Source organism: Lissotriton helveticus, chromosome 6 (assembly GCF_964261635.1).
Source record: "Lissotriton helveticus chromosome 6, aLisHel1.1, whole genome shotgun sequence".
Lineage (NCBI taxonomy): Eukaryota > Metazoa > Chordata > Amphibia > Caudata > Salamandridae > Lissotriton > Lissotriton helveticus.
In genome coordinates, this window is record NC_136067.1 from 1,239,837,169 (window position 1) to 1,239,909,257 (window position 72,089).

The following is a 72,089-nucleotide window of genomic DNA, read 5'->3' on the forward strand; positions in this document are numbered from 1 at the left end:
GTAATAAAGTTAATATTGATTTTTATTTCTATGTATTGATAATTAATTGCTGGATAATTAATTATTAATTGGTCATACATTTTTATTAATTGGTAATTAATGTGTATTAATTGGTAATTCGTTTTTATTAATTGGTAATTATTTTTAATACATTTTTTATTGGTATTGATATTTATTGTAATCTTCTTTTAATATTAAATCATTACTTTCCTTACTGTTGCACTCTCGGGAGTGGGAATAGTCATTTTTACCCCTATGCTATCCAATGTTTTCCCTACTGTTGCACTCACTGGAGTGGGAATAGTAATTTTTACCCTCCCGCTATCCAACGCTTTTCCTACTGTTGCACTCACTGGAGTGGGAATAGTAATTTTTACCCTCCGGCTATCCAACACTTTCCCTACTGTTGCACTCACTGGAGTGGGAATAGTCATTTTTACCCTCCCGCTATCCAACGCTTTCCCTACTGTTGCACTCTCTGGAGTGGGAATAGTACATTTTACCCTCTCGCTATCCACCGCTTTCCCTACTGTTGCACTCTTTGGAGTGGCAATAGTAATTTTTACCCCTATGCTATCCAACGTTTTCCCTACTGTTGCACTCACTGGAGTGGGAATAGTAATTTTTACCCCTACGCTATCCAACGCTTTCCCTACTGTTGCACTCTTTGGAGTGGGTATAGTCATTTTTAACCGTACGCTATCCAACGTTTTCCGTACTGTTGCACTCACTTGAGTGGGAATAGTAATTTTTACCCCTATGCTATCCAACACTTTCCCTACTGTTGCACTCACTGGAGTGGGAATAGTAATTTTTACCCTCCCGCTATCCAACGCTTTCCCTACTGTTGCACTCTTTGGAGTGGGAATAGTAATTTTTACTCCTACGCTATCCAACGTTTTCCCTCCTGTTGCACTCACTGGAGTGGGAATAGTAATTGTTACCCCTACGCTATCCTTTGCTTTCCCTACTGTTGCACTCACTGGAGTGGGAATAGTAATTTTTACACTCTCACTATCCAACAAAATCTCTACTTTTTTGTATTACTTTTTTTGACATTTTAAGCTTTTTTACATTATTTTAAGTATGTTTTATTTCATTGCTTTTAATATTTAATTACTTTTATATTATTTTTAATACATTTAAAAAATTCGATATTTTAGTTCGCTATATTTTATCATTCTATATTTTGGATTCGATATTTTAGTACTTACCTGTTTGTAGATAGGGATTCTATATTCTGTACTTCGTCATTTTGGAGTCGATATTTTGGGCATTCTATATTATGTCCCTCGATATTTAGTCACTGAACCAGTAAATATAAGTGGGCAGGTGTTCCCGTCTCTCTAACAAAATTATCGTGATCCAACAGCATCCCGTCACTGAACAAGTCAGCCACCGTGCTGATCCCTACGTCTAACCAAGGTGTTATTCTACGCTTTTTTATTTATCCACCCAACAGTGGTATTGCCAGCAATGGGATATTACCGGCATCAGCAGGCGCGCTTGTATATTGTAATGCCGCTTTCCACCACTGTAATGCCGTGCGTAGCAAAGGAGGGAGATGTTGTGGGGTTTTGCTACGGGGCAGTAATAGGGCATGTAAGGCTCCTCGGCCTATATCCTGTTCCACGAATCCTATCTCTTGTAAATTATGCTCCACAGTCCAGGAGGACAGCCATTGTAGTTGACAAGCGTAGAAGTACGCTCTGAGGTCAGGCACACCCAAACCCCCTCAATTTGTGCTGAGTTGTAATTTTTTTAGACTTATTCGTCGTCTCCCAGATCCCCATATAAGCCCAATTAACATTGTATTCATTAATTTAAATGTGGTGTTTGGTATCACAAGTGGTAGGTTTGTAAAATAATAAAGCAGTTGCGGGAGGACACCATTTTTGTTATGGCCGCTGTACCCGCAACTGATAACGGTAAAGTAGTCCAGAAAGCAATACTAGAGCTTAGGGCTCGGAGTTCTTTGTGTAGATTACCATCCAACATGTCTACGTGCGTTCAATATTCTTGGATACCCAGGTATTTGAACGTGTGTTGTGCAACCTGGAACTTTGTAGCACCAAAGTTAAGTTCTGTAGGGTTCACATGCTGTTTGAAGAAGATTACATGCGGTTTCACTGGGTTTATGGCAAGGCTCTAAATTTGCTCAAAGTGTTCAAATACCTCAGCTAGAGAATCCAGAGGAGATCGAAGATCATGAATATACAGGATAATATCGTGGGCATATGCAGAAAATAAGCGCGTAGTGTTCCTTATATTTATGCCCATGTCACTGAGTTCTGTGTACACCTTTAGCACCAGACGTTCAAGGGCCAATATAAATGTAAGTGGTGATAACGGGCAGCCCTGCCTCGTCCCCCTATGTATCTGGTATTCTACCAAAATATTCTCACCTGTACGTGCTCTAGCCGTAGGGGCATCATATAATAGACTGAGCCATTTTATGTAATCCTCTGGTTGGCCAAATTTCTCTAGTGCTCTGAACATGTAGTCCCACTTAAGGGTGTTGAACACTTAACGCATATCTAATGATATACACCCCACGTGTTTATAGCGGCTTAGAGCCTCCGTCATGAGGTGGTGTAATTTCCTGGTGTTCAATGACGTACTGCGGGCGGGCAGAAAGCCAGTCTGATCTATATGGATCAGTTTATGCAGAGTCTGCAACAGTCTGTTAGCTAGCACCTTACTAAGTATTTTATATTCTGTCGCTCATAATGATAACGGACGGTAGCTGGCCATGGCCTGTTTGGGGGTGGAAGTGAGCTATGCTAATTAGAATTTATGTCTAAAATTGTATGCGCCCTTATATGTACTCCATTGGTGTGCTTACCTGTGTTTATATTTGGTAGAGTTAAATCCGTTCGTATCTTTGTGGAGTCCGAGATGGGCGTAGGCACTGGCGTTATGTGGGGATCCTTACAGCGTACCATCACTAGATGGCAGTCTGCCTGTAAGTAGGTTTGCTCGCTGCCTGGTGATTTTGCTAAATTGGCCTTAGTTCGGGACTGTTGATTCACTAGATGTTTGTTCAAGGTCTTCTCAATTGAGGCTACTCTCACAAATAAGTAACTAAAGGCGTCTCTAATAAATGAATTTAGGTCTTCCACTTTATCAGTTAGCTTGCTGAGATCGGCTCTCAAACTGTCAGTTTGACTGTTTATGGAAGATTGTCTCCTCCTCCCTGTCTCCATTTCACTTCTTTTGACCGTTTTATAAGTCGAGCCTAGAACAGCGCATGCGCTGTTGCTCGCCTTTTGTAAGGGGATTTTCAAAGTGCTGCCAGCGGCCTAAAGCCTGCGTGCACGTGCGCGTGAATGCGCAGCAGCCGCCATCTGTCTTTTCAAGAGACGTTTTGTATCCACTTGATTGCTTCCTCAACGCTCCTCCGCCCCTCCCCCGCCGCGTTGCACTACTTTCACTTTTGCGCGTGGCCAGTTAGCTTTGTAAACCAATTCAGTGTCAGAAGGGCATCTCTGTTGCCCGACCCTTTCATCCTTTAGTTGCATCGGACACTACACCGACATGGCTGACTTCACGGGGTGAGAGCACACGTTAAAAGTTCCAAAAAGATGTCTAGCGCGAAGGCAGCTGCCGCTACGGAACAGCAGGGTTGGACAGGGACGAAAAAGACTTGCAAATGCATGGTGCATTCACCTACAAATGATGTGGCTGGTCACATCATAGGTTTTTCTCCCCTTATTTAGCCATATTGAACAGTTATGAAGTGGGCTACAAAATATGGCCTGACAAGCTTGCAACAAAGTAGAATCTAGCTAGGTTACATTATTCCAGGAGCACCCTACCCAGGAAGGCTGTCTCCTTCCTAGTTTTATGATTTGGGCTTCATGTACATGGAAATAATCAAAACTGAATTTATTTACGCATTTTACGACTTCCAGCCATTGATTATCCTGGAATCTCTGCATGTAGCTGGTTCTTCAGAATCTACTTTGGACAGCCCCGCATCATTCAAATACACGTGCAATTAAGGGGACACGATTACGATTCATAAACTTTATTCGATTAAAAATAATAGAATCACAAAAGTATACAGACCTTAGTTTAAAAAAAAAGAACATATTAACATCAATAAATCAGAATGATTCATTTTACAGTTTACACATTTTAAAATCTAAAAATAAAAGTTTCCAAAAGGAAGTTTATACAAATATTACAGTTAATCGCACCCTATACCAAAGGATAAAGTTGTAATTCATTTTATACAGATAGCAGAGGAAGAAAGGTATTTAATCAAACAAACTAGCAATACCGTTTCCTAAGTTGCAATGACAATCGTATGAAACTTAGCATGGCGGAGCATACTCCAGGTGAGGATAACGACAACAAATAATCATAACCCTCTTTGTAATTACATGGTCGCCGATTTTTTAGAATAGGCTTGATAAACCTAGTTCTTGGTTCCTTATAAAGAGGACAAAAAAGAACAAGATGAATGGTATTTTGACTGGTTTTGTCATCACAAGGACAAGGGGGAAGTCTCTCACACCAACCCCCTTGTTTTGGGAAGGCAAAAAGAAAATGGAGTGTATTTAATCTAAATCTTGTCAAATAAAAACGCCATTGAACATGGGTGATAAATGTTAAGTAAAATTGAACTTTCAGTTTACCCAAGCAATTTGTAGGCTGGTCCAAATGTGACATATTTAAACTGTTACGGTAAGTTGTTTTGATTAAATTTTTTATGTCCCCCTGCATATTTTCGGGATTATCATACAAATGGCCCAGACCAATTTTATGCAGAGTATGGCTAACATACGGTCATCTTCACACCTAGGTCATCAGCATGTCCTTTCGAGTGTCACGTGACAAAAGTAGTAAATGGATCTCAGATGGGAATGTACATTTGTGTTTACGCTGCCCCCTGCCGGCAGGGAAGAGTTAGTGTGCATAGCAACGCTCCCAGCACCAGACAGTTAAAATCATGTATAAAACGTTACATCTGACTTTTACTTCTTGCGTGTTTATTTGAATATCACCCTGAAATTTTTGCACAATCTCCCCGCTGGCGTTTAAAACCTTGTTAGCCGGGGTCATCTTTATAGTGCCGTCTGTAACCATAAATCTAGCATCTTTCTTTCCTGTTATCTTTTCTGTCTTTACAATTCAGCGAGCGTTTGGTTCTTTTAGGTATTTTTAGCTCCATCCTTAAAACAGAGACACAATAACTTTTTCTTCTCTTACATCAGTGTGTACATGTAAGTCAAAATAGACCCATCGGACTATTTTACAAACTTTAGACCAGCTTGGTAAGCCCAAGCCTTTATTTTCCGGAAGCAGCATTATCACTGTGAGTCATAATTTAATTTACTTATATCTCTGCCGCCTGTCCTCTTTCGATTTTGTAACTACTGTGCAAGTCTTATCCAAAGACACCAAAACCAGGAATTTAACTGTGAGTTTCCTGAATGGTTTACTACTGTGTCAGTTATGTGACATCTTCACAGTTTGTTCAAACATTGCTATTTTAAATTTCACAGACAGAAATTAATATCTGCATGCACATTTACAATACTCTACTTGTTTTGCATTATCAGCAGTACATTTTTAATTTTGCTTAGTAATTTCTAATTATGGTGATGCAGAATATCGACTTTGGGTAAGTAATATTGATGTAAAAATATCGAAGTGTTTAATATCGTTTGCAAAAACATAGATGTAGAAAATATCGAAGTGTTTATATCGTTTGCAAAAATATAGATGTTAAAAATATCGATTTTGTATTCATGTAATTATGTTTGTATTTATTTAGTATGTGTGTGATGCATGTATTTTTGGTATAAGATTTGTTTTTGTTTTTATTATCTGTGTAAAAACCGTAGTAGTTGTTACATTTTTTTGTTCTAATTTTGCATTTTTAGTTCCATAGTGGGATGTGGGTTTATAGGTGAATAAGGTGGGAAGTTATTTAATTGCCTCAAATTGTAAAGCGTTCTGATATCCTTTTGGATCAAGTTTGCGCTATATAAAACTTTATAAATAAATAAATATCAGTGGGGTCCCTTCCTGGTTTTGCCTGCGCTATAGTGAGGGATAGGGGTAGGGAGTCCTTATCCAGTGCTGTGTTATATAAAAGCTCCAATTGGGGTATGTAGGAACTGGGGTCGCCAGTTCCCCGGGGGTAGCCTGGCACGAGCGGGTAGGCACCCGAAAGCTTATGTGTTAAGTGACTACACAGCACACACTCCCTGAGACAATAAAAGGCACGCAATGACTGACACCACTCCAGTGTGTTTGATTAAAAATCAAATAACTTTTATGTAAGATTAAGATTCAGGACTGGAAAAACACAGTATCGTTTGGTCATTTAAGCATTTCATAGGATAGGAGTAAATGGAGCAGGTCAATAATCACTTGAATCTGTTACAATAACATCTCAGGAGATAATTAGCTTTTCAGTAGTTAGAGATAAACATTTCTTGGAAGAATTAGCATCTCATTAAACAGGAGCAAACATTTCATAGAAGACTTAGCTTGGACAACCAGCTCATCAGGCAAGGATGAGCCTGTCAGGTCAGTGACCTGTTCAGTAGGCAAAACAATTAACTTTTCACCAAGCAAGGGTGAACAGTACCTAAAACTCCTTGGCAGGATTAAACATATCCTTCCGCAGGAATAAGCAGTGCCTTCCATGAGGATAGAACATTTCTTTAAATGTAAAACATTTCATCAGGTATTAAATACCATCACATTACCTGGTGCCTGAATCAACAGTTCCTTAGATAACCGTAGACCTGGAGTCAACAACTTCCTATGCGGCCTAAACACTTTAAGAAAAATCAGGCAACCTCTCATGAGGCAAAAGAATAGTTCATTAAACATGTGCAGAGCATTTCATCAAGGAAATTAGACGCTGCATTGCCCAGCAGTAAACATTTCATTAACCATTTGTGGAGAACTTCAGTAGGGCAATAAGAAGGTAAAAGGAGCATAGATACACTATGCATTAATATCTTTCTTCCAGCATTTCATTAGAGGAACAACGTTGCATTAGGCAAGACCCAAACATTTCCTAGAAGGATTAAATAGGTCATTAGCACGTAAAGCATGCCCTCAATCAGAGGGGACACCTCATAGGATAAACATGACCATTTCATCATCCATGCAGCACATTTCAATAATCACTTCCCTGCAAGAGTAAAGGTTGTAATTCCTTAATCAATTCCGCATATCGCAACAACCCTGTTAGGGAAGAAATGACCTTCCTTGACACAACAATAAACATGTAAGTAGGTACCTGTAGGCTTTTAGGAAATGTGGCACTAAGTAGGAATAAACCTCTCATTAAATGTAGAACAGGGAATTAGCATTCAGGGGATGCAGCACTAGCCAGGAGCTCACGCCTGTTCCTTAAAGGTAAAACATTCAATTAGCAGAAGTAGACACATTTCATTCACCAGGTTAAATCCTGCATAAGGTTAAGAGTAGAACATTCCATTCTGTAAGTAACCCCTTTAGTAAGCAAATCATATCAATAGGCATGGGTAAACCACTGACCTCGCAGGGTTCTTCCCTCGTGGAACTCAGCTTCTGCTAAGAGGCAATCTGGCTAAGACAATTCCACAACCAGGGTTCACTTCCTCCGCAGACCAGTCACTCAATGAGGAATCTGGGGTTCTACTCAGTCAATAAGGGCTACTGCCCGGTTCAGAGGGGGGCCTTCTGTAAGTAATTAGGGCTCATCAACAGTGTTCCCCAGGGGAGGGGCGAACTCAGGGCCTCCTGTGGCCTTCCGCCCTCCTCCCCGGGGTTTACCTGGCTTCTTCGGGCCTACAAGGCCCCTTGCGCAGATTCTCTGGTGAGGTGGGAGGGCTCTTACTTTCCCCCGAGCCCTCCAGAAGGTGTGGGAGCCGGACAGGGCCCTATCTGGGCTGTGACGCCGCCAGGTGGGGTTCGCGCTATCTCTAGGGTTCACTTTTGGCCCCTCCGGTGCTTTCTGGTGGGAGGGGCGAGCTCCGGCCCTCCCGGGGGCCTCACGCGGCTGGGAGATCAATCGTGACCCCTCCCGCGGTTCGTGCCGGCTGGTGAGGGGCTCTCGGGCTCCTCATGGGCCCTCCGGCGATGTCAGTAGGAAGCGGGGGCTCCGGTGCTCTCCCCGAGCCCCCGCGTGGAGGTCTTCCCCGGTCCCGGGCCTTCCTCGGTGTCTGCCGGGCCCGGGGACCAATCAGTAGCAAGGACGCCCGCAGCCGCCAATAGCAGCGCGCCTGCGGGGAACAGCGCCGGGAACCAATCCGGATTCAGCGTTTGAGGGGCCCGGCTACAGCGGCCAATCACTGCGTGGCGGGGGCGTGGCTTGACGCGCCCCCGTCACGTGAGGCGAGGAGATCGCAGCCTCAGGCCTAGCACGGCCTGACAGGAATTCACGGCGGCCCTCTCCTAACACCGAGGGCCGCCGAGGGGGCAGATTAAGGTACGGAGGCTCCCGCGATGTAGCGGTGGGTCGGGAAGCACCTCCAGGACACAGCGCTCCAGAGCCTCCACGCCAGGGCACCAATGTAAAAGCAGCACTCGACAAATTCAGCGCTTGGGGGGGCACACCGCTTCACAGGTGCGCACGGCGCTCGGTCCTCGCAGCGCCTCGAGGGCAAGTGAGCACTTGAGGTACAACTCCAGCGCTGGGTAGATATAGCGCTTGGGGCAAAATGCGGCGCTCTTCTGGCAGATCTATAGGAGGGAGCTTGAAAGGCAGCCACGACCAGTGAGGCAGTTCAGGGGGCTGGTGCTTAGCAGAGATAGCGCGTAGCACTCACTTCAGTGTGCACTTTCCTCAGGACATCAGTTCAGTCCATTCAATCAGGGGGAGTTAGGCAGGGCAGCGCAGGCCAATACCTGGTTGATTCCCCAGCAGTCCTGTGGTAATTTGAAGGTCTTCTTTTTCTTGGTGCTTGATGGATTTTGGCGCCCTTGTAAATATCAGTCCCTCGTTTCTTGATTATTGAAGGGGGGTTGAGTTGGGGGCCTGCAGGCAGTCTTCCTCTGCAGGTCACTGTTGATGGACCCTGGGGTTCCCTACCACTGGGCCAGATCAGGGGGCTAGCTTTGGACACCTCACCCAGCTTAAGAGGCAGCACCTAAATCCTGTCACTCCCAGTAGCATAGGTTCCTAACTAGGCCCTCCCGCCTAAAACTCCTGCGTGGGTTCCCCAGGTCAGTGATGCCCCAACTGACTGGAAAGTTTTCCCTCCCTTGCTTATATAGGCCCAGGTCAGGTGACCACCCTCTAAGGCGGCAAAACTAAGCTCCGCCCTTCTTTAGAAGGTGCCAGGAGCTTCCCTACTCTAACTGTGGGCAGGCAAGGCAGGCTGGAATGGCAACATTGTTTGGAGACCCTGCCAGCTCCTGGCAACTAGACTGCGCCTTAACAAAACCACACTGCAGTAACAGGGGCCTATGGCAGCCATGTTGAGGGTAGAGGGCACCTGTACCTAACATTGTTTTTAACAATACACAGAGCATTACAACCTCGCAGGGCCTATACAATTACCTTATAAAGGGGGGACATCGTGAATTAGGGGACGCAAAAAGCAAAAAATGTCAGTGAAAAGGGCCAAGTCCAACACAACTCCCCCCCAGCCAAAAGCCAGGGTAGACCAATCATCACAGTGATGGGCTTCCCTGCTTGGGGCGGAAAAAGGTGGATGCAGGCCCGTAACTCCAATGGCATCTGCCAGCTCTTCACCATTCAAACCATCCCACTGGTGTTCCCTAGTGGGATGTGGCCAGGACTGGCCTCTAGACAGTCCAAAAGTCTCTGGCCCTAGCTCTCTCACAGAGTGGAGGGCAGTAGCCCCAGGCCCGTAGTACCATTTGACCACTCTCCTTCTCCTCCTTGCAACTCCAACCGGCCACTGGTCATCCCACTTGGAGTCCGAACCCTCAGGCTGACCAGCCACCAGGGGCGAGGCTCTCCTCCCCCTACCTTTCCTTCTGGGGTTCCGCCCATTCCTTCTAAGCGGGACACCCTCAGGACACCACTCTCTTCCCAACCTAGAGTCTAGACCCTTAGGTTGAACTGGTGACAGGGGCGAGTCCTCCCTCCCCCTGCACCCCCTCCCAGAGTTCTGCACCCTCCTAACCCGGAGAAGTACCCCTGAGAGTCAAATCCGGGGGGACTCTGATCACAGATGTCCCACCCGCCAGGTCCGGCAAAACCCTCAACCTGGCCACCCAACCCGGGATCTGCGCCCTGTGGCTTAGCCGGTGACGGAGGAGAGTCCTTCCTCCCTTCGCACCCCCTCCCAGAGTTCCGCACCCTCCCACCGGGAGAAGTACCCCTGGAAGTCACTTTGGTAGGGACCTTAATTACAGGTACCCCACCCTCCAGGTCAGGCAACTCCTGAACCTGAAACCCCAGTCCAGGATCTAAACCCTGTGACTGGTCAGAACCCTGAACCACTGGAGCTCCGGTTACTGATGCTCCGGGTTCTTCTGGCACGAGGGGATTCCTTTTACTGGAAAGCACAACAGGACAGCCTAGGCTCCCAACCTGGGGTTCACTTATCAAACTCTCCAGGCCCTGTGACTGTGGTTGGGGCACCTCGGGACACCTCCCCGTCTCACTCCCTCCTATGGATGGTATGTGAGGCCCTACAACCCTCACACTATCCTGGGACCTAGCTGGGCTACTCCACACCTCTCTCGCCTCGCTGGGTCGGAAGATCCCTTCACCACTCCCTTCAGGATCATTCCCCCGAACCTCGGGTACGCTGCCACCATTAGAAGTTCTTGACACACCTAATTGTAAGGCTCTCAGCTCCATTTCTTTGAGCTGCAGCTCGTGCGCCAGCTTCCTTTCCTCCAATGCTAATCATTCTCTCTCCAAAGCAAACTGCTTATCTTCCCTTTCTCTCTATAACTCTAACTTGGCAAGCTCCAATCTCAATCGCCTCTCCTCCCTCCTGTCCTCATACACCTTGGACAAGGCACTCTTACTAGATACACTACTGCCTGTCCCGGAACATCTTCCTGACAACACATTTCCACACATCACAGTGTTCAGTAGGTCTAGTCCTTCTGGAGCACCCGCCTCCCTTTGTGTAACCTGTCCCTCCTGTTCCCCATCCCCTCTCCTCTCTGGGTGGGCTCTTACCCCTGCCCTCAAAGCGGTATGGAGCTCCTCCTTTGCGGCTCTCCGCCCAACCAGCACCCCATCCCCTGACAAAATCCCCCTGGCAGTTTGGCCAGCTGGAACTCCATTTTGCCAGGTGGGGACCAAGATAAAACAAAGGAAAGATCCTAGGACGTGGGTAACAATTCTGGGTCAAACACAGGTCTCTATACACACAGGCTAGACAGTGGGGGCAAGTAATTATGCTTGCAGGCACGATAGGTGTCAGTCTAATTCCGGCACACTCCGTCTCACTGGAGGGTGCTGTATAGTCACAGGTCCTGAATCCCACCGCTCGGCACCAATGTAGGAACTGGGGTCGCCAGTTCCCCGGGGGTAGCCTGGCACGAGCAGGTAGGCACCCGAAAGCTTATGTGTTAAGTGACTACACAGCACACACTCCCTGAGACAATAAAAGGCACACAATGACTGACGCCACTCCAGTGTGTTTGATTAAAAATCAAATAACTTTTATGTAAGATTAAGATTCAGGAGTGGAAAATCACAGTATTGTTTGGTCATTTAAACATTTCATAGGAGGGTAGAAAAGGGAGCAGGTCAATAATCACTTGAATCTGTTACAATAACATCTCAGGAGATAATTAGCTTTTCAGTAGTTAAAGATGAACATTTCTTGGAAGAATTAGCATCTCATTAAACAGGAGCAAACATTTCATAGAAGACTTAGCTTGGACAACCAGCTCATCAGGCAAGGATGAGCCTGTCAGGTCAGTGACCTGTTCAGTAGGCAAAACAATTAACTTTTCACCAAGCAAGGGTGAACAGTACCTAAAACTCCTTGGCAGGATTAAACATATCCTTCCGCAGGAATAAGCAGTGCCTTACATGAGGATAGAAAATTTCTTTAAATGTAAAACATTTCATCAGGCATTAAATACCATCACATTACCTGGTGCCTGAATCAACAGTTCCTTAGATAACCGTAGACCTGGAGTCAACAACTTCCTATGCGGCCTAAACACTTTAAGAAAAATCAGGCAACCTCTCATGAGGCAAAAGAATAGTTCATTAAACATGTGCAGAGCATTTCATCAAGGAAATTAGACGCTGCATTGCCCAGCAGTAAACATTTCATTAACCATTTGTGGAGAACTTCAGTAGGGCAATAAGAAGGTAAAAGGAGCATAGATACACTATGCATTAATATCTTTCTTCCAGCATTTCATTAGAGGAACAACGTTGCATTAGGCAAGACCCAAACATTTCCTAGAAGGATTAAATAGGTCATTAGCACGTAAAGCATGTCCTCAATCAGATGGGACACCTCATAGGATAAACATGACCATTTCATCATCCATGCAGCACATTTCAAAATTCACTTCCCTGAAAGAGTAAAGGTTGTAATTCCTTAATCAATTCCGCATATCGCAACAACCCTGTTAGGGAAGAAATGACCTTCCTTGACACAACAATAAACATGTAAGTAGGTACCTGTAGGCTTTTAGGAAATGTGGCACTAAGTAGGAATAAACCTCTCATTAAATGTAGAACAGGGAATTAGCATTCAGGGGATGCAGCACTAGCCAGGAGCTCACGCCTGTGTCTTAAAGGTAAAACATTCAATTAGCAGAAGTAGACACATTTCATTCACCAGGTTAAATCCTGCATAAGGTTAAGAGTAGAACATTCCATTCTATAAGTAACCCCTTTAGTAAGCAAATCATATCAATAGGCATGGGTAAACCACTGACCCCGCAGGGTTCTTCCCTCGTGGAACTCAGCTTCTGCTAAGAGGCAATCTGGTTAAGACAATTCCACAACCAGGGTTCACTTCCTCAGCAGACCAGTCACTCAATGAGGAATCTGGGGTTCTACTCAGTCAATAAGGGCTACTGCCCGGTTCAGAGGGGGGCCTTCTGTAAGTAATTAGGGCTCATCAACAGTGTTCCCCAGGGGAGGGGTGAACTCAGGGCCTCCTGTGGCCTTCCGCCCTCCTCCCCGGGGTTTACCTGGCTTCTTCGGGCCTACACGGCCCCTTGCGCAGATTCTCTGATGAGGTGGGAGGGCTCTTACTTTCCCCCGAGCCCTCCAGAAGGTGTGGGAGCCGGACAGGGCCCTATCTGGGCTGTGACGCCGCCAGGTGGGGCTCGCGCTATCTCTAGGGTTCACTTTTGGCCCCTCCGGTGCTTTCTGGTGGGAGGGGCGAGCTCCGGCCCTCCCGGGGGCCTCCCGCGGCCAGGAGATCAATCGTGACCCCTCTCGGGGTTCGTGCCGGCTGGTGAAGGGCTCTCGGGCTCCTCATGGGCCCTCCGGCGATGTCAGTGGGGAGCGGGGTCTCCGGTGCTCTCCCCGAGCCCCCGCATGGAGGTCTTCCCCGGTCCCGAGCCTTCCTCAGTGTCTGCCGGGCCCGGGGACCAATAAGTAGCAAGGACGCCCGCAGCCGCCAATAGCAGTGCGGCCTGTGGGGAACAGCGCCGGGTACCAATCCGGATTCAGCGTTTGAGGGGCCCGGCCACAGCGGCCAATCACTGCGCGGCGGGGGCGTGGCTTGACGCGCCCCCATCACGTGAGGCGAGGAGATCGCAGCCTCAGGCCTAGCGCGGCCTGACAGGAATTCACGGCGGCCCTCTCCTAACACCGAGGGCCGCCGAGGGGGCAGATTAAGGCACGGAGGCTCCCGCGATGTAGCGGTGAGTCGGGAAGTGCCTCCAGGACACAGCGCTCCAGAGCCTCCACGCCAGGGCACCAATGTAAAAGCAGCACTCGACAAATTCAGCGCTTGGGGGGCACAGCGCTTCACAGGTGCGCACGGCGCTCGATCCTCGCAGCACCTAGAGGGCCGGTGAGCACTTGAGGTACAACTCCAGCGCTGGGTAGATATAGCGCTTGATCAATAGGAGGGAGCTGGAAAGGCAGCCAAGACCAGTGAGGCAGTTCAGGGGGCTGGCGCTCAGCAGAGATAGCGCGTAGCACTCACTTCAGTGTGCACTTTCCTCAGGACATCAGTTCAGTCCATTCAATCAGGGGGAGTTAGGCAGGGCAGCGCAGGCCAATACCTGGTTGATTCCCCAGCAGTCCTGTGGTAATTTGAAGGTCTTCTTTTTCTTGACGCTTGATGGATTTTGGCGCCCTTGTAAATATCAGTCCCTTGTTTCTTGATTATTGAAGGGGGGTTGAGTTGGGGGCCTGCAGGCAGTCTTCCTCTGCAGGTTACTGTAGATGGACCCTGGGGTTCCCTACCACTGGGCCAGATCAGGGGGCTAGCTTTGGATACCTCACCCAGCTTAAGAGGCAGCACCTAAATCCTGTCACTCCCAGTAGCATAGGTTCCTAACTAGGCCCTCCCGCCTAAAACTCCTGCTTGGGTTCCCCAGATCAGTGATGCCCCAACTGACTGGAAAGTTTTCCCTCCCTTGCTTATATAGGGCCAGGTCAGGTGACCATCCTCTAAGGCGGCAAAACTAAGCTCCGCCCTTATTCTAGAGGTGCCAGGAGCTTCCCTACTCTAACTGTGGGCAGGCAAGGCAGGCTGGAATGGCAACATTGTTTGGAGACCCTGCCAGCTCCTGGCAACTAGACTGCGCCTTAACAAGACCACACTGCAGTAACAGGGGCCTATGGCAGCCATGTTGAGGGTAGAGGGCACCTGTACCTAACATTGTTTTTAACAATACACAGAGCATTACAACCTCGCAGGGCCTATACAATTACATTATAAAGGGGGGACATCATGAATTAGGGGACGCAAAAAGCAAAAAATTTCAGTGAAAAGGGCCAAGTCCAACAGGGTACGAGTGAGTCCGCATATATATCATAAAAAAAAGCTGACAGGCCATCTAAACCAGGAGTTATGTTTCGTGGGAGTCCTTTTTTAGCAATCTTAATTTTGGATTTTGTAATGGGTTCTATTAATTCCTTCAGAGTGTCTGCCGAAAGTTGCAGGTATGGTACAGTGGATAGAAATGTGTCCATTTGTGTGTCTAATCTGCCTGTAGGTTCACTATAGAGGGTAACGTAGTATTGGCAGAAGGCCACATTGATATCTCCTTGAGTAATGACTTTGTCCCCTTCAAGTGTAGTGACCTCATTAATTACGATAGTGGGAGGATCGTCCCGTAGTAATTTGGCTAACAGTGTTCCAGACTTATCTGCCTCAGCGTGTCGCAGCTGTGTGTATTTTTGGTGATCTATGACAAAGGGATTCTAATATTTCCGCATGTCTGGTTCTGGCTTCTTGCAGTGGAGCTCGTTTGTCATAGTCACTTGTAGCTTCCTGCTCTAGCCTATCCATTTTTCTTTCAATGTCTATAATGGACTTGTGAACTTCCTGCCGAGCACCCACTGTCGCGCTAATTGCCTTCTCGCGAATGAGCATCTTAACGGGCGTCCTATTCAACCAATCTGTTTGACGCTCTATTACTATTCTCTGCGAAATAGTGATGGATAGTGTCGGACATTGTAGCTCGGAACACTGAGTCCTCCAACAATTGTGGCTATAATCTCCAGGCAGGTACCGGGGTGGGTATCCAACCCTAATTAATTACTATTTCCAGTGGGTTGTGATCGGAAAAGGTCTTTGCTAAGTATATAGCATGTACCACCTGCATTGCAATCCTATTTGAGCAATATATTCTATCTATTCTCGTGTGTAGCATGTGTACCGAAGAATAGAAGGAATATTCCCTGAGTGTCGGTTGTCACATCCTCTACACGTCACATAACTCCTAACCCTCAGCCCACCCACATAATGCCTTCACCTGTTTAAGTACTCCTGCACCATTAAGGGGAGCGTGAGATCTGTTCATTGTAACATCCATGACAGTATTTCAATCACCACCTATAATTCATGGATGCATCTCCCATCCTGGCAATGCTAGGTTTAGCGTGACAAGGAATTTTTCTTGTTCATAACTTGGTGCATAAATAACACCCAGAATTACATGTTGACCGTCTAGGGTTCCTCGTACGAAAATATATCACCCCTGCTTGTCCACCCATTGCTCTAATGACGTAAAAGGTACCCCGTGTCTGACCCAGATTGTGTCTTCCCGTGCAAAACTTTAACATGTGGTGGAGAAAATCTGACCTCTCCATTTCCTGTGAAGCTTCACTACTTCTTTTTCCACCATGTGGGATTCCTGCAGATATACTATCTGTGCTTTGCGTCACAGCAACTGTGCATGTTTCCTGTGCAGCTTCAGCACAGAGCCCTGACCCCGAATATTCCACGTTATTATTGTATATGTATTAGGTACATGCATTGTGGTGTGTAGCCTGAACACCAGGCAGTCAGTATGGCATGTGAGGTGCAGAGCCTTTCTGGTTTAGCACCCAAAGCAGGACTGTTTTCCTCCCCTAAACTTCCCAATACTCGGTCTGGTTGAGGAACTATACCGGACCATACAACTGAACACAACACGTAAAAAACTGTGCTTTCGCAATTTGGTGGACATTGCCAGCACTAACCATGTTGTGCGGTCTCGTACTCCTACATACAGTGGAGTTCTATCGGCTCCTGGGCTATAAAATTGTGCTGGTGAGTACCACTACAACATATATAAGCCAAAGATAGAACTGCAGGTCGTATTACTGTTTCAGGCTCGACAACATAGAATATCCAGTCAATCAAACAAACCATCCACCGTCTGCGGAGTCACAGTGGGAAACAGGGTCACACTCCCTTTAGAGTCTGATCTGTGCATGTCCATGTCGCCAGTCTGTGTGACATTCCAGAAAAAGGAGGCTGCGAGGAGCGCCTGCACCTTGCTCCATTGCATTTGCTGTGGTGTTGGATGGAACTGTATGGTTTTCTTGCGTGTTTGCCGTGTGTTATGGGGGCCAGGTCTTCCAGCTCTTCTGAGGCTGTAGGTTGTGCTTTGGGAGGTAGCATTCGTGAGTTTTTCTGGTTCTATCACCTCCAGCCACTCCTCTACATCCTCTGGGCTGTCGAAGAAGTGTGTTTTTTGTTTATACAAAACTTTTAACCTAGCCGGGAAGAGTAGGGCGTATTTCAAATTCAGTCCTCGTAATTGCTTTTTAACTGCCATGAAGGAAGAATGTTGCCTCTGTACCATGAGCGTATAGTCGGATAAAGCGATATCCTGGTATTCTCAAAGTTAATCTGGGGCAGTTCTCTTCATTTTTGCAATAGAATGTTCTGATCCCTAAAATTCAACAGTTTGACTATGAGTGGTCGAGGAGGGGCACCCAGCTTCGGGTTGCCAGTAGGTATCCTATGCACTCGTTCAATGCAGTACTAATCGGAAAGACCTTCAGAGGTGACATGTTCCCTGAATCATTGTTCCATGTAGCGAGTTGCATCGTTACCCTGGAATCTCTCTGGCATATGATTGACACAGTTGTTGTTCCTCCAGTGCAGAGTGGCTGAGAAAGGGGACATGTGTCTGACAAGATCTCAACAATCATGCAAGGGGGGACTTACTTGTGGCAACAATAGGGGTTCTTGACCTTATCCCCCAACCAGCAGTGCACCAGGAGGCCCCTTTGTTGAATGGTCGAGAAAGGGAACGAGGCCTACAACGAGGTATTAGCAATCCCACTGTGGGGTACTTACTAGCTGCAACAATAGGGGTTCCTGGCCCCCAACCACCCTCAGCAGCCAAGGGGACTTAATTAGGGGTGGCCAAACAATGCGCAACCTGCTCACAGAACTCTGCGGAATTAGGCGGAATTTTGCGGTAATTTTGCGGAATTCCACAGAGTGAAACTCTGCGAGCTCGGCCCAGGCCTACAGAAAAAAAGCAGAAAATAAGCAGAACCCACTCAGGTACTAATGCACCCACTCACAGAAATACTTGGACACTCTCACAGCCATTCACAGATCCATTCACTCATGCACCCACTCACAGAGGATGTTGACATGTACACCCATTCACAGACACAGTCAATCACTCATGCACCCTATTACAGATTCACTCATACTCTCTATCACCCACTCAGATATCTACTCAGAGACTCATGCACCGACTCACTGACCCTCTCAGAGACTCACACACCCACTCAGATACTAATATGTCCACTTACAGTCACAGTCATACTCTCTCCCACCCACTTACCAACCTACTCAGACACTCATGCACTCACTTACACACTCAGTGTCAAAGGTTAGTGGTTACAGTTAGGAAATACAATTTGAAAAACCATACAAAAATCATACAAATTCACTTAAAAAACATATGTTACAGGGACTTTATAGTTAGGAAATAATATCTGTGTAACATTTTTTAGTAATACAACGTTTATTGTATAGATTACTTAAAACTATGACTTTAGAAAACATTTAAAAAGAAAAAAACATAATATTCAAAGGCAAAAGAGAATAATGGTCCCTTGCAAAACCCTATAGTATAGCTGACATATTATGCCCAAAAAATGAAAACTCTGGGTGTGCAGGCTTTCTCTCTTCCTTCTTCCCTTTCCCTTATCTTTTGTTGAAAAAACAAATTAAAATGAATTAAAATCCACCAAAAAATGGCTCAAGTGTTTCAACTAATGTAAAAAAACTCAATTACAAAATGGTCAAGCTCTACAATGCTTAATTTCTGTGTTCCAAAAGCTAAGAGTTAATGATTCATGATCATCCCAGTGCTTTGTTGTGAGTTTTTAAGGCAGTCCTGCACTGCTTTGTAAAATTTGCCTATACTTGCCAATTCGAGGGGAACCATGGTGCTAAAAATCCAGTTCATTGCATGATTGCATGTTCTTATACCATGAATGAAAAACAGTGGCTTTAATAAGGATCAGCAGAAGTCGAGCAACATTGGACAGCTACACAGTAGATGTAAAAAGGTTTCCGATTTATAGCCTCAAAGTCTACACTTAACTACTTTAGAAAGCAGCGGCCAGTTAGTATTAAAGTATTTGATTTGTAATGCCAGCATCCTTACTGCCAAGATTTTGGTCAGGCAAGCTTTCCCTATTTTGCAGTTAAGGTAAGGTTGTGCCCGAAGTCCAACTTGGCTGTCATTGTTGTATGATGGTGCCAGGGCCCTTAATGGCGGTGTGGAATTAATGTTTTGCAAGTCCGTGGTCTCAGAATGTAGTTTAGTCTGTTTTTTCATTATGCTTTTTATTGCAGTAGACATAAGTGAAGAAGTGTTTAGAATGGTCAGGTCGATTTGTAGAGTTACTACTGCCGTCCTTAAATAAATGGACCACAGATTGATTTTATGTTTGAAAATGTCTTGCAAAATAAATTTCAGGGTACCCGGCAATGCCGTAGTGCATCTATAGTAGTACTTTATAAAAGACCCTATGCTAGACCATGCAATGCCCTCCATGCCAAATTCAAGTCTCACCAAAGGTCCCCTGGTGTAATAGGGCAATTTAAACACTCTTTTATACATTTTTAGGTGTCGTTTTTCAATGGTTTGGGTGAGTTGACCTGGAAAGGCCTCGCTGCTGTCAGTAATTGCAGATGATGATACGGCCCTGAACACCTTTCTGTTTGGTGCTGAGGAGGGGCTTTCAAGGGCTGTAGATAATTGGCAGAGTCTAGTAGTTATTAATGCTGCCTTATCCTTTAGGTGGCGCTTGTGTTGATGCACCGTTTGCAGAAAACCATGTGCCCAGATAGTTATAAGATTTGGCTCCAGATATTACCAAGGGACCAGTTATTACTTATGTTTTGTTGTGTCCTTCCAAAGGATTGCACCTTTGTTTTGCCTCCATTTACTTTCATCTTGTTTGCACTATTGTATAAGTGAAGATAATTTAATGCTCTCTGGGATCCTGTTTTTGAGTTGTCAAGGAGGGCGATGTCATCCACGTATTGCAATATTAGGATCTTAGTATTGCCTATTTTTGGAGGGATTAAATTAGCGTTGATAAGTGCCCAGGACATATCCGCTGTATATAAATCAAACAACATTGGAGCAAGGACGCACCCTTGCTTTAGCCCTTGATTGGTGTTAATCTTCCTAGTTAACGCGGTGTCTGTCAACTTGACCCTCATCCAGGTTGATGTGTATAATGATATGATGGCATTAAGGAGGCGGCTGGGAATACCCCACACCTGGAGTAAGATTCCTCTGTCCACCAGATTGAAGGCAGAAGAATAGTCCATGAAGCATGCGTAGAGATCTGTTGTCTTCTGTTTTTTTGTCTGGAGGACATGATAGGATAAGGTGATTATGTTATCCAGTGTGGAGGCACCCACTGTGCCACTCTAGATCGTGGCCCTCCTAATGCAAATCAATAATGACCCTGTTCCTCATGAAAAGTTCCAGGGCAAATCTTGGTAATCCCTTTCCCCTCTGCAGCCCAGTGCTATATTATTCTGGAGATTTGAGATCCACACCCCCTGAATCTCACAGCACCTGTGCCTTCCTGCTTTGCAGACCATGTTTTTTTCTCAAAAGTTCATCTTTGAAATGGCATTTATTATCGTTAACCTGCTTTCTATTGAACTTTATGTCAATCTGTACAGTTATAAAGTTGAGAATGGTGCAAGTTGCTGAGGTCTGTAAATTGCTGTGAGGCCTATCACTCAGCCAGTCACCCCCACTATGTAAATGAAACTGACTTAATAGTGGAAGGCCTCATGGGAACGCTGTATTTAAAAGTATTTGATTTTGTTTACAACTGGAATACAGAGGTGCAGATCCCGGCTATCATTCACCAAAACATCTTAATTCAATACTGGTTCTTTCATAGAATACATGATGGCCACTGATAATATCTCCCAAAATTGGGATTTCAGTGACCAGCCAGATAAATCCGTATGAGGTGATTCTCAGTTAAGATGTTTTCCAGCTTATTTCCAGAACAGGCTTTTGATTTTGCCCTCTATTGACATGTGGCTTGAGTCCACATGGAATTTGTTCCCACAAAATCAGGGTGTGGTTAATGAACACAATCATGGCACAATTTTTCCATTTGGAATTTTACTTTGAAAGCTATGAGTTTCAAAAGCGTCCGAGCTTTAAACTCCCAATTATATTTAATAACCGATTACAAGTGACCCGGATGGTGGGTAGGTATTTACCAGACCCTGTACATACCATGATCTTGACATACCATGATCTTGGCAGGTATTTACTGGGTGTGGTAAATACATTTAATTCCAAGTATGTTCCTTACAACTAAGACATGGCATGCAAAATAGGTACTTGAAACGCCAAATTATGCATGTTTTGACTTTTATGTGTGCCCTATCCAGAAAATTTTCTGCAGGTTCAACTTGCTAAAAACCTGCCCTGGAACACAGTGGGATGTAATAGCTATGTCTGCTAATCAAAAAAGGGGGGAGATGGAATGTTGATCCATTCAGTTTCCAAATTTCATATAGCTAATCAAATGAGAAAGGATCACTTGTCCTACACAACCTTAGGTATGCAGGAGGAGCGAGGGATGTGCCAGTATAAAAGACCCTCATGCACGTGATGGGTATGGTGGTATCTAAAGCGGTATATCTTGATTCTCCGCTTTTGGATCACGTGTGTGCATAATCATCAGGTCGATCAGGTTATGCAGCCTCCACCAGGAGGTTATTATCCAAGGTTGATGCAGTAGTGAGCCAGTGATAAGAAATATAAAAGGCCCGTAAAACCAGAAAAAGAAGAATTTTATTCGGTCTGTGTTCGGGTCTGGTAAACTCTGGGGTAGTGCATCTTATGAACTTGGTTATGAGTAATAGGTGCACTCAGAGTATTTGAGATCATAAATAGTGGGTGAAGTTAAAAAATGGTCGACATGTTTCTGCCTCAATCGCCTTGGTTAGGACTTACGGGCATTCATCAGGACCGTTAAGTGAATAACGTGAAAAAGAGTATAAAAAGAGTATAAATAACGTGCTCTCAAAAAGTGAAAAGAAATAGGGATGTTGATCTGTTTCTCTGTATTGAAGGTCACAATGTACCTCGCGCATTTATTTAACGTGCTCCAGTCGGATGGTCGAGCTTCAGGGGGACTTTTGCGTCCGATCCTGGCATCAGTGTATGCGCTGCTCTCGCCGATCCGGATCCTGGGACATCCCTTGCTCCTCCTGTAATAGCTATGAACAGCTTGATATTCCAATCCCTGCTCAGACCCCAGTTTGCACCGGGGCCAGAGTTTAACCACAGCTTGCAATAAGAAAATATATATGTTATTTTCAAACCAAGATCAGTACATTTTGAAAACATTTATGGTCAACAAAAAAGTTGTTCAAATAATAACATGCTATTAACTTTAAAGAAACTGCTTCTCGCCTTTTAGAATGAAGCCCACACTAGTTATCATGTTTTGACAAAATTAACAAGCGCCTTGATCACACAGCTAGGCAAAGAGGGACTGTGTTTTTGGCCTACGTAGAGAAAGGCTTCTTCTCCAGGGTCAGTAATGATCCCCAATAAATCCACCACCCTGCTGTGTCTCAAAGAGATGCACCTTGACACTCTAAAACGTGTTTATCGAAAGATAGCAACATTGTAGTTCAGTTCTCTGTGGTGTCCTATCTCACACCATTGGTTTTGTGAGTCTGTGTGGAAAGCATCTAAAAAGTGAAACTGCTGCTCATGGTTTTCATACACTGCACCCAATGCGAAGGAGTCCTGACTACTTTGATACTGTGGTGTTCCACATAGATGGAATACATCCCTGTCCCATCTTCTAAAGTTGAATGTGTCTTATTGTACCACACAGTATGCAATAATGGGCAAGAGTTTTTTTCTGTACCACACCATTCTTTAGAGGCTTGAGTAAATAACGATTTTAAAAATGCATCAGCAATAAAAATTCTGTGGAACTAACTGGTGTTAAAACAGTGGGTATTATAAGAAATCTGCCTTTGTTGTGTTTTAGAGCATTTTTCAGTGGCTAGTGCAGTATAATAAGCAAAGGTCGCTGAAACGAAAGAATTCTTTGGACTCTGACTGATGTATTTATATATTTTCCCTTTGTGGTTCGTGATGAAACAGCGTATTTGACGTCTTCAAATAATAAACACTTAAAGTGCTGCGTACATGCACAAACATCAATTTCCTATAATGCTTTTCAATCGTAGCTTCTAAATTGCTCCTCGTTTGCTTCCTAAAACGTCAGGGCGCCTGAGAACAATCTAAATGCTGGAAGATGCTCAAAGGTTTTGCATGGCAGCAACCATGAATTTGAGAAGGTAACTATGTGTTTAATAAACAGTAACTGAGCTGGACAGGGTAAGACGTACTGTAGCCAACATGGACTCTGCAAAGGCTTGCCAGTCTTACACAACAACCCGTAGAGATTACAATTAATACACTAAAGTAGTATTTGTTCCAACCAAGCAAACGATGCTCTGGTGGTAAAATGCTGATGCTATCCATTCTCTCTGGATCATGACTAAGTTTTCATGAAGTTGAATTTTTTTTTGAACAGTCATTTTCTTTATTTTTAAATCCATCTGAAATCGATTTGAACAAATATGAAAGGTTACGGGGCATCAGGGCCGGACTGGGAACCGCAACTGGCCCTGGCAAAGTGCTCGGCCGGCTCCCCCTGCCCCCTTGGGGGGTTGGAGGTACCGCCGAGCTCTTTGCTGGGCCGGGTTTTGTCCGATTGTGGTACAGGGGGCGATTTTGCAGCTATGCTGCAAAAACGGCCATGTAACAAAAACGGCCCACAGCGACCCAAAACCGTCCCCCTCCCGTGTGGCGCACCGGGGGATTGCCCCGTGCCCGCTATGGCCAGACCGGCCCTGCGGGGCATTATGGTTTCTGGCACGCCACCAGTCGGTTCAAAGAGGTCTTCCTAAGCCCCTGGGGGAGGGGGGGGGGGGACTGGGGAGAACATTCTCTGTGATCCCAAGTGCATTCACTTACCTCTACAAGCGGCTAAAATCGGTCCTGAATTTTTAACAACACGCCAAGCGGTTACATTGGATTTCTTCTGATGCATGGCCTTGGGTTTTCACCAGGCACACAGTTTTTTGTTAACTGGCATTCAGAGGCTTGAACCCTGGTCCTAGTGAAGCATTAAGGATCCTTGATAGAGGCACAGGTGTGCAGACTAAATGTATGGCCCTGAAAGAGGCAAACATGAATCTTCAGACATAGGCTGATATTTTCTCTGACCATGCACACCATCATCAGCCGGAAGGGCTGGTGGGGTCAATCTTGCCTCACGGAAGCAAGGAGAGGAGGGCTGCCGTCAGGCTTATGTGCTGGGTGTTGACGCAAGCTGAGGAGAGCTTGTGTGTTTTCGATCTTTTTTCTTCGTTATTCTCACTTCACCTCAGATAATCCATGAAACACCATGAGATGATGGCTTTAGCATCCTCCCAGCCCAGGTACGAGCAAATGATCATGCAACACACTGAACTTGGCATTACACATCTTTAATTTTCAGCGTGTAACCGTTAAATGAACATTCTACATCATGAATTCTATCAAACATACACGTACGTCACTGTTTTATGGAGTCCTTCAGGAACCAAAAGGGTCCTGTCATCTCTAGCTCACAAGACCCTACATCTCCCCCTTTGTTAAACAAAAAAAGTGCAAATAATACCTATATAGATCACACCTCCAATCACCCAGATCTGGTCATGTGAGGCTGCAGAGATACCGGAGAAGTGTCCATGACTGGCACTAGTGACAGACACATCGGCACAGTTGTACGGCTCTCTGGATTTTCAGGTGGATCAGTCTCACTTCTGACATCTGGAGTTGGCAAATGCCGATGAAGGTGCCTGAAATTCGAAGAATCTTGTATAATGCACTTTCCAGGGTGGTGAGCAGTCACTATGTTTCTTTTACTAATCACAACTCTCAGTAGGTCAATATCAAAATGAGCATCAGACTTGCGTTTCCATTTCTGCCTGAAATAACTTGGACTCCTCTTTTGAAAACAGTGCTATGAGCAGAGCGGTGTCTGTCTGCATAAATATTTTTGCTTTTATGAGACAAATCGATGGTGCGAAGTCTATCAATGTCAATTGAACTCTCTGTGATCCATTGTGGCAATTTGGTTCTTATGGCTCTCCCAAACATTAAGGTTGCAGGACTTTCGCCCCGGGGTAGAATGGGGAGTTGATCTGTATGCACGAAGCGTAGACTGAAGAACTTACTTGAGTTCAAGGCTTTCCAGTGCAGCACACTGAACGGTACTCCTGAGGGTGCTCATAAATCTCTCTACAAGACCATTTGCCTGTGGCCAAGAGGTGTGCTTTTCTGGTGCTTGACATATTAGATGAGTGAGAAAATCTTTAAATTCTCGACTATTGAAATGGGGCAATTACCAGATTTCAAAATCGAAGGAGCACCCATGTTGGAAAAATACTTTCTAATCTCTCAATGACTCTATCATGAGTAGTTGATGACAGATCTTCCACAAGGAAAAAAACGGAATATTCATCAACAATTACCAGTAGATGATCTCCGTTGTCAATGAGTCCAAAGAAATCAATTGCAATCAAAGTGAGAAGGAGGGGAGTATATAAGCAACCATTAAAAGGTGGTAGGGAGAAGGAAGTATCAGTCGAATATCAACAGTATTTACATAAAACAAAAGGTGGTTCGAATTTCGACATGGAATGTGAATGGCACCCGAACAGGGAATAAAAAAGTTATATTTTCCAAAGCCTGGAGCTTAAAAACATATATTATAAATATACATGTAACCTATCTTACAAATTCAGAGGCAACAACCATCAATTTGACCAAATGTAGCAAGAGGCTATTCAATACCCAGAATTTATGATTCTATCAGTTCTATCTAATTGATTCTATCAATTCTATTCAATACCCAGAATTTATGATTCTATCAGTCCATTACAGGACAGAGAAAGTATATGTCACAACTAGTTGAATAAAGCAAATATCAAAATCAAAGCAGATGGTACTAACCTTCTTTTCTAAAAATCACAGACAATATTCTTGTATTGATTTAAGGCTAACTAGCACAGTCATTTCTTCGTGCTGCATAGCAAAGATATGTTATTTAATATATTTAAGACCGCTCTGCAATTTTACTTAGGAAACTAAAGATAACTATAAACCACTTTCGGATATGGTTATTATTTTGCAAGGCTTTTGATTAATCTTAAAGACTATATCACTAAAGTTTCAGAATTCATTCAAATTAACTACAGCTCCATCTTGCCCTCCAAATGAGGGCATACATTAGAGGAATATTATAATTCTTTGCCTGTCAGATCAGGAAATCTGAATGTTCATTTCTTGAAATTCCAAGGGAGCAATTAGAGGATTTAATGAATAATATATAAACCAGTCTGTATAAGGCATTCGAGACAGAAATCACAGAACTATAACAATATATACAAAACAAACAATTGCATTACGTGGACAAATTTTGGCAATGGAACCTGTTAGAGCAAATAAAAAAGCTTTCCGATCTCAAATACAAATGTGTTGCTGCCTAAGGGCCATGGGATATATGCAGGAGGGGCACATTGTCTGCTCCCTTGTCTGCAAACACCCACTTTCCTGCACGGTATGGACTTTACGGTCCATGGCATGCGGCAACGGGCTTTAGTGTTCCCATTGTGGTGCCTTTTTCATAGGCACTGCTGTGGGAATGCCAAAGGACCATCCGCCAGACCAGGAGAAAAATCCTAATCTCACTGGCAGTTTGACTATGGGTTTGGCGGTCCTGGAGCGGTGGCCCACTCCAGGTTCGCCAAACTCGTTATCATGCATAAAACTGCTACATTCATCTGGGAAGGCCTCGAGACCTGACTATGGTGCACCATAAAATATTAACCAATCTCATTGCCCCATTTTTTTCCTTTAAATTCCTGAATACATTTAAACTACTAATCTTTCTCCTTCATCACAGCATGTAGAGACAATATCAGCCTTGGTGAGAAAGTGACAAAGACCTACTTGATTGTAAATCCTATATTATTTTGAAGTTCCGACAATAAAATATACACTAAAATATTGGCTACTAGAATAAATAGTATTATCTTATTACTTATTTCGGAAATCCAGCATGGCGTTATACCAGGCAAAGACACTACCACACATACTAATTTTGTTATTGCACTTATAGATAGGGCTGATAAACTACTAGAACCCCTGAATGTTATACTTTTACTTTTATACATGGAGAACGCCTTTGATTGGCTATCCTGGGAGTTTTTGTGGGAATTGCTACAATAAATCAATATATATCCATAATGTATTTAACTGATACAAGTAGTGTATCAATCACCAATAGCATGAATCCACATGAACCACAACATTTCTTCTCAAATAATTATTTCTAAATGTCTCTGGCATGGGGGCCCATTAATTCTTTATATTGAGCCACATGTAAGACTGCTTCATTTGTGAATACCACAAATTCCAAACTTAAAATATTCTTCCCCATTGGAAGTACATGCAGATTATGTATTGTCTATACACACTTGATTACTCCTAGCCTGAATATCATAGAAGAAGCAGTTGTTTCAAAGAATGGGCCAGGTACTTAGCTGAAGGGGAACTTTGCGCACCAACGTGTATTTGGTATGGTTTATGCTGGAGTGGTGCTGCTAGGAAAAGGGGTGACCTGTACAACCCCTTGACAATGTAATGCGCCAAGCACATACATATAAATTTGTGAGGGGAAAAGACTTGAGCACACACAAACTTAATAAAAATTGTAATAAATTCTTTGATCTTGATTTCACAACAACAATGAGGGACAGTTGGTAAGTGCAGCAATAATGATTATTGCCCCAGCCGACACGTGTTTCATTGGAGTGGAATGCACTCCAAATCTTCAGGGCTGGAAAAAAAAAAAAAATACAGGACTTTACTGATGGCATCGATCACCACTCTTAATTGAGAGTTATCTCCAACCATGCACAAAATAATTACGTGAGAAGGCTCAAATTATTCATTGATCACAAGAAAAAAGGAAAGAAGAGCGACTCTAAGTGAGTGAGGAAAAGGAAAACAAGTGAAGGAAGGGAACAATATTTATAGTGACTGGTAGTACAGTTTGCACACAATTGACCATGTTAATATCTCATCATTACCAAGGATTTAAGTAAAAAGGTTTCTAAAATTATTTTTATTTATTCATTTTAAAAAACGGGTACGAGAAATCATTTAATTACAAAAAGCGGATTTTCTTGAGGGCACCTAATGGAAACAGACACCTCAACAATAAACTTGTGATACACAATGGTCATTTTGTATATAGTTATTCTGCACCCCTGACCAAAGTGGATGTGGTGCACAGGTGCCAAAAAAGGAAAAGGTAAAAGGGGAGCCAGAGAGAATGGTGGAAACCGTGCGTGAGCCTAATAGTCGTGAGAATAGTAAAAAGATCGTAAAAAGACAGTCATGATTAAAGTGGCAACACCAAGTGCAAAAACAACGTGATATGGGGGCGTGTATTTGTGGGTGTGGGGTAAGAAATGGAAGAAATACTGTGATGGCATAACGGTGCGCCATCTGTGAATAGGGCATGCTGAAACACACCTATCTCCAAATGGAAATGAAGGGTAGTCCCTGTGAGTAATGGGAAATCAAGAAATACTAATGAGATCAATGACCCACAAATTACTCTTTGCGAAGCTACATTAGTAAACTGATTCAAGGAGGCGGAAACAAGGCTTACCCCACGACTGGTGATAATTCCAACCCAGTCCGGGTACAATAGATCTTCTGATGAGGCGCTCCAATCAAGTGTAGAATACACTGGCCAGAGAAAATACAAGAAGAATAGTCAGCCCATGCTCTTAGAACTTCAATAAATACAGGGCGGTGAGAACCATAATGCAGAAAATAATGAGCAAGGGTCCCTAACATGAAAAGGTATATAAGATTTATGAGGGGCCTATACCGGACTGGAGACATGAAAAGTAGGATGGGAATGTGGAGGAGGGTGTTATCCATTAGTCATGGGAAGCTGCTTCCAAACTGACAATAAGGAATTTAAGAAATATCAACGAATTGGTCGTATGGGGAATTGGGCTGGTACTGTTTGAACAATTCGATACAACCAAAGTGTGTCTGGACCTGTATGGACTGCAAGTTCATGACTATTTAGAACTAAGCTTGCTCGTTTACTGGAAATAAGTCATAATAAACACACACACCTTCGTAGTCAATTCTTGAGGAATGAAATTGAGCACTATGCGCCAGGAACAGCAAGGGCAGTAATGAAAAAACTGCAAGGAAACGGTAAATGAAGGTATCATGTTCTGTTTTCATACTGGCTGGAGCATAGTCACATACTGCATATACAAGACATAATTCTAAGGCAAGAAGCATATACATCAGAGAGTGAAACGGTAACGTACCAAGAATATTTTGTGGTAGTTCTAACCGTTATGGGGTCCGTCGTAGATTACGAGGTACTGTGAAGAAATGGGCTGACATTAGATATATTGCCAAATGTATACAAGTAGAATGGTTGGACTGTTAGGATTATTATCTAAAATCATTACCCCAGTTTCATCAAAACAACTATCCAAATGTATTGTGGACTGTCACTTATATTTCCACACAATCTTCACTTTCACAACCGTTTCCTTCCAGTCCCTGTTACAAATTCAAATACGAGCATTCAGACTAGAGACATCTCCATTCGACCACCTTGTTGGTTTACAGTACGCTCCTTACCACCAATAATCACTTCCACCAACATATCTGTTGGACTTCCACTTTAGATATTCTGACGATGCCATACCCTATTAGGCGATTTAACTAATTTTTAGGAATATACTTTTGAAATGTTTCTTCTTTACTCGCCGATTTAAGTACGAGCAATGTATATTTCTTAAACGCTGCTTGATTCAATTCTGTCTCTGTTTACTTCTCCAATTCTAAGTGAGCATCTCCACCTTGATGCTCACTTATGGGCTTGCCTCACACTCTCTGCATTTTCCGCATTTTGCTTAGACTCACTTCCGGACATCACCATATCTTTCCCACCGGAAGTAATCGGGTCAGTCTAGTTCTCGTTGCGCCGTCCCGCGCACTTTGACTATTTAGGTGACGCTGTTGTACTTCCCGGCGTTGATCCAGGCCCGGAGTAAGCGGCAACACTCGTGTGAACAAGACAGAAAGACAGTGAAGGTTCGCCAGTTTCCCTGTTTTTAGCGGAATCCCGCCCAACTATGAATTCTTGTTTAGTATTAGTCTAATTTTGCTGACTTTGGCCTAATTAGTTGTGGTATCTTTAACCTCATATGGGCAGTGCCGGTACCTTCATTTACCATTTCCTTGCAGTTTTTTCATTACTGCCCTTGCTGTTCCTGGCGCATAGAGCTCAATTTCATTCCTCAAGAATTGACTACGAAGGTGTGTGTGTTTATTATGACTTATTTCCAGTAAACGAGCAAGCTTAGTTCTAAATAGTCATGAACTTGCAGTCCATACAGGTCCAGACACACTTTGGTTGTATCGAATTGTTCAAACAGTACCAGCCCAATTCCCCATATGACCAATTCGTTGATATTTCTTAAGTTCCTTATTGTCAGTTTGGAAGCAGCTTCCCATGACTAATGGATAACACCCTCCTCCACATTCCCATCCTACTTTTCACGTCTCCAGTCCGGTATAGGCCCCTCATAAATCTTATATACCCTTTCATGTTAGGGACCCTTGCTCATTATTTTCTGCATTATGGTTCTCACCGCCCTGTATTTATTGAAGTTCTAAGAGCATGGGCTGACTATTCTCCTTGTATTTTCTCTGGCCAGTGTATTCTACACTTGATTGGCGCGCCTCATCAGAAGATCTTTTGTACCCGGACTGGGTTGGAATTATCACCAGTCGTGGGGTAAGCCTTGTTTCCGCCTCCTTGAATCAGTTTACTAATGTAGCTTCGCAAAGAGTAATTTGTGGGTCATTGATCTCACTAGTATTTCTTGATTTCCCATTACTCACAGGGACTACCCTTCATTTCCATTTGGAGATAGGTATGTTTCAGCATGCCCTATTCACAGATGGCACACCGTTATGCCATCACAGTATTTCTTCTATTTCTTACCCCACACCCACAAATACACGCCCCCATATCACGTTGTTTTTGCACTTGGTGTTGCCACTTTAATCATGACTGTCTTTTTACGATCTTTTTACTATTCTCATGACTATTAGGCTCACGCACGGTTTCCACCATTCTCTCTGGCTCCCCTTTTACCTTTTCCTTTTTTGGCACCTGTGCACCACATCCACTTTGGTCAGGGGTGCAGAATAACTATATACGAAATGACCATTGTGTATCACAAGTTTATTGTTGAGGTGTCTTTTTCCATTAGGTGCCCTCAAGAAATTCCGCTTTTTGTAATTAAATTATTTCTCATACTCGTTTTTTAAAATGAATAGATAAAAATAATTTTAGAAACCTTTTTACTTAAATCCTTGGTAATGATGAGATATTAACATGGTCAATTGTGTGCAAACTGTACTACCAGTCACTATAAATATTGTTCCCTTCCTTCACTTGTTTTCCTTTTCCTCACTCACTTAGAGTCGCTCTTCTTTCCTTTTTGCTGGTGATCAATGAATAATGTGAGCCTTCTCACGTAATTATTTTGTGCATGGTTGGAGATAACTCTCAATTAAGAATGGTGATCGATGCCACCAGTAAAGTCCTGTATTTTTTTTTTCCCAGCCCTGAAGATTTGGAGTGCATTCCACTCCAATGAAACACGTGTCGGCTGGCGCAATAAACATTATTGCTGCACTTACCAACTGTCCCTCATTGTTGTTGTGAAATCAAGATCAAAGAATGTATTACAATTTTTATTAAGTTTGTGTGTGCTCAGGTCTTTTCCCCCCATCATAGAAGAAGCAGTAAAAGAATCTGGTACATTTTCAGAATACAAATTAAACCCCAATAAGTAACAAAATGTTCAAACCGCTAGGGATATTGACATATATATTTGTGTTTCCCTGGTAGGCAGATATTTGGGCATTAGGATTGCTCTGATACTGGATGTTTTAAGTACAATTATTATCGTGATTACAACAGAGAAAACATTTTTTAGTAAAGTGGTAAAGATTGCCATTTTCTCACAGAAGCTAGATCAATCTGATTAAGACGGACGTTCTACCAAATTTTTTATATCTTTTTCATGCCATGCCAGTTTCTGTCCCAAACACTTTAAGCAATTTGCCTCTGTAAATTCAAAATGTATATAGCAAGGCAAAATGGTCTGCAGATCTATCAAAAAGTTGTAGCTACCAATTAGTTGAGGGGGTGAGCTCTTCCATATTGGATACTCTATTATTAGGCGAGCATGGGGAGGCACATTCAAATTTTGTACTATGCTGCCAACTCTACAGGAAACTGGATCCAGCATCTAGTCAGACAGCCATGTAAATTCTTGGAGAAAATATGGTCAACCAGGATTCTTTAGGAATGTTAGATTAAAACTGTCAACAACATGGGCAAAATTTGATACAAGGTTAAGCAATATTTATAGATTTCAGTTTTGTATGCATCTACCTCCATGCAAGACAACCCAGAACTACCTTCATGCTTTGTAAACTGTTTTCTATACAAGTGACACACATCGTAAATAACTAAAGCAACTTATTTATTTGATAATTCCTCTTTTAAATAATTTCTAGATTTATAAATTAAATTTAATTTGCACTGCCATGACTTTTTTAAATATGTAGAAATTAGATCTTATTTCTTAGAAGCAAAAACAAGGCCATTAGTACATTTAAGCGATACAAAAGGGGATGATGGACGGAGCGTTTGAGCAAATCAAACACTCACCCCCAGTCAACTGATCTGGGTTTAATCCATCACCATTCTTTAGCCCACTCAGCCACCCCATTTCAGACATGGCTATATGCAAATCAGTCTGACCCTGTGCCTCATGGGAACAGTCCAGCCCGAACTACCAAGCCATGTCTTCCATGGACCGGAAACAAGCATCCTGGGACCGGTTTCGGATTCATAATCCTCATCAGCCAGGCTATCTTGAATCCAGTGGCCAAGTGAGCAAGGGACTCGCGTCTGAGCATACCCTGCCACACTTAGGGCGAACAAAGCGATACAAAAGGGGATGATGGACGGAGCGTTTGAGCAAATCAAACCCTCACCCCCAGTCAACTGATCTGGGTTTAATCCATCACCATTCTTTAGCCCACTCAGCCACCCCATTTCAGACATGGGTATATGCAAATCAGTCTGACCCTGTGCCTCATGGGAACAGTCCAGCCCGAACTACCAAGCCATGTCTTCCATGGACCGGAAACAAGTATCCTGGGACCGGTTTCGGATTCATAATCCTCATCAGCCAGGCTATCTTGAATCCAGTGGCCAAGTGAGCAAGGGACTCACGTCAGAGCATACCCTGCCACACTTAGGGCGAACAAAGCGATACAAAAGGGGATGATGGACGGAGCGTTTGAGCAAATCAAACACTCACCCCCAGTCAACTGATCTGGCTTTAATCCATCACCATTCTTTAGCCCACTCAGCCACCCCATTTCAGACATGGCTATATGCAAATCAGTCTGACCCTGTGCCTCATGGGAACAGTCCAGCCCGAACTACCAAGCCATGTCTTCCATGGACCGGAAACAAGCATCCTGGGACCGGTTTCGGATTCATAATCCTCATCAGCCAGGCTATCTTGAATCCAGTGGCCAAGTGAGCAAGGGACTCACGTCTGAGCATACCCTGCCACACTTAGGGCGAACAAAGCGATACAAAAGGGGATGATGGACGGAGCGTTTGAGCAAATCAAACACTCACCCCCAGTCAACTGATCTGGGTTTAATCCATCACCATTCTTTAGCCCACTCAGCCACCCCATTTCAGACATGGCTATATGCAAATCAGTCTGACCCTGTGCCTCATGGGAACAGTCCAGCCCGAACTACCAAGCCATGTCTTCCATGGACCGGAAACAAGCATCCTGGGACTACATTTAATGCAACATGATTTTTGAGGAGGATATTTAGGTAAAAACAACATACCCTTTCTGAACGATATGTTGTCTGATCAAGTCCAAACCAGATGAGACATTACATTGAGCCAAAAAGTGGTCTACCTGGCTTGGCAAATTAATTATAGACAATCAAATAATGAATATTCTTATTCGAAATGGGCAAAGATATTACAGTTCAACTAGGTTAAGAAGTCAAGTATGCTACAGTTTATTAGATTTCTATTTTTCTCCGGCCAAACTCAAATAGTAGTAGAGTTGATTATTACCACCATTTACGATAAGTAGTCAAGTATAACCACTATATTTCTACTTTATTCCGGCCAAACACAAAAAGTAACATAGTCAAATTCAGTCCTGCAAACGATGCTCTTGTATAACTTCTGATGCTATCCACAAGTTCATTAACTATCCAAGCATGACAGAATTCTGGATCGCCATCTCTCTTAGAACAAAGGTGATACAACAGTCCTTGACTGAACTGACACCCATGGTGATCTTAATTGGGAATAATGTAAACACAAGTTTTTTTCATACATTAACGTTTGCAGGATTGTTGATTGTCTCGAAATGGAAATCAGTTACTGCACCTTCCTATGATGAATGGTGAAGGTAAGTAAATGTTGATTTTGAGCTGGAATATCAAATAAGGAAGTAGGAAGATGCCAAACAAAGTTTTAGTACAAATGAGGGAAGTTGGCTACCTTCCTCATTACCTGAGAATGCCCTTCCACGGTGAAATATTAATCTCCATTATGATTGCTGAATAAGATGAATGCATTCTTGAATTTATAATATATGAATTTAGGCACAGATATTTCTTTTTTCACTTTATAATGTGTATGTTTCCCCCTTCTATCTTCTTTTGACCCAATTAAAAAAAGAAATGTAAAATATGGTATCAGTTGCCAAGTCTTTGGCAGTGGTATTGAGCCCTTCTACACCACATTTTTTTTACAAATAGACAATTGTTCATGCTCAGTAGTTGATTCTGAAGGCTCCTAGACTTACCTATGTTTCACTACAAAACCAAGGGCCAGATGTAGGTAGCCAAATACCGGTCGGTAACGGCCGAATTCGGCCGTTACCGACCGGTATTTGGCTTTCAACATGTAGGGGGATTGCAACAGGGCATTTCGGTAATTTTACCGATTCGGTAAATATACCGGTCGGTAAATTTACCGACCGGTATTTTTACAGAATCGGTAAAATTGAGATGTAGGTGGGACTCTTCTGAGTCCCACAAGCCCTACAAATTCGGTATTTTACCATCAAATTCAATTTGATGGTAAAATACCGATTCCGGTGTGCATGCACACCTGTGCCATATGACAGGCAGACCTGCCCTTAGGGCAGGTATGCCTGCCACATGGCCCCCAAACCTTTTTTGGGGGTGCTAGAGGGTGTCAAAGTGACACCCCCTGCACCCTTGTCAAAATCGGTATTTACCGATTCGGTAAATACCGACCGGTAATGCCCCATTCATTCCTATGGGCTTCAAAGCCCATAGGAATGAATGGAGCATTACCGGTCGGTGTTTACCGAATCGGTAAATACAGATATTTACCGATTCGGTAAATGGAACATCTGGATGTTCCTACATACCCCCCCTTCTTATTTACCGATTCTTAATTACCGAATCGGTAAAATTCGGTAATTAAGAATCGGTAAATAAGTTCTACCTACATCTGGCACAAAGTTCCTTAAGTATCAACAGATTTCCCTGTAGGCACAGAATGGGTACAACTCTCTAAAAGATCAGGGCCCACAATATGACAATATTATGGGGAAAAAAAGGCATACTATGCAGCTTGATACAGTACATTATTTAGCAGTTGAAATGTGTCATTTTAATTCATATCAGTGCAAAGGTTGCAACTCATTAGTACAAGGGTAACACCTGAAAATAGCTAGCTACAACTGAAAAGTGACTAATTAAATGCTGCAAGTCAACCACTGCTGGTTAACATGTATGTTGCTTTTTTAGGTAGCTTTTGGTCCGTTTCAGCTAGAAACAAACTTTGTGTTCGAATTAGCAAATTATGCACTGTATTATGTGGCAAGTGCAATCAAACCATAACTATGTGGAATAAGCTACAACTGCAGAATTGTATGTCTTGGAGCTCTGTTTATACATAATCCTTTTCTGTACTCACCACAAAATATTCGGGCTTAGTAGCCTCTGTTCCGCATTGATGATACATATTAAATAAAAACATTCCCTTGTGTTAGTATTTTAATTTGCATGACTGAGTAAATGCTATAGTTCCAAAATGCATGCTTGTAGTTTTAGCTAGCGTATGTTGCACCACTGGCGTGACAACTCTGAGGGCTTTCTCAAGACTACACGTTACCATAATGTATACAGACATAGGGGCCTATTAGGATGGCGGACGGACCTGCGTCCGTCCGCCACCCCAGAGGAGGAGGGACCATCCACATGGGCAGCGGCGGTCCCTCAGTGCCAATTAGGATGTGACTGCCACCCTGGCGGTCACATCCTGTATTCTTAACATTGCGGCGGGTGCTGCTTAAAGCAGCACACGCCGCAATGTCAAAAAATGCATGTTTACCTTTGCATGCACAAAGCTGCAGGCACCGCGTGGTGCCTGCCGCTTCGTGGACGCAAAGGCAGAGGGGTACCATAGGTACCCCCATATGCACCCCCCACCCCCTTCATCCCTGGGGGCCCGTAACGGGCCCCCGAAGACAACACCGTATGCCTTTCCACAGAGGAAATTCCACCGTGGAAAGGCATATGACCGCAGCTATCCAAATATGGCTGGCGGTGTCTGATAGACACCGCCAGCCATGTTAGTGCTTTTCCGCCACGGCCGGAAGGCGACCGCGGCGGAAAAGCGGCGGACGGAAAATAGATCCCCCAGCCATCCTAATCTGGCGGGGGGTCTTTTTCCAGTCTGCAGCGGATAATCCGCATCCTCCGGGCCGGCAGCGGATTCCGCCGGCCCGGAGGATGCGGATTATCCGCAATCATAATCGGCCCCTTAGTTAGCACTTTTATTACCTGGCTTAGTCATGCCACTTTATGAGGACCTGCAAAATGTGATATATCACTTACATTTTCGTGTGTGCTATATTTCTCCAAAACTGGCACATTATTTGGCGTGACGTCAATTTGAAACGACTGGATCCATGTATAGCATTGGAGAAAGACGATTTAATGTAGTGATGCAAGGTTAAAGTTTCACTAACTTTACCAATGTGTGATCTTCAATACATCCTCTATGTCTGTGACTGCTATATCTCTATTTTTTCGGTTTCTAGATAAAAAACATTATCTGCAGTCATTGCTTATAGCACTCTGAGCTTTCCCTTTAAAAACAGTTTATCCGTTGCGTACAGGTCAAAGATTTAAGGATATTACATACTGACAATCCGTATTGAATGAAAGTGGAAGGCAGGGGACTAGGCGTCAGGGTGGTAGGTGTGCAGAGAATGATCTTTGCGTGATATGAGAAACCGTTAGGTAACATTTGTTGGTTGTTAAACACTAAAGCCCTAGATAGTAAGACAAAGTCCATCTGGGATGAGGTACGAAATCTGTCTGCAAGTAGGTATACAAGATTTTTGTAGGAAAGGCTTCCCTCCAGTGATCAATGATTCCCAAAGTTTTACAGTCATTTTAAATAACTTTAAAGGTTTTTGGTTTTAACTATCTTTTTAATTTAGCTGAGGAGTCAATTTTGGGGTTAGGCAAGAAGTTATAATCCCCCCCAATTAATTACTTCACCGGGAATTTGTAATATTGATTAAAATAGCTCTTCATAGAGCCCAGCGCTATCTTTAACTGGGGCATAGACAGTAACAAACGTGAGGCATCTTAACCCCACCTTGCAGGTTACCCAGCACCACCTTCCATTTTTATCACTAGAAAAATTAACCATTTCTGCTTCCAGGTTTTTGCCCATGAAAATCGCCGTGCCCTGGTGTGCTGCTTGAGAGGAAGGGAAGCCCCTGTATGCTGCCTAGCTTTTGAACATGTAAAATTCCTACACTTTACCTGCCGGAATTTGAGTCTCCTGGATTAAAACCTCTGATTAACTTTCAGTTTTAATCTAAGTTTCAAAAACCCGCAATTTCTTTTTATTATTGAGGCCGTTAACGTTAACGAAACAACCTTCAAAATATTGTTCATTATCACCTTGTCATTCTTGATTTCTAATTAAAACCGGTACTATGTAATGCTCGGCTATTTGAGGTCCCCTTATAGAGAATAAAATCTAAAATAATTGAACATGTTTTGACTCTTTACATCTAATGAACATACTAAGCGGGCCCTTGGCACTTTGCTGGCTAAAAAAGGATTCAACGCAGTAATAATGCCCCCTTACACGAAAATTAGCATGTTCATTGCCAAAGATTAGCATTTTGTACCTCCACCAGTTATACATTGGTGCATGTAAAAGCAAACACAGATTGAGATCACGGAATCAGTTACATAATTGGATCTCTTTTTTGTAATGTTAATGTTATAGAATTTATAGTTTGATGAATTTCTAAATGTGCACATATAGCTGTCGAGTTTAGGAAATCTCGTACTTCACAAAGAAGCACAAAGTTTTCCAAATGTACCCTGGGATGGCTTAGTTAACATTTTCCAACCCAGTTCTTCACAGCCATTTGTCTCTCTTAATATGGATGGAGCATCATTGGTTGATGTTGATAGAACAGGGTTGATGCCGGTTGGATGATAGTGGTCCTCTCTGCGTTCATCAATAAAGCTGCTGATATTTTTTATTCTGGCTGAGCACTAACAGGGAAATATGATGGAATCCCTTTCCCTGAAACTAAAGTTCCTCCTGGGAACTTCTAGTAAATGATACATAGATCTTCGAAATGAAGCAATGGGTAAGCATCTTCTTCAGTGATGGCTGGCAGGGAATGGGGGTAGTGTGACCGGGGAGGGGGTGAAAAAAACAAACCAAGCCCCCCCCCCCCCAAATATACTTGCCTCTACGGCCAGCCACTTCTCTCCTTTTGCTTCCCTGCTGATGTCCCAGAACGGGAGCAGGAACTGGAATCTCACACAGGCCCCCTCCCCTAAGCCAATCACAACGCTGAAAGGCTGCGTAGTGATTGGTCTGAGCACCGTGGCTCAGCACTCAGATGGAGAATGGGAGCCTGGGCATGTTCCTCACCAGGCTGTGTAATGCAGCCTGGTGAGGAACATGCAAAGTGTGCATGACTGTTTGGCATGCCCAAGACGGCTGTACAAACAGTCATGCACACTTAGAGTGTGCCCACCATTCCTCCTCCTGTGACCCCAGCCCGCCCTGCCCTAAACCAGCCCTGCAGCTACCAAAAATAAAATGATAATAACAAAGTTATTATCATTTAATTTGTTATTGCTTTAAAAGCAGTGGGCTGATGCTCCTCCGACTTAGCAGAGGATCCGGCACTGATCTTCCTGCCTTGTGTGGAAGTGGGAAAGTTCCTGCTGCTGCACAAAGCCCCGTTCATTCAGGTTTTTTTAAAAACTGTTACCATTGCAACTAGCAAAGCTAGAATTAAAAAAAACTGAGTTATTTTTTTATTTCATGCAATAGAGCACTGCTGGGAAGCTGCAGCTGTCATAGATTAGTGAGTCTACTTTTAGCTCTATTTTCTTAGCACAAAAATGCCAACCTCTGTCAGAATAGACGGAAGAATGCATTTTGCTCTTAGAAATAGCGCTCAATGCAACAGAACATGAATAGCAACTGCAAGCAACCGCTTGCTCTCGCTAAATGTGCACGTGGGGTAGGATTTTCCCTCCCAAATTACTCTTAAATACTCAAGCTGGCGTAATCGCTTTATTGTGGATAATTCTGTGTCAAAGCGTAAAGTGGAATTACTGATATTGCTTTGATTACTCCAGCATAATCACAATTCTGTCAAAGCCTAGTTTCTGCACATTCAAAATGTGCATATTTACATTTTCACTTAATGAAAAACTACACTAAAAAACCATGTGCACTTGCCAATTACATTTTTGGTGCTTCGCCACAGGAAAAATATTTTCCACAAATAAATAACACCCATACTCCACTCCCAAATCAATTGGTGGTGACCCTCTCTGTTCCCACAGAAGAAGATACAGATTCACATGTACGACTGTCAGGTTTGCGACTCGTAAATGAAAAATTTAAGCGACCCAAAATTTGTGATTTGCAAAATCTGATGTGCAACAGTGTCTCCGTCACTGGGTTGCCAGGGACCTGCCTCTTTAAAATTCACGAGGCAGTTCGCAATTTGCGCACCATTGGGAAACGCCGGTACTTACAGGGATGGTGGCCTGCTGGTGGGAGCAGATAACCATGTCTGTGACTGCTTGAGGACCCTTTCCCATTTGCGAATAGCTTAGCAATTTAAAATTAGTGGTAATCTGGTAATGTTTTTTGACCATATTCCTGCTTGCAAAACATTCATACATACCAGTGCAACTCACTACTAAGAAGGGACGTCCTTTACAAGCCTCTTCCTCATAGCGACTAGTAAAGCTTATTTTGCGAGTAAGTAATAGGTTACCGACTCACAAAATAGGGCTGGCACACAGGACACTGCATTTTACCATCTGCAACTGGTAAAATGTGTCGTACATTTGGCCCATGAACTATTGCCATGGTAGAACTAAATCTCATTCCCTTTTCAGGGTGAGAAACTATCAAAACATTTGGTGAATATCCACAAATATGTACGTTTCTGGATATTTACCAATTTGTGCAGATGTACCCACCTTGGAATACACACAACCCTACCCCTGGCAACAGACTTGCTCACACAAATTCTGCAATGCTGGTGGATATTTATTTGCAAGTGAAAATGTGCATGCATGATTTCACGGACATTATTTAAGAGTAGCCAGGAGTAGCAACCACTACTCCTGGCTTGCCCTTTGGTACCCACTGCCACTGCTCATGCTACCTCTGGTATCAGATACTATGAAAGCATTAGCAGAAACAGAAGGTGAAGAGGGCCCTAGTTTATTTGATAGTTCAGTGCAGGAGAGAAGAGATTTACAAAAAATCTTTTTTAAATTCGTAGTTTATTGGTTGGGCATCTTTTAACTGTGTTTATGATCAGTTAAACCAGGCCCAGACAAAAATAGACATGGATTCAATTATTTCTTCCTTATTGCTCACAATCACTTTGAAAAGTGTCCCTGTGTATACAGTGCTACTGCATGAATTCCCAGGACTGGAACGTGGTGTAATGATGAGAAGGGGTCATAATGATACATAATTTGCAGATTTCAACAAAAACGTGTTTCCACTTAAAAGCTATCAAATGTCACTACAGAAGCTCCACATGTGACACTGCTCAGTGCTGACCCTATGCAACATTAACTGGTCGATCTTTGAAACGCTGATTAATGTATTAAGATGTAAAACTGATATCAATGAGGTGAAACTTTAGTCCAGACAGTTTTAAAAATGTGTAAAAATGAAAATATGGTGAAATGCCGACGTGTTTAGCTTTAATTCATGATTACCAAATTAAGAAAAGACCTGACTGTTTCCTGCGAGTCAATACAGAGTTTTGGCTCATGCCAAAGACTATGAAAGTACTTGTTGGTAATTGGGTTTCTACCTAAGGGGGGTGAAACTCAAACAGCAGCCACAATTTCTGTCAGGGTGAAGTCACAAGACAACCCACATTAACATGTTCTAACCTGTGCTATCCTCTGGTAGCTTGGTAGAAAGCAGTCAGGCTTAACCTGGAGGCAACGTGTAGTGTTTATGCAGCACTTCAATCAGTAATAAAGTGAACCCACATCACAAGAAAAATACAAAATCATTTTATAACAATAGATTAAAATTTAATATTTAATCTAACTGAAAAACTACAAAAATCCAATCATTAGAACTGGAGATATGCAAATTTAAATATTTAAATGACAATAGTGCCTAAAAGCACTCAGCAGTAACTGTATTCTTCTGGTTCTGCCAGACTAGGACAAAGTCACAGGCTCAGGTCGATCACATGGAACGCGAGCTTGAAGAACCAGGTTTTCTTAGAACCCAGCGGTGCCAGGGACACACCCGAAGTCTTCGGATTCTCCTGTCTTGGAATACAGAGACACGGAATACTTCTGGATGGCGTCAAAGATTAAATTTATTAGCTGCAGCTAGTAACAGTAAACCAAGCAATACAACACGGTGTACAACTCAGGAAACTGCTCAATTTCATAGAGCAAGACATCTCATTATAAATGTACACCCACTGCGCAAAATTCTGACCAATAGGACACATTTTCTAACTGAGTATCACATTAACAAAAACCCAATTTACAGTAACCCAACCCAAAATTTAATTATTAGGACTGTCCCAAATTCAATTTCCACAAGCCGGACAAACCCATAATTGAAAGCACTACCCATGTAATGAAAAGTCGTAAGGAAAGAAACAATTCAGATGTTGAGTAGGATAAGATATGTGCAAGAAACTAAAAGTTAACGATATCCTGAACATTGATTGGCAATTTTAGACAACGATCAGCCAGAGAAATTGGATTCGTGAAGGGTCAGTTTCAGGTGACGGGGTCAGCGTCTTTGCAATTCACTCACAAGTCAGAAAAGGGCCTGTTAATGCATACATAAACAATGAGGCCCATGCAACTTTGTTCGTTCGCTTACCTCCACGGCCTACGTGAGGGCAACATAAAAATGGCGTCACAAACAACTCAAACAAAATGGAGTCTGGTTCGAAATCACGGAACCTCAAGCTGGATGCCGATACCAGGTTAGGCCTGCTGATCAAAGTACCTTAAATATTGGTTGCGGAGCATTGTGAGATCCCATGTCAAGAATGCGTCTCGCAGCAGGAGTTCTGAGGAGCTGCGTTGCTGCTATGAAAGGTCCTGCATCATCGATGATGCATCAAATGCACCATCACCAACAACAACCCCCGCCTCTCATGAAACACTTCAGATTCCTACTACAAACTGTCACAGAGACCACAATAAGAGGTACCCTTGCCTACAGACCCCAGAGACCCCAAGCAACTTTCTGTGAAGAAATTCCTAAAATCTTTGCCCCCTAGCAACCGCCTCACACTACTACATTCTATTCTGCGACCACAACTTTCTGAGCAACATCGGCCTCACCCAGCTGGTCACCGAACACATGGACAAAGCCGGACACACACTCAACCCCATTTTCACCTCCAGCAACAGAATCAAATTCAGCTACACCACAATACTCACCTGGACTTACCACTCCATTGTACTCTTCACCATCATGAAGCCCAGCACACAATCACTAGGTGTCAGATCACCTGCCACTGCAGCTGGAGCAAGGTCACCGAAACTTAGTGGTCACTGGCCCTACCCCCTCCCAACCCGAGGCCTCAATAGAACTTGACCAGGCCGTCTTGAACTTCGCCGCCTAGATCACCAACAGCACCAACAGAGTCGCCCTACTGTAACATACAAAGTCCAACAAGACCTCCAGCCATGCCAGTTAGGACACCCCAGAACTCAGGACCACTGAGCACAACTGACACTAACTGGCAAAACAATGGCACACTACCAAGAACCGCACTGCCAGAGAAGCTCACAAAGCAGCCCTCAACGTCTATCACTGGCACCTCGAAGAAGCCAAGAAAGCAGCCATTACCACCCGCATCGACTCTGCGGCCAACCACTCAAAGGCACTTTTTAAAATAATCAATTAATTCTTCAACCTGACAGCCATAAAGAACACTATTCATCCCTCCCAAGAACTTTGTGACACCCTCTCTGACTACTTCCACAGCAGGATCACTACCATGTACAATAATTTCAACCACCAACCCTCCACCCTCAATTCCAACAACCTCAACCAACCAGTGAACATCAGTCGAACTATTACCCCCTAGTCTCTGCTCACCGCCCTCACCACCTCAGCCATCATTTCTTCCATCCACTCCGGGGCACCTACCGACCCTTGCCCCCGCCACCTCTACAACCTCGCAACAAACTCAAGCAGCACACAACTCACCAGCATCCTCAATTCCTCCATCTCCACAGCAACCTTCCTGGACAGATGGAAACATACAGATGTCAAACCTCTCCTAAAGAAAGCCTCTGCCGACCTCAGCGATCTCAACAATTATCATGTGATCTACCTTCTCCCATACCCGGCCAAAGTACTTAAGAAAGACATTAACTGGCATCTCACCGAATTCTTGGAACAAAACCATCTACGGGATGCCTCACAATCAGGATTCCGTGCCAACCACAGCACTGAGACCGCACTGATTGCCACCACAGATGACATCTGAAAACTGCTTGGCCATGGAGAAACTCCGCACTCAAAGATGTCATATGCGGCGTACCACAAGGATCATCCGTCATCCCCACCCTGTTCAACATCTACATGACCCCCCTTGCAGACGTCCTCAGATTCCACCGACTCAGGATAATCTCAGACAGAATATCCAGATACCCCTCGGGGTGGCAGTGTTGCTCTTGGGTTTGGAGGTGAAAGGCGGCTGCATGACCCATTGCATCCGGTCAGGAAGGAGCACATCCATTGGAGGGCTGGCCCTTGAATTCCTCTGTCATGAAATCTGGTGATGAGTATGTGGTGGGTGACCGTGTTGAAGGTGGCATAGAGGTCTAGAGGAATTAGACCGGTGGATTGTCCTCGGTCCATGATAGTGTGAATGTTGTCCGTTGCTGAGCTGTAGGTCTTTCGATGCTATGGTTGCTTTGAAATCCTGACTATGAGTGGTTAAGGAGTTTGTGTTGTTTGATGTAGTGGGACAGCTGATGGTTGATTGCTTTTTCCATGATTTTTCCAAGGAAAAGAAGCAATTAGATTGGTCGATAGTTGCTATGGACTTTCAGGTCTGTGGATGGTTCCCTGAGGAGAGGGGTTACATCTCTGTGTTTCAAGGCGTCCGGGAATGTGGCAATTCCGATCGATGTGTTGATCCCTGGAGTACCAAGCTTATAGTGGGGCTGCCAAGGTAGAAGAGGAAGTAAAGGCAATGATCTGAGTGGGTGGATGCCATAATTGCTGTGGTTTCATCGGTGGTCATTGGGGTCCAGTTGGAGAGCATAGGGGCTCCTGGGGTGAGGGCAGTGAAGGTGGGAGGGTTATGGGATGAGGCAGAGGATTGAAATTGTTGTAGATGCTAGAGATTTTGTCATAGAGGAAGTCAGAGTTGGTTGTAGAGATCCTGTGGTGGGATGATGGAGTTGGATGTGGCTGTGGAAACATTTTTATGCTCAAGAAGAGTTCTTTAGGTTTGTTGTTGCTGGCTATGATTCTCTGGGACAGGGTACTCTTCTTGGCTTCTTTCAGTTTGTGCTGGTAATATATGATAATATATGAGAGAGTTCTTGTCAGTGCACCTGTCGTGGACTTCTGAGAGGATCACCACTTTATTTCCAGCTGTTTACAGTGTCTCTTGGTGTGAGGGTGTCTTTGTACCAGTTTGCATGTTTTCAGGTTATTCTGGGTATGTTGACCTTGAGGGGAGCAAGGCTGTTGGCGCAGGTGGTGAGCAATTCATAGAGGCACTGGGAGTTTTTGTCTGTTTTGTCAGAGAGAGTGAGGTGATGTAGGTTGAGCCATGCTTGTAGGGTGATGTTTTTCCAGCTGCCTCCCTGAGTGGGTGGTGTCCGTGTGGGAGTTTGTAGGGTGGTGAAGATGTTGAAGTGAATGATGAAGTGATCTGTCCAAGTGAGCGGGAGGGTGTGGCTGACCTCAACTATGTTACTGGTGGAGAAGATGGGGTCCAGATGTGGCCTGCTGTGTGCATGGGGCCTACCAAGAGCTGCATGAGGCCGATGTTGAAGAGGCTGTCCTTTAGGTCAATGATATTGGTGTTGGTGGAGTTAACCAGATAGAAGTTGAGATCACCGAGGAGGAGAAAGTTCTTGGAGCTGAGGACAGCAGGGGTGATGAGGTTGGCAGTGAGGTGGCTGAAATCTGTTGGGGCTGTTGGTCGGTAGGTGAGGATTTCCTTAGTGGTGGACTTGCCGTCAAGCCAGATCTTGAAGTGGAGTTGCTCCACGTTTGTAGTATCCTGGTCGTTGGTGGCAGTGCACTTTATATTGTCTTTGTGGATTATTGCAACGTCTCGTCCAGGCTTTGTAGTCCTGTCCTGATGCAGGATCTTCTTGCCTGCTGGGATGGTGTTGGTGATACCTGGGGCAGATGATGGGGTGAGCCAGGTTTCCGTGAGGAAGATGGAGTCTGATGAGTGTATGTAGATGAGGTCCCAGACCTCAGTAAATGTCTGTAGAGGTAGTGAGTGATGTGTAGCATGCACGCGAGTGGTTGGTGGTGGATGGTGGCTGTGTGGATGAAGTGGTCAGGAGTGGTGCTGAGTGCTCAAGTGTGGCTGGGGTGTGAGGCAGATTAGGACATGAGAAGGGGTAGTGTGAGCCTGAGAAAGGGGTGACTGTGGTGTCAGGTGGAGTGCACAAATAGTGGTCTTCTCTGGACCCTGGGTTCTGGCGATGGGGTTCCTCGTAGAAGGAGCTGTGGGAGGTGGTGGGACCAGGTTTCTGGCACTGGGTGTGGTCCAGGTGCAGATGGGCTTGCCTTTGGTGAGGCTTCAGTCTGCCAGTGGCGCTCCCGTTACATGTGTCCGCTGCGCAGTTGCACTGCGTCTATCATTAAGTAGGTCCTGGAGGGAGGCGGGGGAGGAGAACTGTGAGAAGCCGCTCTGGCATGAGTGGAAGAGAACCTGAAAGGCAAGACGGAGAAAAGAAAAAAGGCAAAAAAACATGACAATGCGAAAATGAGACAAGTGAGAAGTGGGCAAAGCAGAGGGAATGCAAAACAAGCAACAAATGGGGCAGACGAAATGCAACAGACATAATGCTTCCAAGTGACAAATGCAGCAAGCAAAGGAGATACAGACCAGTAGCAAATGAGGCTAAGAAACGAGTGGAGGCGGGTAAGGAGAGTGGAACTGACTCATCTGGGCCCCAGGCACCTACTCAATGGAGTCACTCTGTGGCCACAATTATGTAGTTCCAGGGAGGAGGCGGAGCTCAGGAGATAGAGGTGAAGAACAGCAGGAAGCCGCATGAGAAAAGGAAAACCTGAAAGAGAACACAGAGAAGAGAAAAAGGCAACCAAGGCAAATAACAACTAAATGACAATGTGAAAATGAGACAAGTGACAAGTGCGCCAAACAGAGGGAATGCCCACAAGTTACAAATGGAGCAGACAAAATGCATACAAATGGGAGCAAGCAAACGAGATACAGACCAGTAGCAAATGGGGCAGTTGAACGAGCGGAGGTGGGCAGGAGAGCAGACCTGAGGCATTTGGGGCACCAGGCACCTGCCTAATTCAATTAGGGAACCTTGCCTGCAATAATATATTACTCCCTATTTTCCTTATTGGTTTCTTTAGATTGGAGAGTATCCTGTTTATCACGAATCAAGCTCGCCGAGAGAGCAAATCTAATGGTACAAACGACAGAGGGCTCGACATAATGAGGAACAGAAGTAGGACTTCTAGGGCTAATTTGGAGTAGACATTAGACATGGCTGGAGTGTGTGATTGGGCCACACTAACCTGGTTAAAACTCCTCAGGTTAGCTGGTAATTAGGATAAAACTGCTGAGATTAGGCTAACAGTATATGGAAGTGACCTTGGCCCCTTTGAAGGGCCATTCCACACCGTTTTCTTATACAAGCGAGTTACTTTAGGAGTTACGTAAGAGTGGATGTTACTTTCTTTTCTTGATCGAGGATGGTCTCAACCTCCTCAACAAAGACATCAATCTCTTTAAGTATACAGTTTTCTGCTGGATGTCTAGCACCCTTAGACTGCATATTCACTCCCTGTAAAGGCTCAGCAGGCTTTCTCCTCCGCATGATAGCAGCTAGTAAATCCCACATGCAATCTAGCTATCTATAATTGGGTGAAATAAAAAAAATCATTGGAGCGTAAAACAGTTAGAAAGTGTAATGAAACAATTCAACAAAATTCTTATATTCGATGATTACAAAAAATAAATAACCCTACCAGAAAATAAAATGTATTCCTTAGGTTCTAATCCTTATTCAACATAATTTTTGAAGTTTTTCCTAAAAGTCACTTTAACAGGAGGGACTGTGATGGGTGGCCCTGCCATGGCTCTTTTTTGGAGATGACGGGCGAAGACTAGCATGATCTTGCACACGGCTTCACCTGGGTGTAGCTTGTATGCATCCCACACACTGGGTGAGATGAACCACTATACAGTGTGAGTTCAGCTTGGGAAAGGACCCATCTCCTCAACACCCTCCCTAGCAGCAAAGCCTTCTGGAACTGGTAGTTGCCTAAGAATGGCAGAACATCCCATGATGCGAAAGAGATGAAGAACTATATAACACAAGTTCTGGTTGGGAAGGGACCCACCTACTTCCTCCACCTATCTGTTGCAGTTGAGTCTTCTGGGACTAGTAGTCCCCTAAAAATGGCAGAATGTACCATGCTGCACGGGAGATAAAGCACTATATAGCGCAAGTTCAGTGAGTGATAAATATTCTCTGAAAGCAACTTTCTGCACAACATCCTTAATGCGCTGCAGTTATATCACTAAAACTGCATATCTGTGCAAGCTGAGTGGCCATTTCATTAGAAAATGTGCTCCCTGTAAATGACAGTTTGTTACCGCACCATGCTTCAGTAATATATTTTCAACAGTGTACTCCAAAATGCACCACACCTGTATGCTACAAGCGCACCACACTCCTGGTGAAGGGGTAAGCTCATATGCTACACCTTGCATGACGCTTGGATTTTCACAATCTATATGACTTCAGTGATGTAACATTGATGGCAGTGCCCCCACTCTGAAAATTGTTCCAGCACTACTGAATAATAGAGACATTTTTAACCCAAAGCTCAGTCTCCCTACCTAAATATAAGAGGCTTTGGGTCAAAACCTATTCATGTTTGAGCTGATCTGTGCAGGTAAAGTCTCTGTAATGCCCCATGACACAAAGTGATACAAAGCAGCTCAAATTGGTATTTGCACTGAAGAAAGAGCTCCTTCTCAGCACAAAATACCTTTTGGCTGGAAAGTAGAATACCACTGTGTCAGTTCTATTAATATTATTATTCAGCGTTTGTAGAGCGCATAGCTAGCCTAGGGCTAAACAGTAGGAGGTGTGATCCGATTATCGGGTAGAGTGTTGAAATAACAAGATTTTAAGACTTTTCGGAAGTGAAGATGGTGGGATTTCAATGGAAGGTATTGTTGCTATCACTTTCACTTCCAATGGTACAAAGCTTCAATAAATCTGGACCAGCATACTAGTACTGTGCTGCACACAGCATATCTTTGAAACAAGAAGCAGTGATTACTGTCCTGTGTTAGCCACGATTGGGGAGCTTATGCACTGACGCCCGGAATAATCAAGCTGCTGTATGCACTATGATGGAGACACTGCAATTTAGTTTAATGGAAGTCCACATCTGCTTTCTGCATGCAGTCTTCATCTGTGCTTTAAATGGTAAAACATAAGTGCAGGTACTCATTAAAATGAGCTAGAGATGTGGTGTGTGAGTGGAGCTAGGGGCAGGGCTAAGGGAAAAACATGATGATACTTAATAACTTCTATAATAGTTCTATAATAGTTGAAGCTCATACCAAAACACATGAGAAATGTGTTTATAAAAACATACTGTTAATTGCTGTTTTTTGGACTAATACTATTTATTTTTTAGCACAGGAGTAGTCAGAAAAGGAATATACCCCCAATTCAAACGAAAGATCTCATGGCATCAAGCAAATGAAGCAACTCATGAAGACCCTCCCCAGAAGAGATCTCTTGTCTCTTCCATCGATCTATCCATTCATCCTTCCATCCTATCCTTTACCTGCTGATGTCCATCATTTAACCTTTACATTTTGTCATCTATTTAGTCTTTCATCCATTATTCAGTTTTTCATCATTCTGTCTGTCCACCCTTCCATATCCAAAGGTATCCATCCATCCATCCTTTCATTCATCCATCTCTGTATCCACCCTTTTCACTCATCCATCAACCCTTTTGCTCATCCATCAACCCTTTCACACCTTCATTCCATCCAGATTTTCACTTCATCTGTCCTCCTTTTAACTCATCCATTCACCCTTTCATCCATCTTTCCTCCCTTTCATTCATCCATCTATTCTTACACTTACCCACCCATCACCCCCTTTATCCATCCATCCACACTTGCTTTCACTCACCCATCCATTCTTTCACTCATCCATCTGTTAATTAATTCATCCATCCATCTATAGATCTAGCTTTTCACTCGCACACCCATCCATCCTTTCACTCACTCACCCATCCAACAACCCTCCCTTTTATGTTATGTATTAACCTTTATTTTCGGACACACATGCACACATAAAACGCCAAGCATTTTCTTTAAAATAGATCCTGAGAGTTTCTTGATACTCTACCTCTTTCTCTCGCTTTTCTCTCACAAAAAACAGACAATGACATGAAGGCAAACACACAGACATAAGCAGACACACAAAATACTCAGGCATGATTAAAGCCAGTTTAAACTCTTTACCTTCCATGGCTTTCTTAATTGGCACTGTTAGCGCACTGCCTTGATTCCTGTGTTTGCACAAATGCGCATGATAGTGTGAATGTGATTGACAACACAGAGTCTGAATGGACCCTTCTGTCAAAGACAGAGAGATGGTTAGCACCGGGACATTATGCAAATTAGCCCCCCTGAATAGCTCAGCTGGGGCTCAGATCAGGGCAACAGATCAGTGCCTTTGCTGCTATAGACAGGTTCTCACCAACACTCGCAGCCAGTGAACCTACTCTTTCATGAGTACCAGTACTCTCCTCGGCAGTAGAGAAGTGCTGGTACTCACAGTGATAAAACTGAGAAGTGCCGGTACTCAGTACCGGTGAGCACCGGCCAAGTTGAAGCACTGTTCTTCACGATATGGATGATAGAGTTACTGAGTTAGTGCAGTGTGAATTTCTTGAAGCACTGACCGATTTCCATGTTCTACGCCTGCTCTAACGCAGAAAGAATTCAGGAATCGGTGCTTAATTTGAGCCGGTGGTTTCCAGGTGCACAGCACCGCAACTTAATTGTCAATCAATCAATCAATCAGTCATTTGTTAAGCGCACAACATACCCTTGAGGGTCTCAAGGCGCTGGGGGGGAGGTGGGGGCCACTACTGTTCGAACAGCCAGGTCTTTAGTGCTCGTGCCAGTCTGCCACAAGGTCTAGCTAATTTGGAGATAACCACAACAACAGTTAATTATCAATTCAATATACATTAAAAATGACTATTAACTGCCATCCAAACCATTCTTATAGCTTTGGGGCCCTGGAACAGTCTGAATGGCCACACTTGTAGGAGTGTGATATTAGTAGGTGTGTTGTGACTATCATTGGCAGCAGGCACGCAACGCCCATTGGGCTCAAAGAGCTTCAGTATCCCCCCGCCCCACGTCGTGTGTGTCAGTCGGGGCTCAGATAGCTTCCCGAGCTGGTGACTGTCTTTTTGCAGCCGCCCCGAGTACTTTACAGGTCTTTAAAGTACCATTCACTTGTTAATGAAGCTTTGTTGACTTTTCACACCTTCTTAGAGCCCCTGCATCTTCACTCTGCCTATTGCTGGAAGAATCAGCCGCCCCCGAAATTTTTAGTACGCTCCCACCCCCCTCCCCGAAATGTGGCTCTAGTTGCGCCTCTGATTGGCAGCATGGCAGGGGCAATGGGTGGTGCAAGATGCAGATGCCTCCTAAAAATAGCCCTGGAGCTTCTTTTTTGTTTGTTTTACAAATTAGCCTTTACTCCTACCTTCCCTCAAAGAACCATCACGGAAGCTTTATCTCTGATTCCAGATTTAAAAAAATAATCTGCGCCTACTCTCAGTTTAATCCTACAAGGCAATTTGCTTGATTTCTGCGGAAGTTCCCATTAAGCTCGCGCTTTGGTGTCCTCTGATTACATTCCAGGAAGATGCGCGCGAGGGAGAGATTCCCAAAGACACCTGCAGTTTTACAGCTGATTAGGTAGCCCTTCTGCCCGTTAATGCTTCTGAAGAGTTAATTATTACCCCCTCTCTGGCTGGACTCCATGGCGCGTGCATAATTAATCTATCAGAATGCCCTTCTCGCTCCTCCATGATCACGAGCTTCCTTTCATAACCTCCTGAAGGTGACACAGATGGTACCCGCTTCATTACACGTGAAGTTCTCTTTTCGGGTCTATAAGGCATTCGTTCGCGCTAAAAAGCAATTCAACCTGGCAACACGTCTCAATTAAACCTGCCTACTTCTTATTAAGCAATCACAAAATTAGTTTGCATTCTTACTGCGGCGCACAGACTCCCCGAGGTATCCGCCTAAGAAATCATGAACAAAATTCAGATGTGAGCCAGGCAACATGACGTCAACGGCTTTTCACAGTAACTCGTTTTCGAAAATTAAAACCACACGAGCATTAATTGCAGCCAACATCAACCGAGGTTCCGAGAAACCCAGTGGGTTGTACAGTATTAAAGCCCTCATTTCGAGAGGTGCACTTAGTTGGTGTAATAACACGAAGTGCTAGTAATTGAGTTACTGGACTCGGTGTCTGTAGCAATGCCAAAGGCCTAACCTTTTTTGTACTTGAGTGAGAAATGACCCGTGATAATCACGTTTCCCACAGATTTTGCACATCTATGCATATTTGCTACCACCCACCATTTGGCTGAAAAGGGTCATGTTTTTGTGTAATACAATGTGGTATCAGCTCATTTTAATAATTCAATAATATTTTATTACTATAAATAAGTGGTTTCCAAAATTCCAAGGGGGAAGATTTACAAGCCCCCTGCGCCACCACTACGTCACTTTTCGTGACGTACTGGTGGCACAGGGGGCTCCTCCATATTTACAAGGAGAGGAAAAGCCACCCTGCGTGACTTTTTCTCTCCTCGTAAATATGGCCCCTTCACACGCATAACTGTGCGTTGAAGGGGCGTTCCATGGGTGTTGCTGTGGGTGTTCCCAAGCAACACCCATTGAACAGGACACATCTCCAGATTTACGAGAAATCGTAAATCTGGAGATGCATGTGAATGCTACGCCACCCTAGAGAGGGCGTAGCGAGGCCCAGAGAGGAGAAATGCTTTCATTTCTCCTTGGTTTTTTTATCCTCTATCAATGTGTGCTGCATTCTACAGCACGTATTGAAATAAGAAAAGCCTCTTATGATTGTTTTTGTGCAGGAAGGTGTCCCTTCCTGCACAAAACAATCTCCCCACGATGCAGGCATTCTTGCACCGTGGTGCAAGTGTGCCTGCCTGCATGGCTGCAGTTTGTGGGCCAGCGCAGGGGAAACACAGAGATGCGACATGTTCTTGTAAATATGTTGCATCTCTGTGCTTTCCGAAGTAACGCAGCACGACGCAGCAAATGACTTGCTGCACCGTGCTACGTTACTTTGTAGTAAATCTGCCCCTAACTTTTTAGTCTGTTTTCGGATCACTTTTAATGAGGACTGAAAATGCAGTGCCTATGGGAGTCAAGTTGCGTGATGCATTGAATACCAATACTACAGAAGAGCAATACGCAATTATAACTGAATAGTTCAGTTCGTTGTCACATGGATTGGAGAACATAACTAAACAATGGTGTCTACATGATGGTGTCTACATGAAAATAGTGACAAACTGGAACTCTACTGTCACTTGAATCATCCCTCTGTGTATTGGCAATTAAAATGACATGTTTTGGCATATTCTCATTCCTATTGGTGCACGTTTTCTTTTTTCATTACATTTTCTTACACCCCTATCTTAGAAAGTGCATTGGAACATCCAATTGCAGCACTTTCATGAAACGTTACTAAAAAGCATTGACAAAAAGTCTTGTACTTGACACCTGTCTGTTTGACCAATGCTTTATTTTTCAGAGTGCCTCCGTATATGCAGGCAAATACACGGCGACAATTTTGGGCCATGTTTCTTTAAAAAACAAAACAAAAACAAAGATAGTCACCATTCGTGCAAGACTTAATTAGTGTCCATTTTAGAATGGCGTTTTTTTTTGTTTTAAGATACATAATTCAAAGATAGCCACTACATATGTGTGCATTCTTGCTGAAGTTATATTTCAATAGTTTTTCTCAAACCATAATTAAAACATTCCATGACTGCTGCTGTATATGTGCGTGTGTGGTCTGCAAATAACAGTCGTAATTGAGACAGTGTTAGCAGTGCTTTGAGTTATATCTCGTGGTTTAAACATTGAACTTTTAATAATGAGATTTAGCCTTTAATTAGCCAGAAAATTTGTAAACAAGTCTTAGGCTTGATTGAAGAATGTGGCAGACAGAGACAACCAATTCGCCAGTAACCAGGACAAAAAATAATTTGAAAGGCAAAATATTTTTTTTACCTTATATAGGAAATTGGAGTATTAGTTGAAGGGGTTGGAAACCCACTACAAATAATATTTAATATTCTATATCCCTGTTAGGGTGAACCATAAAAAGTTTACTAAATAAACTGATGCTCTATGCCCTGGAAGGTATGGCACAGAACAGGCATTGACAATGAGCAGACGTGCATTTATGCAGCACTCAAACAGTAATAAAGTGAAAACACATCAGAAAAATCCAAAAATAATTTAGAAAAATACCGAATGTTTTAGTAAATAAAATGACACTAAAACAGCTACAACCCAAAAAGTAAAAAATTAATTATTAAAGTTTGAATAAAAATAGCACCAAAAATCACAAAATGCAAACCTAAGCCATCTGGTTGCTCTAGATTCGGTCAAAGTCAAAGGTGAAGGTCGACTATGATGGGGCGTGGTTAGATTCAGAGACCAGGTTTGTCCCAGTGGAAAGATTACCATCTGACTTAGAAACTTTTATGGAGAATAAGTGGTTGTTGATTGAGTTGTAAGTGGGGCAAGCTGGACCTGATGTGCGGTTGGACGACAGTGGATTTCTGAAGGGCGGGGTCTCCGTGCAGTAGTCGATGAAGGCAGCAAATCTCTCAGTAGGTCAAGATCAATTCTGTTCCCAATAAGGCCTTGATGTCGATCAGATGCTGCTTGGAGTTGGTCCAGACGAAGACCCCTAGCTTCAGAACTTTTCTAGAAGACTAGCATCAACAGTGATCCCAGTTTCCTTTGATTCTCCGGGCAGAAAGTTGGCAAATGTTCCAAGTCCTGCTTCATGCAGTTTGGAGAGAGGAAGAGTGAATTCTAACATCAATCAAGGTCCAGTATTTGGAGGGCAATACTTAGGGACTAAGGCTCAGTTGTGCAAACGCCTGCAGCAGGGTCCAGGGTAGGTCTAGTTGGAACTGGTCAGTTGGGCAGTTGCAGGGAGAGATGCCTGTGGAAGCTTATGACCCTGTAGCTCAACATGAGGTTAGCCAACTGACTCATGGAGTCAACTCCGGGGTCCTGGGTTCAAGGCAAGCATGTCCAGCCGGCCTTTAGCTTATTCTGAGAACAGGACAATCCTTCTCCCGCTTCTTCACATACCAGAGGTGATCCGAGAAGAGGTCTGTGGAGTTCACCTTAATGTCCAGTGCTAGCCTTTGGGCAGAGGCAATCCTTTGTCCACCGGTTACTGCCAGTTTCTCCCTTGCCACGGGGTTTGAAGTCAGCCTGACTAGAGTGTGAAAGGAGAGGCAGTCCTTGGTATGAGCTTCATCTGTCAGTGAGAAGGAAAGCATCCTTTCAATCTCAGCAAGGGGCTGGCAACAGGCAATCCTCTTAAGGAAAGGCCCCCCTCCACACACCCAGATCCATTCATTCACTCTCTGGGAGCAATACATATTTTGCCATAGGGGAGCCATCAGGGGTCAGGTGACAGCTGGACACTAGCAGAAAGGCATTTTGGGTTTAGGCAAGGAAATGTAGTTTCTAAAAGTTTTTAAAAAAAATAGTAACATAAAATCTGACTTGATAATTATACTGGAATTTAAATTACAATTAAAATATGTAATTGAAAATGTTCTTTTACCTATTCTCAAACTGAATTTAACACTTTCTGAATGTAATAATGTAAATTGGTGCTAAGCTATAGGAGAGCTAGCCTTGCCATTGTGAAAAACGACTTTGGAGGTTCTTCACTGTCAAGACAGGGAAAATATTATAAATACATCCTCTTTTTAAATACCACGCACCCTGCCCTAGGGGCCTTTAACTGCTGCCTTAGGGGTGACTTTTAAGTTTAAAAAAAGGAGGTTTAGGCCGAGCAAATGGTCTATTTTGCCGGGTCAAAATTACAGTTGCAAACTACAAACCCAGACTGAAGTGGCCAGTCTGGAGACATGTTATAGAGTGCTACTATAGGAAGTGGCACAGTGAGTGCTACAATCCACTAGTAGCATTTAATTTGCATGCCCTGGGTACAGGTGGTACCATAAACTAGTGACCCATGGGCAAATTTAATGTACCAACCAGGTGTATGCCAATTTTACCATTCTTAAAAAGGAGAGCACAAGGACTTCACCACTGGAAAGTTCACAGCAACAGAAGGCAACAATCTGGGGGAATACCTTTGAAACAACGGTAATTTCTAACATGTGTCTCCCTCCCACCTAGAAGAAGGCTGGGAGAAGTACCCCACTTTATGGTAGTTCTCATCGCTAAGATGGAAAACCCTGGAACAAGCCATCAGCATTGGCATGGTCGGTCCCACGGCGATGCTCCACTGTGAAGCCCATTCCCTATATGTATTTGGACCACCTAAACAGTTTTGGATTGTCACCCGCCTTTGTGTCAGCAATCCGAGGGGGTATGTGGTCTGTCTGAGCTTGGAAGTGTGTCCCAAGCAAATATGGTCTCAACTTCTGCAGTGCCCAGACCACTGTAAATGTTTCCCTCTCAATTACACTCCATCTCTATTCCCTTGGGAGTAGCAACCTGATGATGAAGGTTATAGATTAGTCCAAGCCCTCATTGTTTAGCTGTGACAAGACAGACCCAATGCTATGCACTGAAGCATCCTTCTGAACTAGCAACTTTTTGGAGAAATCAGGCACCTTTTTGGGCTGCTTCTTGGAAGTCAACTCAGTTAAGGGGCAACAATGGCACAGTAGCCATTAACAAATCTCCTATAATACTCAGTGAGGCCCAAGAAAGCTCTCACCTGGGACTTGATCATGGGAGGCTTCCAAGCCATAATAGTCTGCATCTTCGGATGAAGTGGCTTTAAATTGGCTCCACCAACTTGGTAGCCTATGTATACAACAGATCTCTGCCTTATCTGGCACTCCCTGGCCTTGATAGTTAGGCTGGCCTTTTGCAGGACCTTACGTATGTCCAGGACCTGGTCTAGGTGTTCCTCCGAGATGGGGCAGGAAACTGCAAAGTAATACAAGTAGGATGCACTGAAGTTTTCCAGCCCAGCCAGGATCTGGTTGCCCAACCTCTGGAAGGTGACGGGGGCATTCTCCAGTGTGAAGAGAATCACCTGGAACTGGTAGTGGCCTTCTGGTTGAGAATGTTGACATCTGTTTGGGCAACTTGTCAATATCCGGACGTTAGATCAAACCTACTTGGGAATTTGGTAGCCCTCAACAGATCAATGTGCTCATTAGCTCAAGCATAGGTTGATCATCAGTCTTAGTGACTGCATTGAGACCACTATAATCCACACAGAATCTCATTTCTGAGGAAGTGCCTGTTGGGGCAGCCTTGGATACCAGTAGCACTGGACTGGAACAGAGACTACAGAAGAGATCAATCTCCACCAAATCCAACATCTTAGGAACCTCCTCCTTGATGTTTGCTCTTATTTTATCAGACACCCTGTTGGTCTTATGTTTGACTGGCATGTTGTGCCATGTGTCGATATCATGGGTATACAACTCAGTTAACCTTTGGGTTAATGAGAACAGTTGAGAGTCTCGTCCCACCAACTGGCAACATTTTCTCTTCTGTTCTGGAGTCAGTGTGTGGGAGAGGATGACACCCGCCATTGATCCTTCTTGCTCGTTTATGATAGGATGTCTGGGAGAGGTTCACTCTCCCTGCTCACCTTCATCTGTCACCAAGAGCATAGTGACTTCAGACCTCGCAAAATGGGACTTGAGGAGATTTCCATTCATGACCCTTAAGAGGTTACTGGATGTCTTGAGGTCCGCCAGCTAAGTGACGTCTCCTTTCTGTTCCTTCAGCTAATTGGGCCCGGTCCACCAGTCCTTCTAGGCCCTCGGCTCCACAGGCTCCATCACCCACACCTTTTGGCCAGGGTGAAACTCCACCAGGGAGGCCTCCTGAGTGGACCAGTATTTTATTACCTCCTGACTGAATCAGGAGGTCATGACAGGCCTAGCAGAAACAGCGCCATTTACACGCTTATGTTTCTTAAGTTGCCTTCTCTTTTACACACAATGACTTTTGACATACATTAATGTGCATGTCAATGTAGGATAACATTCTCGGAATCTGCATTGCTTACATTTCAACTTTGTAGACACTCTATCACGATACCTTGAGTATTCAGTACAAGGGATAAAGTTCACTGCAAAAAAAATCATATTCTTTATTTGTCTAATTGGTGACACTCTATCCAACTAGATTTAACAACTGCGGCCCAAACAGTGGTTGCAACATGGCTACATGGGTTCTATTGTTATAAATACCCAGACACTTCCTTGGTTAGGCAGAGGAGCACTCAGGTGACACTGTGGGGATACCACATGTCGGAATTCTAGCTCAGCTGATTTCTGCATACTAACACAAGGGATGTCCAGGTCTACACCACAAGACGAACAGCCTGGTGACTCTTACGAACAGTTAACAGGGAGTTACAGCAGGGATTTGGCAGATGACCCACCCTAGGCAAAGACTAGGTTAGGGAGCTCTTGCTAGGATTACACATATACACAGTACTTATATGCTTGCATACATACACATTTTTAGCACACTGGTGGAAATGTTTATTCTTCTCACTGTTCTTGTAATGCTAACTATGCTAATCTGTTTAATTCTACTCATATTCACAGCACACGTCTTTTATGCAAGAATCAGAATGCTACAATAAATATTGTAACGCCTTGCTGAGTTTTTCTTGTGTACTTCTTTGGGTATGCATGAGAATCCAAACTAAAATGTTCTAGATATGTTACCATGATTTCCTTGTGGAATAAGGGTTTTCATGTTCTGAGGTTGCACACAGATTTGTTTTTCTGTAATGTTATGGGTTCCGATAGTGCACTGTGAGCTAGCAGGACAACTGGCTTCCAGATTCTCTTTGGTGTCTTTCCAGAAGAGCTTCATCTGAGAGTCAACTCACTACATCCTGGGGAGACTACTTGGGAGCCTGCCCCACCACTCCTTTACAGACAGAGAGGTCCCCTCCCTTCTGAGCCACTTTCCTGTAACCAAACAACAGGCCTGGTAAGATGAAGTCCCTCTTATACCTCAACGACTGTCAGGCCTATAATCATGCCTATCAGGGTCTTGTTGAATCTCTCAATAAGCCCATTGGTCTGGGGGTGGCATGCAGAACTTGTTGGTTACTACACACTCTTCCACTTGGACTTCATGTAGGCAGTCATGAAGTTAATGACCATGTCAGTCACAACCTCCTTGGGGAAACCTATATGGATAAATATCCCCATTAGTGCCCTGGCCATACTGGGCACAGTCACTGACCTCAGGGGTATGGCCTCGGGGTACCTTGCGGCATGGTACAACAATACTATGATAAACTTATTGCCTAAGGGAGTCTTGCGGTCCATAGTCCCAACAATGTCAACATTTACCCCTGCAAATGAGGTCCCGACTATGGGGAACGGAACAAGAGGGGGCTTATGCTTTACCCCTAATTTGTCACTGGCCTGGTAAGAATTGCATGAGCTGCGGAATGCATCATCATGGGTCCTCATCTGGGGCCAATAGAAGTGTGTGACCAGTTAGTCAAAGAAGTTGGTCTGCTCTAGATGTCTCTACCAGGGTAATGTCATGAGCCAGTTCCAGTGGAATACCACCAAAAACTGGGTTGGCCTAGGCTCAGGGACTATAGGCTCACTATACAAGAGGCCATTCTCCTAATGGAGGGACAATCACCAGTGGTTTCGCCATCTGCCTGTGGCTTGCCCTGCTACCTCAGGCCCTCACGAGTGAGGCACCTTGCTCTGTGCTATGCAGAACTCTACCTGGGATGATCCTCTTTCATCTTGCCATCAGCTAGCTTTGGCAGGCCTCCCAGGTAAGCAATGTCCTCACCTGTAGGTTCAGGGGAACTCATGTCAGGTTCAGCTTCTTCTCGGACTAATGAAACATCTAGGACAGGATTCCTGTGCCTACTGGTGCTCCCTTTATTACTAGGTACTTGAGCTACAGTTTCAGGATGCCATGGACGTGTGGTCATAAGCACAAATGCAGGCAACTCCAACTTCTCCAAGTGAGATCTGAGCTCCACCTCTTTCCAGACTTGTGCTCAAGATCATTTCCTAATAGACAGTCAAGAGGCATGACTGGACTCATAGCTGCCTTTAAGTAACCTGACTCCCTCATTCAAAGGGGACTAGAGTGACTGGATAGTGTCTCACATGGTTGTCTGCTGCCACATTCTGGTGGGCTATATGAGGCACCGCCTGCTCTGAGGACATCAGATGACATCCAACTGGAGTCATGCTGGCCCTTGAATCTCTCAGAGTCGCCACCCTCTGCCCATTGATGGTAAGTGTTAAACCTGGCATTTCTTGGCGTGGTAACCCCTGACTTTTTACCTCTGCCTCCTCTATTTTTGATGCTGTGATGGATTTCGTTTTGCTGGCTTAGATGCTTTGGGTACTTTGCCACTGCTGATCAGTGTCAAAGTGCAAGTGATCCCTGTATAAAGTGTTATGGTAATTGGTTGTCCATAATTGGTATGTTTGTCTTACTAGTAAAGTCCCTAGTAAAATGCACTATATGAGCCAGGGCTGGTAATACAAATGCTACTAGTGGGCCTGCAGCACTAATTGTGCAACGCACACAAGTAGCCCTAAAAAGAGATCTCAGGCCTGCCACTGCAATGCTGGCACACAGTTTGCTAACTGCCTTGTTGTCCTGACAAGCGCACCCACTTGCCAGGCCTTACCCATCCCTTTTTATGCACATCAGACACCCCTATAGTAGGCGCAAGGTACCCCTCTTGGCAGGGTGCAGTGTTAATTGTCTTAAATAATCCTGTGTGCCTCTGCTTGTTTGTGTATTGACTGTCTCGGTTTGGATGTGACAGGGTCTGGGGAGTGTCCTTACACCAGAGAGGAGTAGGTGAGACAGCAACATGCTGGCCTGCATTTGATGTGGGAGAAGGAGTAGCCCCCTGGATGTGAAGAGGGCTGAGTTGCTGCTACCAAAAGATAGCTCCACCTCCTGCTGAGGGTATGGGGCCCAGACCCTCACTATCAAAGGAAGAGGGTGTGCACTGGCAGAAATACACCCAGGTCTGGTTTGGACCGGGCTCATAGCCCTCTGAATACAAAGACTTCAAAGGCATTTAGGGGTATAAATGTGAGAGCTGAAACCCCTGAACTCAAGACTGAAATCCAGACTGAAAAAGGATTGAAACTACTTCTTGATCAAGAGGAACCTCTGCCAAGGAAGAACAGCTGAAGAGACTGAAGAGAAGGACTGCCCTTGCTGTGTGGTCTGGGGTTGGCCTGCAGTTTGCTGATTTGACTAAGGAGAGGACAGGGGACTTTGCTGTGTGCTGTGTCCTCCTGCTTTAGTGGACTTTGCTGTGTGCTGTGTCCTGAAGTAACTTGTCACCAAGGGCCCAAGGTGAGCTCGTCCCCTGTTGTGGTAACTCAGGAACATCAAAGTTTCCAACCGTGTCTCAGCGATGCTTGGTGAGTGTGCTTTTGCATGCCTGAGACTGCTGGGTGGTCTGTGGTGCTGTTTACGAGGTGCCCCATGACCGCATTGCCCCCGCAGCATGAAACATAGTCCACCGTGCAGCATTGTGGCCTGAGCCGTGATTGTAAATGGGGCTGTAAGTAAGGATCGCCCCCGCCGGCCCAAGCTGCAACGTGCTAAAGGATTTCTTGAAGCTAAGGAAGCTGCAAGATGAAAGGGATCGTGATCGTTGTTCGCCAAGAGGAATCTGCCCAAGATCATCAATGAAAGAGAAGGCAGCGCCGTTACCCGTCGGGGCTACAGCATCGCCTAACAACGAAGCTGCAACATCATTGGGGCTGCCCAGCAGGACATCCGACGAGCTGGGAGAGAGAGAGAGCAAGGCAAGGCAACCCTCCGGTCGGGAGCCGCAAGCGTGTGTGGCCTGGGGAGGTGTGCAGGAGGAGTACAGGAGTGGTCCGATCTCCCTCCCGCTGCACTGCGTTAGATGCGCTGAGTCCCCGAGCGGCCCGTACCTGTCCAACAGTACTGGGGCCGCCCCTTTAAGCTTACGACCGTTGTCTCTGCTGTTGGGGCCTAGTGGTGCCCGAGTTGACCGCACAGATTGGCTTATAGCATTATTCCGTGCATTACAAACTGCCTGATTCCTGCATTACGAACTGCCTTATTCTTGCATTACGAACCGCATTATTCTTGCATTACAAACTGCCTGATTCTTGCATTATGAACCACATTATTCTTGCATTATGAACTGCCTTATTCTTGCATTACAAACCTCATTATTCTTTCATTACGACCTGCATTATTCCTGCACTACGAACTTCATTAGTACGTGCATTGAGGACTGTCTTATTACTACATTACGAACTGCATTACAAACTGCATAGCATTGCATTAGGACTGCATTAGATCACCGTGAACTGCTCATTAATACCGCAAGAACCTACAAGTGACTGCTTGCCTAATAATAGGCAAAGTGAAATATATTGAATACGCATATGTTGGATTTCTATAGTTTGGTCTCATCGTATTCCTTTTTATAAAGATACCGCTATTTTTTATAAAACCAGTGTGTTGTCCATTTGTGGTGTTATCACTGTGTTACTGGGAGTGTGGTTGCAAATACTTTACACATTGCCTTGGAGATAAGGCCGGCTGCTCATGGCAAGCTACCGGGGAGTGAGCAGGGGTTATCTCAAAGTGTGTCCCTCCTTTCCCTGACCAGAAGCAAGGGTCCCTATTTGGACTAAGGTACCTACCTCAGACAACTAGAGACCCCCAGTTCTAGCAGTAAGAAACTGTCTATACTTTTTAGTACAGTTAGGTATGTGAGCCGTAGCACCATCTATTGTCTCACGGGGACACTACAGTAACTTCTGCACTCTGTCGAAGGTAAATGAGGCAATATATATACCCATCACCACGCAGTTAATTTCTAGGGTAGGTCCACTACTTGGGGTGGGCCTTCTTGCAGGAAAAGAACCCCTTGCTGTGCCCATACTAGTAACTTTCATAGCACTTGGACTGTTAGTAGCCCGGGGACTTCTTCCCATTAAACCCACCCTTCTTCTGCTCAAGATTAGACTGAGATTCGTCAACCTGAAAAAATGTTTGGGGGCTATTTAGAACTCCTTTTGGTTTTCCCTGTTCGCCCCTTCCTTCTTCTGATGGGGACTCTGTTCATCCTTCTGGTGCCCCCCCCCACTCCCTCCAGGTACCTTATTTGACACTGGTACTGATCCAGAGGTCAGCTTTTCCCCCAACCTCTCTGGGAATAGTAAACTTGAGGTGTTGGTACAACTCTGTAAAACAGCTACTGAACATGTGCTCTTTCAGGGTTAAATTGTATAGCCCGTCATAATCATTCACTTTTCTGCCCTTTCCCCAAGCATCTAGTGAATTATTGGAGTAGTCCATGAAACCTATGGTTCTGGCTACTCCTGAACTTTAAACAATATTTCTCTAGGGTCAGACCAAACTTGACATTGAAAGCTTGCTTAATGTGGGCAGCAAGGGGTCTGTCCATTTTCACTGCCACCATCTTCACTGAACTCTGATACTAGCCTAGCCTTCAGATCCAGATCTTTCAGTCTCACCTCATCAGCCAACAATAATTTCTTACTTCAAGTGACAACCTTTCCTCCTACAAGGCTCTTCCTTGCTGCTGCTGCTGCTCCTTTAGCTTGCCGTTCACCCATGACCACAGTGGCCAGTTGAAGCTTCAGAGCCTCTCTGCTTGTCTGTCCGCTACCAGGGTCATGATGTGAGAACACATACTGCTCTCTGCCATGGACATGACAAGGGACATCATTTCTGTAGGGCCTTCTCTCTCCACTGGCTCTAAGGCCAGTACAAGATCATTCTCTTCCTCCTCCTCTATCTCATCCTCATATTATGACCAATTATCCTCCTGCTCCTGAGACGACAACATGTAGACCTCTTGCCAGGCTCTGAGAGCTATTTGGAACTCCAGTTTCTCAGAGCCTTTTGAAATCATCAGCCTGCTCTCCTTACATGTCTTTCTCAGATCTTCCACAGTAAGACATTCAATGTTGCTGACATCCACCTCCATCTTGCTAAAATCACAGGTCTAAAATATGTGCATAGGAGTGAAATTTAGGAAAAAATCAAAAAATTCTCAATCAAAAATAAAGTAGAATGTGAAAATTAAACTCCATTATGAGGTCAGATTACTCATACGGATTTTTGGTTTTACACAATCCCCGAGTGGCGTGGCACGAAGACGAGTACTGGATTCCAGTGTTGAACACCAATGTACGAAATTGGACTGTTAACTGATTGGGGTGAGAACCCACTCTAAATAATAATTTCAATCCTTATGAGGGAGAAACACAAAAAAGTCACTAAATAAATCTGTGCTTAATTCCCTGGTAGATATGACACAAGGCAATCAAGCTTAACTTGGAGGCAAAGTGTAAAGAATTTATGCAGCACTCAAACAGACATTAAGTGAAAACACACCACCAGAAAAATCTCAAATTAATTTAGAAAAATAGAGAACATTTTAGAAAATAAAACAACACAAAAACTTCAAAAAACCAATAAGTAGAACCAAAAATATGAATTTTTAACGTTTGAATTAAAGAAATTGCACCATAAACTGCCAACCATGGTTATCTGGTCTCGCTAGACCGGTCAAAGTTAAGGCCAACTGTGATGAAGCGTCAGTCAAATACAAGAACCAAGTTAATCCCTGTGGATAGTTTAACTTCTAACTTAGAGACGTTTATGCAGAAGTGGTCATAGATGAGTTGTTAACTTTGACAGTGATCGTGGTCTCAGTCAGATCGCCAGGCAGAAAGTTGGCAAAATGTTTCTAAGTCCCACTTCTTGCAGTTCAGGGACAGGGGGAGAGCTCTCTAACACTGGCCAAGAGTCTGGAACCTGGGGGAGGGCACCAAATGGGGGTTAGGACTCACTCCAGCAAAGGTCAGCAATAGGGTCCAGGACATGTCCAGTTACAAATGGTCCGTCAGCAAGCCTAACGAAGCTTGTGCTCCTGTGGCTCAAACAGGAGGTCAGCCAACTGACCTTTAGAGTCATGTCTGGAGTCCTGGATTTGAAGTAAGCAGGCCGAGTCTGCCTTCAGGTCCTTCTGACAGCTTGACAATCCTGCTTCTGATTCTTCACTGGTTCAAGGGTGTTCTGAAGAGAGGTCTGTGGGGTCCACTTTTAGGCCTAGGGTTAGGCTGCTCACTTTGCCACTGGATTCAAGCAAGCCTGTCTGAAGACGGCTGAAATGCCAGAAACCGGTCCAAGGAAGCTTGTTTCCGGTACAGGGAAGGCATGGCTTGGCAGTTCGGGCTGGACTGTTCCCATGAGGCACAGGGTCAGACTGATTTGCATATGGCCATTTCTGAACTGGGGTGACAGAGTGGGCTAAAGAACGGTGATGGATTAAACCCAGATCTTTTGACTGGGTGTGAGTGTTTGATTGGTTCAGATGCTCCGTCCATTACCACCCCCTTTTGTACCGCTAGGGTTAGGCTGTGGCAGCACCCAGGGCACCCATCAAGTAGCATGTTTGCCCGAGCAGACTCTCTGCATACTCCATGCATACTGCAGGAGCCAGCCTTACCTCTGCCCGGAGGAAGTGGCTGTTTATGCTTGCTCCCGCCCGGCGAGAGCAATATCTGTTTCCCTGCCTGCAGGAGCATAGGCAGCGAAACAGAAGTCTGCTCCCACCCGGCGGGCGCATGTTTAAATATCCTGCCAGCTGGGAGCAGACTTGCCTTCTCTGTCCACGCAGCTGCAGGCAGGAAAGGCATGTTTACGCCTAAATACTTCCACCAGGTGGGAGCAAAAATATGTTTCCCTGCCTTTTTTGATGCAGGGATGGAAAATACTCTGTGGGCTCCTCTGGATGGATTAATTGAGCTGGCCCTGGGGATGGGTTCCCCGGGGCATTTTAAGGCTGAGGGAAGGGGCTTTGTGGCTCCCTCACTTTTCGTCTATAGGATTCAACACGGAAAATGGGGTCTCCAAGGTCTTTAGAGGCTCATGAGGGGGAGAGTTTGGCTCCTCTCCTTTTTAGTAGAATTCAGTCCCAGGGGATCGGGTCCCTCAGGCTTATTAAGGTTCAGGGAGAGAAGCAGTGTGGCCCCCCTTTTATTTTAAACCTCCTGTTAGAACTGGTTCTTTTTGCAGGGTTATCCTCAAACCTTTTGCCTTCCTCCTGTATTTTTTGTGACCTGTTTTTGTTGGTTTTATGACTCTGGGCACTTTACCACTGCTGATCAGTGCTAAAGTGCGTGTGCTCTCTTTTGTAAACTTGGTAAGATTGGTCTACACCGGCTTGGCCTATGTAATTTACTTGTAAGTCCCTTGTACAGTAGTAGCCTATATACCCAGGGCCTGTAAATTAAATGCTACTAGTGGGTTTGCGGCACTGCTTTCACCACACCCACCAAAGTAGCATTTCAAATATGTCTCAGGCCTCTGCCACTGCAGGGCCTGCGTGTCCAGTTTATTGCCACTGTGATGTGGCACTTAAAGTGTTTGCCACATCTGAAACTCCCCTTTTACTATGCATAGGGCATCCCTAAGGTGAGCCCTATGTAGTCCATTGGTCAAGGTGATGTATAAGTAACAGGTAGGACATGTGTCTTTGTTGTGTGGCATGTCCTCGTAGTGACACACATCCTAATTGGTCTCTCACTGCTGTGAGGCTGCTCCTCTTATGGGTTTGCATTAGAAATTCCCTAATATGTGTTTCAGTGGTAATTTCATATAAGTAAGGGGTAGAGTGGCTATGTGTGGTATGTTTGGAATAGTGGTGATAAAGTAGACATTTCTGTGTGCTTATGACTCTTTGTACCCTGCCTGGTTGTGTATTCAACATCTGGTTTAGACTGACAGGAGCAGGGGGTGTGCATTCACTCTAGACAGTAACAAGTGGGACTAAACTGTTTCCTGCCTTTCCTGGGTGACTCATAGTTGGACCAAATAGGCCTGGTCTGCATTTAGAGTGGTGGGGGGACTTTCGCTAGCACCTGAATAGGGTTGTGTCTGCCTTTCACAATGCTATCTCCGCCCCTTTATAGTGTGTCGGCAACCAGGGCTGGTGATTGAATGAGGATGTTTGGCACTTCAGACAGGATCCTACCCTTATGTTTTTTTGGGGACTCGGGATAGATCCATGAGGTGAAATGTACAAAGTTTTTAGCATTAATTGCTCTTACACTGAGGGCCACACCTGGCCCTCAATGTAAATCCATTCAGTAGTTTTTGAGCAATTAATGCTCCGTAACAACCGTTTTTTGTGGTCCCAGGTGGGAAAGCGGCCCATTTGTGACTGAAAAATACTAAATATGTCTGCCCTATTTACAAACTCTAGTTTGCGAATCGTAACCTATTACGAACTCGCAAAATAGAATTTGCGACTCACTATTAGGAAGGGGCGTGCCAAGGGCGTCCCGTCCTAATAATGACTCAGACACCTTCAATGTAAGATCATTTTGCGGCCGCAACTGCGACCGCAAAACACTTGCAGCTTACCACCCATTTCAAATGGCTGGTAAGCCACTCGCAAACAGGAATGGGTCCCCCTTCCTCTTTATGACTGCCACTGAAAATATTTTTTAAGAGCAGACAGGGTGCAAAGATAAAAGGGTGTCCCAAAACGTGTTTTTCCACCAATGCATTTTCCATAGAGTTTTGTATTGGATGTAGTGTGAAATCAATTGAACAGATTTCCATGAAATTTAACATTATACATTATGGTGTGCAGATTATCCTTTTGGTTACTGCAGGTAAGTAGGATAAGTACTTTGTAAGTTATGGCATTTTAACTTAGTGATAGCTGTTGTCGCAGTAGTTTTATGAAATGTAGTTGTATTGTTTGAAACCGTCGTGATACATAGCGATGACAAAGCATTATGCGATTGGCTAATCACTAACAAAGAGAACCAAGACCTATTCATGTCCAGCACACAGGGCCTGTGGAGCACAATCCTTTCCCTGGAACTTTAATCTTTTGAACTTCTCTTGCCTTGAGGAACTGCACACCACTTTTTTCAAAAGATTAGCTAATGGCTGCCTTAACAAATGTTAAATGCAACCATGCTGTTTGAAGTACACTTTGGCTGTGTTCTGCATTACGCCTCAGATAAAGATAAGTATTAGGTTTTATATTTTTTCATTACCTACCACCATTTTATAAAGGTGTTATTACGTAGGGAAAATTATTTTAAGTTTCTATAATTTTAAATAAAAATGTACGGAGTACCTGCAGTACTACCTGGGAAGTACTGCGGTTCATAATAAAATAAAAAATAACTATGCCCAAAAATTATAAATGCACTGCATTACAGTGTATTTTACGTTTTTTTCATATTTAATTATTTAAAAAAATGTCCATGGTTTACCGTGGTAATACCTTAAAATTACAGCACTGCATACTTTATTTTTAAGTACAGTTCTCCATAAAGTGCTGTAAAATATATATAGCAAAAGATAAATACTGCTCTCTACCTATTACCACTTTATTGAAGTGGTAATAGTTAGGGAACAACAATAAAATATTCTATTCACTTAAATCTAAGGCACTAACCTGCAATGCGGTAAAAGTGTGCTGAAAACTGTATGGCTATCTTTTAGATTTTGTAAAGACAGCCATTAGCCCATCAGAAACTGCCTTACCATTGGCATGTACAGCTGTATACAGCAAACCTACCGTAATGTACAGCGGCTCAATTCTTAACTAAGTATTTTACCACATACCTTTACTACTACTTACACTATTTACACCAACTAACAAAAATGAACTTTTACACCAAATAATCTATATTCTTACTACATTACATCTATATCTGTTCACCCACTTTCACACTACATCTGTTTCAAGCACCACACTTCATTCTAAGCCACTCCACTGTACACTAATACACTCTACGCACCTCCACTCCATGTTAATCCACTGTATGCCACTGCACTCTATGCTAATGCATTGTACACCAGTCCTTTCTATCCCACGTCACTCTACTCCACTCCACTCTACACCACTCCTCTGTATGCTATTACACTCTACACCACTGAATGGAATCCCTCCCTGCCACTCCAATCAACGCCACCACACTGTTCACCCCTTTCCTTTGCTCTACTCCACTCTATGCATCTTCATTCTATGACACTCCACTCTACGCTAATCCACTCTATGCCATTCCATTACACTCTACTCTATCCATTGTACACCACTTCACTGTACACTATCGCACTGCACACCACTCCACTGTACACCACTTGACTATATGCCACTCTAACTCCACTATATGACATTTCACTGTATGGCATTACACTGCAGACCACTTTGTGTCTCTAGAGCCTTCAAATAAGCGATCATTGTCCCGCTTCTACAAAAAATGGGGGCTGACCCCCTGACCCTGACTAACTATTCTCCAATTTCGCTGCTTCCCTACTTAGCCAAAGTACTGGAATCTCATGTGGCAAAATGCCTATGTCTTTCATTGAACAGTCTGAATACCTCGACCCCCATCAAGCAGGGTTCCGCCCTTCCCACTCGACAGAGGCAGTAATATTGACTGTACTGGACAAGCTTCGGAAGGAAGCTGATAAAGGCCTCTCCCAGGACTTGGTGCTGTTGGATCTTTCCGCAGCATTTGACACGGTTGATTATGGCGTCTTAATGGACCTTGTCAGGAACGCAGGACTCTACAGATCGGCACTCAGCTGGATCATGTCATTCCTGGAAGACCACTCTCAGTCGGCTTGCTTATCCCATTTTACTGCTCCTCAATGAAAACATCATGTGTAGTACCTCAGGGATCCTCACTATCCCCTCACTTGTTCAACTTGTACTTACTCCCACTGATCCGGTCTTTGAGAAAAAGAAAGGTGTGCACATTTAACTATGCAGATGATCTGCAATTAGTGTTCACCATCAATAACACACCTGACTTGTGTCCGTATTCCAAGCCACCATGCTGCACATTGTAATTGGATGAACAGCAACCATTCAAAACTAAATCATAGACAAGACCAAACTGATCCTGACGGGGGGCATTCGGAATCCGTGGAGCATACTCTTCTGGCCAGCTGAGTTGGGTTCTCCCCCAACTCCATCCCCCTCAGCTAAGAGTCTTGGAATCACAATTAATAGTGACCTTACTATGAAATCTCAGATCGGATTGGTAATCTCTACCTGTTTCTTTCAGCTAAGAAAGCTAAGGAAAATCAGTAGGTTTCTCACTAGGGAAGCACTGGTACAGATTGTTCTAGCCATGGTCATGTCGCACATAGACTTTGACAACTTTCTATACTTTGGCATTCCATTATACCTAATCAAAAGGTTGCAACTTGTACAGAATCAGGCTGCTAGGCTGATCTTCCAGCAGCCGTTTCCCCTCTTACGTGGATTCTGCATTGGCTTCCCATACGACAACGCTGTGCCTTCAAGATCGGCTGCCTCGTTTTTATTTTTGTTAAGAGTTTTATTGAATATTTAAGGATAACAAAAAACAAGAAAAAGAAAAAGTAACAACATTATCAGAGCAATAAATATATTACAAATAATATAGAAGCATTCATTATATAACTGTAAGATGAGAAATCGCTAACAGAAAAAGGGAGAAGAAGTAAAAGAAAGGGAGGGAAAGTAAACATGAAAGAAAAATAAGAGAAAAATATAAATGTATAGAATGAAATATGAAATCGAGATGAGAAAGTAGTTTAAGATACAGGTGCATGTGAAGCAAGATAAGATGTAAAAGGTAACCAGAGAAGATCAAATTTAATTTTCTGAGATAAAATAGAAGCGGAAACAGTAACAATTATATGTTCATCACAAATAAAATTCCACCAGATCAATGAGGATAACTTGGAATTATCTTTCCAATATGACAAAATAACTTTAAAAGCTAATACAATAAATAGGTCAAACAATAAAGATATAGGAGTACAATCATCTAAGTCAGGTGAAGATGAACCTTGAAAAACATTTTGTAATGATAACGTAATCTCACAGTTGAAGATTTTCATGCATGTAGACCAAATAGAACGCTAAAAGGTCAAAACATTGGAACATTCATAAATTTGATGTTTTAAAGTGCCGGTAAATTCAGAACAAGACCAGCATAAGGGAGATGAGGCAGGGAAAAACGTGGATATACAAACAGGAGTAATAACTGCTCTATTGTAAATAAAATAGAGAGATTGAGTTATACGAGCAGGGGCAGAAATTTTGAATAACGTAGACCATCATTTATCCCAAACAGAGGCAGATATTGAAAAGGACAAGTCAGTTTCACAGGCTAATTCTGTAAGGGATTTAGGTCTTTCACTAACATGCAATGACAATAGCTTATAAATATGAGCGGCTTTAGGTTTGTGTTCTTGAGAAATATTATATAGCGGTGTTGGTGGAGTAAGTGAGGTGGATACATTAGAGAGATCAAAAGTAGGTAAGTGGGATTGCAAAACTGTTGAGATTAAAATATATTCATGAAGGAATGTGTCGAGTAAATGATAATGCAATTGTAATTCAGGGAAGGGAATAACAGAATTTTGGTGAATAAATTGATGGACAGAAATAAGTCCTTTCTCCTTGCAATGTTTGTAGTAGAACGATTTTCTTTTGTATTTGATGTATTTATTATACCAGATAGTAGAGGATAAAAAACATTGAAACGGGTCTAGACCATCAACAAATATGTTGTCTAATAGGTTTTGGGAATACTTTAAAATTGGTTTATTGAATATGAAAGTGCAATTAGACATGTAAATTACATTATGAAAAGAAAAATAAGGAGCGTTCAAAACTAATCCATCTGGGTATAGGATATCAGCAAATTTATAGGTTAGGGCAAAAAATTGTCT